The sequence below is a fragment of the Uloborus diversus genome, unplaced genomic scaffold (assembly GCF_026930045.1).
Source record: "Uloborus diversus isolate 005 unplaced genomic scaffold, Udiv.v.3.1 scaffold_412, whole genome shotgun sequence".
NCBI classification, from domain to species: domain Eukaryota; kingdom Metazoa; phylum Arthropoda; class Arachnida; order Araneae; family Uloboridae; genus Uloborus; species Uloborus diversus.
The window spans coordinates 4,553-76,641 of NW_026558585.1; the positions used below are offsets into that span (position 1 = coordinate 4,553).

A 72,089-nucleotide genomic window follows, 5' to 3' on the forward strand; every position below is an offset into this window, starting at 1 on the left:
AAATATAAGGTCTTAAAGTGTGCCAAAATTTTAAGAAAAATTGTTAATTTAATCGTGTTTGGCGAGTAATGAAAGGCATCTTTCTCTTGCTCCACAGATGGATACCCTGTCACATGCAGATGGTGAAATCCCCGAGTGTACATTTTATTTCTCTTAAAAACTTCATTTTGGCAGACATATCTCAAACAGGGCCACAAGAGCAAATAATCTGTCAAAAAAAAAAGTCCAAATATGCTCATTTGATTAATAGCTATTTAATCTATTTTCATTATTACGTTGCTCGTGTGGCTCTCTGGAGAGATGCTGTAGCATAGAAAAACTGATATTAATCGATTTGATGGTAGACTGGCTTTTTTGAAATCAGTAAAAATGTAAAACTTGAAAAAATAAGAATTGAGGCAGTGAGAAGCAAAGGGATGTAAGTGGACATTTTCATCTTTTAAGTAACTCTTGTTTTAAGTTCCGGTCTTGGGTAGATTTTCATTGAAAAGATTTTCTAAATCATGCTGTATAACAGCACCTACCATGACTACTAGTATTACCTCTTGCCTCAAAATAGAAGAGAGGTTCACCTACCATTTGTGCTGATATCTCCAAATTTTTAATGTTGTCACTTTCATCCCTTTGCTTCTCTCTGCCTCAATCATCCTTAACTGATATTTTTTAAAGCTTTGATCAGGAGTGAAAGTTTTCTGTCTTTTGACGGATTTCTGTCTTTTTGAAGAAGTTTAAAGCTGAGTAGACTGAACAAGATAGAAGTTAACTAATAATAAGTTATCCAAATGAGTTAAAATGTGGAGAAAATTTTTAAAAATGAGTTTTTTAATTTGATTTGTATGATTTTAATTAAGAACCACTATTCATTGCCTAATGATGATATAAAAAATTCTTTTTGGTTAAAATGCAGCAATTATCATTTTATTTCAACAACTTATTTTAGAACACTTTTTGTAGAAAATTACTATTTATATGAAGCTCTGTATTCAATCCTTAAACCTTCTATGACTCACAGAGTTTAAGCTCGACTCAAAAGAATTTTAGCAAAAGTGCTATAATTGGAAAATAAGCATTAGCAAAATGCTAAAATATTAAAAAATTTACGGACATGTTGACATATATTTTTATATATATATATATATATACTTGAATGTTTCTTTTTCAACTAATAACTAAATTCAAAATTCATACATGACATCAGTAAAGGAATAAACACACAGTAGCTATTTTCCTTTTTTAATTAGACAGAAAGATTTTAAATTGTCAAGTCTGAAAAATGCATAAACATCTTAGGCAAGACACCATGCTTATTTCCTATCTTGTGCATGTTTTTTTTTACTCTATTATTAGGCATTCAAGCAGAAAATTGAAAACTCCTTTGCTTGATTTTCAGACTGTAGCGGGAACCCTGATGACCCAAATTCTTTTATGTTTTGATAAAAGATTTAAACTTATTTTTTGCATGTCTTTATGCATTAAAAGCGTTTCATTATTTTTTTAATTGAAAAAATTGGTGAGAAATAAATTTAAGGGGATATTATTAGGACATAATTACCAAAAATTTAGACTCTTGAGTCCCATCGGGTCATAAAGGGTTAATTTGCTTGAAAATTAAGTTTTCATTCTTGTTCTGTTCAAGAAAATTACATCAAATTATTTTTGTAATATATGTATCATTTTTTATTTTTGGATTTTTTTAGCTTGAACTTCGTACGCTCCAGTCCAGAAATATCACGGGCACCAGAAATTGGAGATGAAAGCTCAGCCCGTGATTTTGACGGAAGGGAGCGGGAAGGGCTAATAATTTCACAAGCCCTTTAATTCGTCTTACATCATTTTTTTATTATTATCATTTTACAGCAAAATATATAATAATATAGTTTATCCATTTTCAAATTAATTTTAATTTTCTGTTCACTAAAAGCAAACAAAAAAAAGAATATTTTATCTATTCTACTAATGTACTGTCTGACCACATTTGCAGTGGAATTGCAAAGCAGCCAATTAAGACTCTGTCTAAAAGAGGGGGAAAGGGGAAAAAAGAATGTTCGTGGTTTCTTCATTTCAAAGCGGCTTGGCTTAATTTTGATGCTAACTTATATATATATATAATTGCAGCAGCGAACTGGCATCCCTGAAAAGTAATAAGTTCACTGATTTCTGTCTGTAAATTGTGTGTTTGCCTTTCCATCTCATTCGTGGTCGGACAGTAGCTAAAGGATTACATATTATTCTACTGCATTTTTGAGAACTAAAGTAAAAGAATTCATGAGAATTTTACCTTATTTAGAAATTTTAACTCAACTGTAATCATTATCCATATGTTACGTTTCCAAAAAGCATAACGTTTTATTTATACTATTTGAGTGCAAGGTAAAAAAAAAAAGTTAAACTAATCCACATACGGTGCCTTATCTTGAGTTTGCAATATTCATTTCCTATAAATTTTAAGTTTTATTTAAATTTCAGTTTTAAAGGTCTTATATTGTCATAACCATGCTAAACTAACTGATGTGAAAAATCGTGTTTTTCAAATTCGATGGTTTGCTGTTGTACTCAAAAAGGGCTCTCTACTGTTTATAACTACAGTTGAGCACCATTTATACCTTTCTCTTTTTTGTTGTTATCAATTATAAGTATTATAAATTGATCCCTGCAGAGTGTAATACATATTAATCTGTACTCATTATACGTTTTTTCATTTGTTCGCTTTTTTCGTAGAGTCCCTTCAAAAACTTATAAATGATGCTTCACTGTACTTCAATTGATAGTTTTATACCTAAAGTTACTTATAAAATTTAAACATCAAAAATAACTAAATGCATTAGGTGGGGGAAAAAATGTTTTTGCTATTTAAAAGTGCCAGTTTTCACATTCAGTAGTTTATCATGGTGCCAACAATATGTATGGAAAAACTTATGAATTAGAAAAATTGTGGAATACTTTTTGATGCATGCATGAAGGCTTATACTTTTCCTCATGACTTTATTTGAAATGTTACATGTACTTATTTCTAAAATCATATTTTGTGCAATATTTTGGTTTAATGCTGTTTAAATGAGTTATAGTTGTTTTTGGAAGCTTTGCAAATCCTGTTTATGTTGATTCATATATCTTTAGTATCTAAACTTTTATATTTAAATTTTTTAATTAGTTTACGACAATGATGAAATACTAGTTCCTAAAAATACATCTGTCATTGTTGCCCGAATTCCTGTTGCCACTGGAAACAAGAAAACCTGGTATGAATACATTATTTTGTTACTATTTAAAATCTGTTTAAACTATGTTATTTTAAATTGGTTAATTAATTTTTATTTGGAGATAATTTTGAGTTGAAATTGCTACAAAGATCGATAAAGCTAACAGTAGCAATTAACTAAACAGTATCAACATTGTTTTGATCAAGCAGAATAAAACAATTGTCAACATAATGAACATAAAAACAAACAAAATTTTCTGTTAAAAAGTGCATATTGCAGTGAAAAACCTCAGACAAAGTAAACACAGTCTAATACAAATTTGTTTCTTTTTGTCTACCATTTTAAGTAGAAAATATTTCATAATACATCTTATTTTATGTACTGTTTTTTGGCCTTCTAATAATGTCAGGCAAAAGGACTGCTATATTAAAGTTGTTAAAGCTAGGACAGTGACAGTTTGCTTAATGTGCTTCTACAAACAGTGTAATGCAATCTTTCATTTCAAGGACCTTGGAAATAAGTCCATTTTCAAGAAGTGGACGAAAACATATAGTGAATACTTCAAACTCATTAAATGGGAATAATATCTAACCAATCAGCACGGCCTGTTACCAAAGAAGACAAAATTATGCAACTCCAAAGATGTTTAAAAAAATGATCTGAGGGAAAACACTGCTTTTAATGGAACTAAATACTTGGAACAGTGTCAAAGCACTTGGAACTCTTCAATGTTTGGAAGAACTAAGTTCAGCACTTTAAGGTGCCGAGAATGGAGACATAGTGCATCAAGGATTTGCTTTCAAGGATGTGTGCTTGAAATTTTATTTTCATGTTTTTTTCTGCAATGGGACTAATTACTGAACAAATAAATAAAATGTTTCTTTCATACCCATGTATGAAACGATTCTGATCTCTAAATCGCGATTTTTGGAAAAGGTCACGTTTCTACACGTGCAATACGATTCTTGAAGCGCTTGCTGAACAATTTTTGTCAAATGATTTTACCTTGCAGAATATCACAAGGAATTTGGGGAACTTACCATATATAGAAATATGAAAGGGGTTCCATTGTATTCTTCACTTTTTATGTAAAGTTTTGTAAAGAGCAGATTAACTACAATAAATAAGCCAAATGCAATGGGTTTCTTTTTTTTTTTATTTTTTTTATTTTAAAGTACCTCTCTCTCCCTTTGCACACACACATCAAAAGAAATTTTTAAAATGTTAATTTATCACTAAAATTAACTGAAACAAGAGTGATGTGGTTGACTTCAGCACTGTTTTAAGTACATTTTCGTTCAGTTGAGCAATCAAAAAATTAATTTTGAGCTTAGTGAAGTAATATATATATATATATATATATATATATATATATATATATATATATATATATATATATATATATATATATATATATATCCCAGCTCAAATAGCTCATTTTATCATCTGTTCTTTCAGGGACAAACAAGATCTCCCACTACCAATAGATGATGTAAGTATTTGTCTTCCTTTTATACTTTACTAACCACCTAATGCATCTGCCTGCATCTGACATGAGCGATAGTTACCACACGGCATGAGCGTATCCAGAAAATGTTCAAGGAGGGGGGCGATTTTTTACTGTTTACTATTTGAAACTTGAATTTCTAAACACTTTCAAAGGAGTGTATTGAACCCCTTCGCTTACCTTTGCTTAATCAAAGGTGTCCTACAGTTGAGTTTCTTTCAAAAAATATTCAGGGGAAGCCCTTGAGCCCATCTTTAATATCTTTTATCAAAAGTTTTAAAATTTCCTTTAAATTCATTTTTATTTTTGGCAGTGATGAAAAAGAGTAATGAAGAGTTTTGTTTGAATAAAAATATCAAGTTTTCAGCAGGCTTTTTTCTTTTCTTTTTCGGTAACAATTAGAGAGTTCAATAAATCTTAAGAAAAAAATAATTTTATTTTAAATTTAATCTGATTAAAAATGCTTCTTATGCTTACAATAGTAAAAAAACAAGTATCGTTCTAATAGAAAAACTGCTGTATTGTTTTGAGAACTATTATAAACCTCTCTTTCTCCCAGTATACTTTAAAATACATAATAGAATAATAAATACCTTGTGCATCATATAGTATTTGCAGACCCCGAAGAGTTCTTATTTTTCCTCCTTTTTCCTGTTTTTTAGAGCTCTCTCCTTATTTTCCTACTTTTTCCTTTTTTTTTCCTACTTTTTCTTTCCTTAGTGTAGCACTTCTAATTGTGCATTGATTCTTATTTTTTCAATGCCGCACCGATAATTTTATGCATGTTTCAATTTTGAGAAGCAAAAGAAACAAGTGGATCCTGAACTTTTCATTGGCTGACTACAGTAATTTCTGGAAGGAACGCCGCGACGTCTGCGTATTTAAAAGTTAAATTTTCGTAAGTGACTTTTTTACTGTTGCTGCGTTTATGATCGACTTTTCTTTTTATCGCCCCGACTTCAGTCCTACAGTTTTAACGAAACAATAAAGAAATGGATACTGGCACATTCTGATGCTATTATAGATTACTTACCCGTCAATTAGAATCTTTAATTAAAGTAAACGGCCTACTGTTCAAAAAGTGCGGAAAAAGCCGAATTTCCTATTCACCAATTTTTTGCATAGAAGGGAAATGGAGCTCTATTTAAACAGAAAGGCAATGTAAATTCTTAAAAGGTATGTATGGAAGCAAAAAATGAAAAACCTGTACACTGTACACATTTTCTTGATATTAGTACAAAATAAAAGCGACATATAACAGAAATTCGCAAAAACGGAACACTTCAAAAATAATCGCAGAAACTAACTTTTTTCATACATAAATATGATTATTGTTCATTCTAAATAGGAAACATGACTATAAAATTTATAAAAATTTCAGTTTCTTTCCTTACAAAGAGGGTATTTGCAAAAAAAAAAAAAAAAAGAAAACCCTCGGCAAAACCTAGATGGGCAAAACGTTCCCGATTTTTAGAGAAAAAACGAAAATCCAGTTAAATGCGAGATTTCTTTTTTATTTCTTCACATTTTTAAAAGTTGGGGGGGGGGGAGTGCCACAAGCAAATATGTACTGTATTTCATTTTCTCTTTAATGGGTATTTTCTAATCTGATATATCATCAACATCGAGGAGTTGCTCCCCCCTCACTCTCAATTTCGTGAGCAATTTCCGAATGAATATTTTTGTTGTATGGTGAGGATTGAGTAAAAATGTTATGTTTACCATGCATGGATTTTTTTTTTCCCCGTGACAAAAATTTTGGAAAAAGAAGGTAACAAATCATCAAACCAATAAAACAATATTCGTTTTTATTGCTTGATTAAAATTAAAACTGGCCCGTCATTTTGATTTTTCCCCCGGGGATGGCTAGCGAAGGATGTATACTGAATGCAAATTGTGTCTGAAAACAACAAAAACCGCACAAACTTGTATAGTTAAGCATTAATTTTCCAAAACCAGGGAGGGGAGAAATTGACCCCACTGACCCCCCTAAATGATGTTCCTAAAACAAAAATTTTGTTGAATGCTAAAAATACATAACATAATACAAACCCTTTAGTTTACTTATATTGTTATTTATTTAGCTTAATTATTTTATTATAAATTTTATGTCCCACATTGAAAAACACATTTATTTTAGTTCTGCATTTTCAATCATTTACCTTTTTTTTTTCAAATTCAAACATCTGCCTCTGTTTATGCAAGAATGCATATCAGCTGCTGATTATTTTTAACTAAAACTAATTTTTAATATTTGCTTTGCTTTTGTATCATAGTTTATGATATCAGGAGCGGAAAGTGTTAGTATTTTTAAATGATAAATGGATGCTCTTGGTGAAATGTTTTCGTTTTTAACAAAACAAATCTTTAACAAAAATGGTTTTATTGCACCAAAATATGAGTTATTATTATTATTATTGTTATTATTATTATTTTGAGATCGCTATATTGCATTTTATTCTTTCACACTTAAAATTTTTATTACTATATCGTTGAAAGGTGTTTCTTTGTTTGGATTTTATTTTCATACTTATGTATTTGATATCTTTGTTTCCACTTTTTATTTTTCATACTGAAAATTGTCAGCTTGTTTCTTTGGTTTTTTTTATGACTCGGTCTTTTATTAAATCCCTTTAATACTTCAAAAGTACTGTTAGTTTATTTTTGGGACAGTTTTAAATCAAAAAAGCTCCTAGCTTATTTTACATTAGAAATTTGTTTCCTCTTGACGTGTGTTCAGTCCTTTCTCTTCCTATTTTTTCCTGCTTTTTTAAGTGATTTTTTTCCTACTTTTCCTACTTTTTAAATTTTTGATTCCTTATTTCCTACTTTTTTCCCTCAAAAAAAAACACTTCGGGGTCTGTATTTGCCTGTTTATATGATCAATTATCACTGCATTGTATGGGATCATAGTGTGGATGTTGTAAATAATGTGTTTTATCATTATTAGAAATCTCATTGTTTTTTTTCCTCCTATTTTTGTCTCAAATGTAACGATGGATGAAGTAGATAACTCAAAAGCAACGTATACATCGTTTTTTATATACTGCCTCAAGAAAGAGAAAGGTTTTTAAACAGCCAGATGTTGTCCACACTATTAAGATTGGACATCTAAATTGGTTCTACCACGTTATCCGTTTTGACAATAGCTGCATTCTAAAGAGAGTTTTTATGAACAAACCATATTGCACTAAAAGACGTGGCAGGTCAAAGCTGTGCTGGGTGGATGCTGTGGAAGAAGATTGTGTTGTCTTTAAGTCTTAAGAACTAGGAGAGCTTACCTGTGAATAGAGGAGGCTGGAAAACAGATGTTTCCGAAAGCCTTGGCACGCCCTGGGCAGTTGTGCTATGAATGATGATGATGACTAGGGGTGTTCCCATTGGGTGTGCTCCATATACACCTTATACTTAGACATGTAGCATATACCCTCAAGCTTCAAAAATTTTCATATTATGACATTATTCACTTTTATTTTGCTACATCAAGAAATGTCTCATGGCTTAATCTTAAAAATAAGGAATAATTTTTATACTCTATTGCAACTTGCAAATGCTTCTTTTGTAGGATACCCATGGTATTTTATTGTTATAAGGAAACTTGTAAATTGTTGATATACCAACTATCTCCCTCCTCATTGATAATTTTTATGCTTTCTTTCCCAGGATGATCTAGGTCAAATTCGCTATGACAGAATTGTCAAGGTGAGCTTAGCTCTATGTATGTATATGCTACTTATTTTATACAATAGTTTTTTTTTTAATAACTTTCCATATTTATCTTCTGTTATTAGAATGCTGATTTGGTAAATGCCAATACAACAGAAGAAGATAAAGTGAAAGCTATGATTACCCAATCTAGTCAGGAATATGATCCATCAAAGTAAGTATTTTGACTCTTTTCTTTTGAACTCTGTAGATAAGCAGCTAAGGTTTTCATAAAGCAATTCAAATAGTGATATGCTCAATGCTATAGTGAGAAGTCTTTTTGTAATTCATGCATAAAAAAAATTTACCAAAACAACTTTTGACAACATTTAGCCAATTTAAACTGTATTTACTATTGTAATTATCTGAGATTTCTTGATGATGAGCCATTGAGATCTTTTTTTTTTTTTTCCGGAATAGTTTTTAAAAGTTATCCTGACCAAGTTATTCCTATTACTTGAAATGGCTATTGACTGAAAATGGAAATTTCTACATTTGTATTGTCATTCTAATAAAATAGTGTTCAGACCCTTGAAGTATGGATATTGTGTGAAACATGTTTAATTAAACATTACTAGTAATGAATCTGAATTTGTAAATGTCATCTGGCTGTTCATGTTCTGTCAGTCTCTAATTATTCTGCACAAATTTTGTACTCAAGCCAACTGAATTTAAATGGGAGAATAGTTCTGTTGAGATGGAAGTACCTCACTAAAATTTTGAGAGATATGTATTTCTGCCCTAACTTTTTCTGTTAGCATTATTTCTTAGGGAAGTGTTTGAGTAATTTACAGGTTTTAAAGTTCTACAAAATGCAACATTAGAGCAATTATAACTCGAGTATAAATTTAAAATTATTTAAAAATTCTGAAAAAACTTAAGCAAACGTTTTGATATGTTTCAGTTTTCTGGACTTTTTTAGTATTGAAACTAATAGTCTGAATGAAATGCAATAGAGCAGTATTTAAAGTTTAGTTACATCCACTCTCGCTTTGAGGACTGTGTCTCATTATTTAGACATGGATTTAATTAGACTCTAAGCTAAACCTATGGATTTTTGCCCATTCTGATCAGGGTTGGCAAAAACCCGGGGTTTTTTAAAAAAGCCCATGGACCCAGGGTTTTTTGGGGTTTTTTTAAATAAAACCCAAAAAAAAACCCAACTAAAGTTGGGTTTTTTAAAAGAAATGTGGGTTTTTTTGTCCTTTTTTTTAGGGAAAATGTGGGATACTTATGGCATATTGTAGCGCAAGTATATGGACAAAGTGCAAAAATTGTCTTCGGTTAAAAAAAGCTGGGAAACTAGTTAAAATTCAGCGTTTCACAAGAAAAGTATAAAAGACAAAAAAACCCACGAATGGTGAAGTTTCTGATTTTTTAATTTTCATTATTACCAACAGTTAGGGCAAAGTTACTTCTTGAGTGATAAAATCTATTGTTCGTTTTTAATTACTACATTTTTTTTTTTTTTTTTTGCATTTTACTTTATTGTATTTCATTTTGTTATGCAAAACTACTGTAGAACCTCAAGTAGTTTAAATCCCTTTTTACTGAATTCCAGCTTAATCAAAACATTTTTTTGAATTTTATGTTGGTTGTTTTTCTATTTTTGTGTACAGAGTGAGAAATATTAAACTTTTTCGTAAGATAATGAAAATACTGTACATGTTCTGTTTTCTATCAACCGTTTGAAAAATCTGTTTATTTCTAAAAAATATACCTTGTGTTTATTCGCGATTTGTGACGTGTTGGTTAGCAGAAAATAATTCAAATGAAAGCCTTTTAACTAGATTAGTTTCCTCTGTACAATCTACATATATTGAGAAAATCAGACGTGACGGGACTTGGTCAAGATAATTTGAGTTATTTTTTGACCAGTTAAAGAAAAACAGTTAAATACATTCATTTAAAATCTTTGAAGTATTTTTTTAATGCCGTTAAGAGTTAAGAAATACTATTAAAGTTCAAAATTCATTTTTTATACTCAATGTCTGTGGTGAAGAACAAATAAAAAGAAGTTTAAATTGTAAAAGTATTTAAATTAATTAATTTTTTTTTAAACTTCTCAGAAAATTTAAAAAAAACCCAAAAGTGGGCTAAATAATGGGTTTTTTTTAAATGGGTTTTTTCAAAAAACCCATTGGATCCAACCCAATTGGGTCCAATTCGGCCAACCCTGATTCTGATTGAGGTTCTTGAGGGAGGCTGCTGTCTTTGAAGAATGCTACAATATCCCATCCTGCCCAGGTGAGAGTTCGTTGTTTTTTTGCAGGGACTCGTGTACACAATTCTGCCGCTTCCAAGAAGTGTCTCATATTGTCTAATGTAAATCAATATTTGGTGGACGTCTCTGTGCTCATTTGAACAGCTTTCTTGTTTGTGCTTAAGTCCAGTATTAGAACTTTTTAAATATTGAAGGTTTTGGATTGCCTCAAGATTACTGCTTTCAACTTGTCAATTAACATTTTTCACATATATTGTTAGATTTTCATCACCCAAGATGACTGAAGCTACAAATTACTAATTTTTATCATAAGAAATTGATTACAGAAAAAGGTTAAGACTGGAAAACACTCATGTCTCAAAACTTTTGTGAACTACTGTATATGTATGTAACTAAGAAGTTTTTGTTAAGTTGTATAAATTTGTAACCTTATTAAGAATTAATTCTTGGTTGAATAATTTTTGTACATCAATGTATGGGTTCTTATTTATTCAATAATAGCTCCCCCCCCCCCCCCCCCCCCGTTCTTAACTTTATTGTTTGTTGTATTTGTCGTGCATTTTTAAGGTTACAAACTAAAATTGCTAAAAAGAGCTTTGTTTTCCTTTAAGTTGTTTTAATTTTTGTTTCAAATCTTTCCTTTCTTTAAGTTAAAAAAAAAAGAAATAATTTGCATGCTTCTCAAAATAGATATGTGAAGAGCCGCAGTATGACAGGACCTCTTCCCCCTACTTATACGTGTTACCGTTGTGGCAAGCAGGGGCATTGGATAAAAGACTGCCCAACAAATAATGTAAGAATCATTCATTTAATAATTGCTCAACTTTCCTGGCTCTTAGGTTGAAGAACCAGCTGAATTTTAGTTATTTTTATTTTATTGTAGCCGGACGTGAAACGTAGTACAGGAATCCCTCGTAGTTTTATGGTTCCTGTAGATGGTCCTGAACATAGAGGGGCTCTTCTAACAAGTACAGGAGATTATGCTGTTCCTCTTATTGATCAGTAAGTTATCTTGTTAATGTGGAACTTGCAATCAATCCTATGCGTTCGTTTTGTTTTTCAATCTAAAACTTCCTTATTTTGATTTGCATTTTTCTTTGGGGGTAGTATCGAAAAAGAAAGAATGTCCGGAGGGAAAATGTTCTTGAGGTTTCTAAAACTTTTCTCATTACAGTCAAGCATACAAAGAAGTAAAAAAAGAAAAGCCACCTTTTGTTCCTCAGGATGAACCAGTTGTTCAGCAAGAGGCTCAAATAAGAGAAGAATTACTTTGCATGGTGTGTAAAGATTTGTTACAGGATGCTGTTCTGATTCCTTGCTGTGGAAATAGCTTTTGTGATGAATGTAAGTTTTATTCAAGGTTTTAAAATCTGTGAGCAAAGTTGTCACAACAGATTGCTTACTTCTGTCAACTTTCTTTTCTTTAAACGTACAAACAAGTTGTTTCTTAGATTTTTTTTCTTTTTGTTTGTAGTAACTTTGTAGTAGCAAAATAATAACTTTTCTAAAAATAACCGCTGTGATAACACTATATGTACAAAAAATTTTAATATGCAAGCAACTTAGAACTTATATATAAGTTACAAAACAGAGTGAAAGTTTCCAGTATTTTAATTCTTGTTTCTGTGTAATATTTCTTTGTATGAATATTTTATATTTGGTAAATTTTTTTATAGGTGTACGACAAGTTTTGTTGGAATCGGATAATCATGAATGCCCAGTTTGTCATGATACAGATGTATCTCCAAATACATTAATCCCAAATCGTTTCCTACGTACTGCAGTATTAAATTTCAAAAATGAAACCGGATACACTCGTGCAAGACATGTCATATTAGTCAAGTCTCCCCCATCTATTTCTCAATCTGTAGAATCTCCACAGCCCTCTCCTGATTCCACTGTGGAATCGCATCCGACTGAGATTCAATCCGCACATATTCAAAATGATGATAATGTTCATGAAGAACATGATGGACCTGCAGAAAGTAAAGTCGAGGTTGATAATTCCGAAGATGGTAAAAAGGAACCTGTAAAGGAGAAAATTGTTGAAGAAAAAACTAGCAGTCCTAGAAAGTCTCCTAAAGAAAACGTAGATGAAGAGTGAGTATATACGAAAATTTAGTTAATGCACTAAAAGTTAGTTAATTGTATGTGTGTATTTCTGGTTTGGTTCTCATCCTTCTCCACTACTTGTGAACTTTTTTTTTTTTTTTTAAATCGTGTCACACCTAGTCTGTCAGTGCTGCTACAATTCCTTAAAAGTATGCTGTTTTGGATTTAAAATTTTGTAGCTACAAAAGTATTAATAGTGCTAGTTTTTTCGTATAAAACGACCTTTTAAGGAAACCTTTCACTTTTTAGAGAAAAATAAACTGGAATGTTAGGAATTATTTATATGAATTTAAAACTGTTATGAATTCATGAAGTGAAATAACGTAACTAAATGGGGGAAAAAAGATTAAACCTTGGAAATGAACAGGTCTGTAAAAATCAATACAACAGGTTAGTTAAAAAAATAGAACTTTTTGAATTAAAGAGAGTTGGAATGGAAAGAATATACGGTATTGATAATGAAACAATTGTGTTGCGTAGAAGTTGAATTCTGTATGATATGGAAATGTTTTTAGTTAATTTAAGGTACATTATTAATATTTAAATCATTTATTAAATCTGACCTCTAGACCTTGATGCCATAAATAGCACTTTTTCTTGCACTACCAAGGGGGGGCATGCCATGTATTGGTCACAAAGTTCCTAATTACGTCTTAAATTTGAAAATAAGTGGAAAAATTTATAAATATATCAAAAAAAAATTCCGTCATATTCATTATAAGCATTTTTAGTTAGAAAGAAGTATTTTAATTTTTCGTGCCAAGTTTCAACAAGACTTTTAAAACGTTGTAAAGGAGAAAAATGCATTTTTGGGCTCTATTTACAAATTTTGACCACCTTGCGGAGCATGAAGGTAATTGTTTATTCCTAGTGGAAAACTTTTCTCACCCTGACCGATTTGGAATTCCAAAAAAAAAAAAATTTGATCCACCCTAATGTACATAAATATACATACATTACTTTACGGGCCTACAAAAATACATTATTGCATTAACTCTCCTTTCAATCACACAGTATGTACAAGATACATTTAAATGGCTGCCTGTAGAAGGTGAAGTCTGAATTAATGAGGGTTGACCGCGTATGTATATAGTCAAGTCTCAATTTAGGTGAGGGATACGTGCCAAAACCACTCGCCCAAGTTGAAATTTTGCATTGCAAAAAAAGGATGTGTACGAATTTTTATAAACATGCGTAATTATTTTAGACATTGGTAAATACCTATCATACTGTTTTAAATAATTTCTGAACTGTTTATTACCATTTCTGACATAAAGAAGAACTTTACTGTATTGAAAAAAAAAAAGCTATTGTTCAACATTAAATATTGTTAAAATGCTCAAAATCATTGATGAATAAGAGAGAGATATATAAAATAAAACAGTATAGTACACACAGTATGTAGTAATAACAAGATGCATTAATATACTAGTACTGTAAGTAGATACAGTAATTTATATTTATAACTTATAAAAATGAAGATGATGATGATTTATGCCGCACATTCTCAGAGTTTTAAGTCTTCACCTGACTATGCATGCAAATCAGATGACTTGTCAGAAGAAGAACAGGACAGTGAAGAATTGATTTCTGCTTTCTGACAAAAAATTTTGTGTTGTGGGCGAGGAATTTTTGTTAGCTCTAAATTTGTTGCTCATGAAAAACTCGCATTATAGGCGTTTTGCGTAAGTCAAATCGCTTTGCAGTGTGAGTTCACTATGTACATATATACATTTACATCAACTAGTAATATATTTTGACAATGATCATTTGTACATAGCAAAAATATGTTTACATTTTAATTGGAATGACTTATTTTTAGATTGGATATGCAGCCAGGAACTCCTCTAGCTGATGAGCCTCCTGAAGATTTAGTTGAAGAGTCTTTACCCATTCAAACGATTGGTCGGGAGCCACATATTAGTGAAAGATACGATTACCATTCAGGATCAAGATATAGTCGATCTCGGCATAGTGATAACCGCCATTACAGAGAAGAAAGTTCATCTTATGAAAATCCTATAAGCACAATAGGGACGATTACCAATTATCGTAAAAATAAATATGGTGGTCCTTTCAATGTAGGTATAATTTTAATCATCTGTAACAGATGGGAATGTATTTTCTTCTGTATTGAGAAATCTCACCCTCCTTCTTTCTCATTTTTAGCATTTAGTGCCTGTGCGTCAACAATATCCCAATCAAAGAAAACAATCGAGGTATGTGCTTATTAACTACTTTTGATACTTAATAAAATATAACAATTTCATAAGCTTTCTAAATTCATTGCTTCTTAGAATAAAAAATTGTTAAACAAATTTGAACTTGAAAACAATTCTTAGTGTAATTCCTCAATCTCTTTTTGAAATATGTGTTTACTTTTTTTTTTTTCGTATATAGATGAAAGAAATGAAAATTATCCACGTGAAAGAGAAGATTATAGAACTCGCTATGATCGGAGGCATCATGCTGAGCATGGATCACAACGAAACTCTCACTACAATCGATATGAAAGGTCCCCTCGAGATACTAGATATAATGTAGCGGAGTAAGAAAAAAATTTAATTATAATTTTATTCTGTATGTGATTTTTGTTAATAAACTTATTAGTTTCTTTGTTTTTTCAAATTTGTAACACAAGCAATTTCATTCTGTTGTCCAGATTTCAAGAAAAAATCTTTGTTTTTCAAATTAATACTGGTAAAAGCTAAAAAGCTACTACTCTGTGTTTTTAATAATTGCTAAAAGTGGATGTTAAATGAAAATCAACTTTGTTTTTTGCCATCATATTATTTGCTGTCGCTTCAGATTATCTGAAGGTTGTTTTTTTTTTCAGACTTTGTAATTCTTTTATTTTAAAACCAAGTTATATGCATATATATTTTGAAATTGATATTCGTTTTATGCATTTCAATGTTGTTTGTTACAAAAGTAATCTTTTTTTGACAAATAATGAAATCATTTGCAATTGAGTTGTGCACGTAAGTAAATATTTTTATTATGTTTTAATTGTTAAAATGCAGTATTCATTCATTAAAACCAAAGTTCTTGATTTAGGCCAGTGCCAATAATGTTTAAGACCAAAAAAAATTAGAACAGGATGAAGCCCATTGGAAAAGTAAGAAAATATAATAAAATTAATTGGAAAAATAATTAACGAGTGATCTAAGTTCAATGCGGGGAGTTAAGGGGGGGAACTACGAGTCCTATCAAAAAAAGGTCAATGACAAAGTTGTAGGTAATAAAACGAACTACAACTTCTGTATCTGCCCTTTTTATTTTTATCCCCCATAAAAAAACTTTTTTTCACGAAACTTAGTGAAAAGTTACCTTTTTATGTCTTAAATACACTGCAATTGTTTTTATTTAAATTTTTTCTTTTTCTTCTATTTTTGATTGAATTTTAAAAAAACATTGTAATTTTCAATTGAAAAATCTCAGGTCAAAATATCTTGATTTTTTTTAAATTAAGAGCGTTTTTTTTTTTTTTTTTTTTTTTGGAAAATCTACTTTCTGATGGTATAAAAATGTATGTACAATAGTATGGGGAAAATTTAAAAAATGAAAAAACACGAAAAATTTCGAATTTGAAAAAAAAAATCATTACATAATTTTTTTTTGGAAATTTATGCTTTACTTACTCAAAAAATGTAAGTTTCCACGTTAAATTGCTAAATTAAAAAGTTGAAAATTCGTGGAACATAGAAATTGCAAAAAACATGCGAAAATAGTGATAAAATGTCAACATACAAGCAGTATGATAATGCGCTTTTGCTGCAACTAAAACAGGTGCATTTCTCAAACGAGCTATAGTGTTTTTATTGAAATCATCTGTGTAATTTGTATTGTATTATCTCTTGTATTGTTATTTTGAACAGCTTCGCATATTCAACATTCAGGTATATTAAAAAGAATAGTAGGAAAGAAAGTTTTGACTTAAAAACGACCATTTTTCTGTATTAAATTTTTTTTAGGTTATGTTACGTTAAGCATACTATTTATGAAAGAAACTATTAATACTTTTGTTTTTTAGCTGATTGATTCAAACTAAAATACTCGTAGTATTTACTAAGTAAAGTTTTTCATTGTTTGAATGATCTTAGCAGCTGCTATGAAATAATTAGCAGGTTGTGAGGCCCATACCATTTCCCTCTTCTGTACGAAATATTTCCTGAAAGCTACAATGTTCTATAGACCATTCAAGTAAAACATTATCCTCACATATAGAATAGCAAATATCACTGATTGACTAATGTTCTGATATCACCATGAAGAGAAGTGTAGACAATGATCACAAAAAAAATTGCGAATTTAACATCAGCTTTAAATAATCAAACTTGTCAAAGTCAAAATAACAGACTTGCCAACTTTTACGGATCATCTGTAAAACTTATGGATGTCACTTAAACTTTACGGACTTACGGATAGACCTCTGATTTTTACGGTTTTTAGCTAAGGTTTGCTTTGAAACTGGTTTTTCAATCAAATCATAATTGTTTGTTCAAAAAAAAAAAAAAAAAAAAAACCCTCTGAAAAAAACTATATCAGATTTGCTTGAAACATATTCAAATAAACCATTCCGTTGCCCTAAGCTACCTCCTAAACTCAACTGGCCATTTTACCTCATCTTTTCTTCAGATCATTTATGCGGCTGCGGTGTTGCCAGATTGTGTCAAAATCGCCCATTAGTGTTTTTTCCTCCTAGCTAGCCAGCTGAAAGAAGCTGTTTGGTTTCAATCCGCTTGCTCTCGACCAAGATCTGGCAACACTAGCCACTCCCAGCTTTACTTCTGTAAGCTCATTGGTTGACTCTAGGGCTGTTTTCATTCCTTGGGCAAAGAACGAGGTGGTCCGTAACGAGTTCTGAAACACGACTCAACTTGTGTGTGTTTGTTTTATTTCATGCTGTTGTACAAATGAATTCGGGAAAAGCAATCATAGAAAATTTGTTTTCAAAGGGACAAGGAATCATATACTGCTGAATTTCTGTGAAAAAAAGTCTAGTAAGAAAGTGGCAAAATATGTATATTGCAAGATTTGAGTGATGACTGATTTCTCACTGTGGTCGATACGATGTATATCACTGTGTGACTGGGGGGGGGGAGTAGAAGCAGGGATGTAACTAAGTCATTTTCGAACAGGAGCAAGACCTCGTTTCGGCGCCCCCAATACAAAACTTAAAAAAAAAATCCCCGAGAAACTTCATAATGTTAACACTAGGGCAAAATTAAAAATTTGGAGATAACCAGTGCAAATGTTAGGAGAACCCCCTCTTCTGTCTTCGGGCTAGAGATAGTACTAGTAGCCCTTGTACGTGCTGCTGTATAGCATGATTTAGAAAAAAATCAATGAAAGCCTACCTAGGCTATCGCGTTTTACTCAAAACTTGAAAATATCCATTTACATACCTTTGTTTATCACTGAGTCATATGAGCCAAAGACGAATTTTACACAAAATGCATTTGCAATTTATACATGTCTTGTAATGTAAATTTTCGGTACACCATGATGGAGTACTCTTTAACCAGTAGAACAAATCGATAAATAACATTCCATTTGGTATCGTTTTTGAACCGTTTCACAATTGGAAGTCATATTTGAATTGGGCAGTGATAAAGGAGTCCGCTGCCTATAATACCATGAGCCTTATAAGTGCGACATCTGAGAAACAGTTAATAGAAAAACAGAAACCTAATGTGCTTGAGATCAAAACTTTTTCTGTTAACTTTTTTAAAAAAAACAAAAAAAAACACATATCTTAAAAATGTTATATGTTTTCAGTGCGCTTCCGTTCAGGTTATTTTCATTTACAGTACAACTTCATTTTTCCGAACTAGCGGGGACCAAAGGCAATCCGGATAACAAAAATCCGGGTAACTTGTAAAACACATTCGTAAATAAGCAGACATCTTTTATAACAGCAAAAAACGCTGTAACAAAATTACATAGGATTGTTACTCGCAAACACTTAATCATTTTTAGTTCAGCTGCTGTGGTGTAGGAATGACACTCCAAATATGCATATTGTTTATAAGATGACTATAATTTGATGTCCTATGCAGGAGTTGTGTTTTTAATAAAAATAAAGAGCAAATATTTTTTACATTGACAGTTTCATTCCGACTATCATAATTTGGAATTACATCATTTCAGTGAATATAATTTTCAACCTTAAAAATTTGATCTGGATAAGCCGGAGATCTGGATAAACGGGGACAAGATAAACGAGGTTCTACTGTAATTATAAGTATGCATCAAAAATATCAAAGAAAAGTTCAATAACTTTAGAGCCGTAAAAAATAGTGGATTTCTGTCACATTGATTGACGTTGATGATTTACAGGGTTCGTACTTCCTTAAAAAACCCTTAAGAAACCCTTAATTTCATCAAGCAAAATTAAGGTCCCTAAAAAACCCTTAAAAAGTCCTTAATTTTCTGAAAATTTCCTTAATATTTTAACCACTGTATCAAGTTTGGTCCCCTTTTTCTTATTTTTTTCGTTTTTACCCCTTCAAATCTTTATAATCCGCGATATGTGCCGAAAACGTATGTTTTGGAGACATGCCGACCACGTTAAACACGTGCTTCGCCGAAAATTGCTTGCCTTGTTTGAGATTGCAATCTTTTTGCATCCTGCAAATATTTCAATCTTTTTAAATGTTGGAAGGTTTTTTTACAATATGCTACTTTATATCTGTTTATTTTTTTCATTATTTCAATAATATTTTTATTTCTTAAATTTATTTTAGAAAAAATGCAAAAGACTATCGAAAAAATATGGTCCAACTCCCAGTCTCTGATTGTATTTAAACTTGTCATGGTTACTATTTTTATGTATTTGAAAAAGCTTTCAATATATTTATGGTGAATCTCTAAAGGTTTTGGTGAGGCTTTACAGCCTGTAAAATTTTTTGGAATTTAAAGATTAAATAAAGCAACTTCAGTTTTTTTTTTTTTAAATCGTGAAATAATATGAAGTTTTTTAAACCAAACTATGAGTTCCATTGCAAGGAAAAAGGATAATCAATTATATATATATATATATATATATATATATATATATATATATATATATATATATATATATATATATATATATATATATAAAATATTTATATTATTGAGTGATACAGCCAAGATTGAAACTCTGGCTCCATCAACCGCTTTATTCAAGGACTCAGGAGTTAGAAATTGCTTTCTCTCTTTCAAAATTTAAATTTATATAGAAATAAACAAACTTGCGAGAAATAGTATAATATAGCAAATTTGTTCGAAATAGGATTTTTAGTAACAATAACAGATCAAAAGCAATAATAACAAAACACTAGTTTAAATATCTTGAAGAAAAAAGATTTTAGTTATTTTCCTTCAATTTGCCTCTCATTCTAATCATGTATGCTAAATGATAATGCTTTAATATGCAACTAATTTTCTACAGCTATCCCCATTTTCCTAATCTTTTTTTATGACTGAAATTTGAGAATTAAATGTTATTTTTTAAGAACAATATGTGCTATCTATTATATTAATTACTACCCAATCATTTCAAGCCTAATTAATAAGGAAAAACTTTCGTATTATGTTTGAAACTGGTTAATTCGCCATTTTTTGTTGAATTTTGGAATGTCATGGACTCAAAGGGCACTCATGATCTCATCTCATTTCTGCTTGATTTTAAGAACTCTTTTTTTCTTGGGGGGGGGGGGGGTTCTCCATTTTCCTCTTGGATCACTATGATGTGAAATTTTAAAATTTTATTCACTGATAATGGGACATCCCAGTTGATTGGGCCTCTCCCTGCTTTTTGGAAACTGATGCACTTGTGCATGTGTATATATATAATATGTGTATCATATACTTTGCCCCCCCCCCCCCCCCCCCCCCCCCGGGAAAACTTTAAAATGGTATACGCAAAGCTATCTAGTTATTTTCCCGATAAGTCCTTTTTTTTGAGAGAGAGTCCTTAAAAAGTCCTTAATTTTTACTTTTAAAAATGAGTATGAACCCTGATTTAAGCCTGTTTAAAACATTGTATGGGTGGAAAAAATGTATTGAAACTGTCGAAAATTTTTCGTTTTAGTTCAATTTATCCTCAAAATAACCCTAGTATTTTCTAAAGAAAAATTGGCAGCCTCCCGAACTTTAAATTGAATCTTCATTATTATAGTGTGAAATTTTTTTCCAAGAATGAGAAAAATTATAATATTCAACAAATTTGTATTACATCATTCAAATTATGTAAACAATGCCTTACCTACTCGCTCGATTGTTGGGGGCCTCTTTTTCGTGGTCTTTCGCTCTCTTTCTGAATTCAGCTTCAAATAGTTTTTTCAACATATCTTAAAATTGATTTAAAACTATACAAGATGAGTAAAAAATATCCTGAGAACGGAGTAAACCCAGAAAAAAAGTTCGTGGTACGAGCTAGAGAAGAGACTCTTTAGAGAATGGTCCCGTTGGACAAAGATAGTGACTCCAATTTCTAAGCCATGAGCTACGGCCAAGGGAACAGTAACGATTTTCCCTCAGGGGGTAGACAAGTTCTCATGAAATTGGTGACGTAGCTCCGGAAGCACTCGCGGAGCTCTTTAGGACGATTTCAATAGGAAATGGCATTGCTTCGCTCCTATTTTTGGACATAAAAGCATAATTTGGAAAAAAAAAATTAAGTCTTCGTGTCTTAATTTACCTTCTTTGATACTAGTGTCTCACCCATATTTTACGAGAATTATTTTGAATTCGAATAAAATGGAAGAACAAAACTTGATCATGAGTGATTTCAAACGATAATTATTATGAAACTAAACCAAGTTTGACTAAAACTTAAAATAAATTTATTAGAAGAAAATGGTAATCTATTTGAGTCATTAAATTCGTAAACTACTACAAAAAATCTTTTACTGATTTGGAAGAGAAATTACTGTTATTCATTTACTTTAAAGTTTATCTTCAAAAAATTGTAGAAGAGAGAAAGAATAATTATTAAAAACGAATTTTTCAATGAATAATGATTGAATTTAATAATATATAGCAACTATATTAGTTCAAAATAGTTATATATTTACATTTATAAAATATATACAACAACATAGAGGGGAAAATAAATACTCAGAAACTGATTACCACATGGTAATACTTCATTTATACGTCTTTTATGAAAGAAATTAAATATCTCATGAAGCATTTTTAAAGCAATTACTGTTATTACAAGCAGATATTTCCCAAGTACTGTTACTCGTGTATAATGGAAAGATTTTGTAACTACTATGTTGATTCAAAATGTAAATAGCTGTGTACTTAAATGACTACAATAAACACATATATTAAAATATTATTTTTGCAGAATATTAAAATAACTATTGAGGAATAAGTACGGAATATCAGAAGCTGATTGGTACATACCGTTTCTTTAATAACCCCCCAAAAATATTATCCTAGGAAATATTTTTAAGATCAAACCTTTACTTTAAACTGATATTTCCAAGAACTATTGGCTGTGACTTTTCAAATAAATACCACTGATGAACATTCAAAGTATGATCAGCTATGTAATTACTGATGTTTATGATTCAAATAAATGAAATAAGCTATAATAAATACATATACTGAAATAATTGCATTTGTAGAATATATGCGCAACTCTAGATGGAAAAATATGCGTTATACGAAACTGAACATCAAAGAGATGCACCGCCAACCCTTTCATGTTTTCGATTTGATGCTCAATTGAAGAAATTTCGAACTTATGTTAAGTAATTTTGTTAAATATTTTGCTTCTTCTGTCAGGTAAGTATGTTTCATAAGAAGATTTTAAACTCGAAAAAAAATAAAGAATAACCACTCAGGTACACAACTATAAAACGGAAATAATTATGAAGCAATACGAATTAATACGAATTAAAATGTAAAGATGCACAAGTCATCAAATATATGCATATTTTTTATTAATCTCCAATTAATTTACATTCTTAACTAATTTCATTCAATAAACATCATTGATTATGAAATAACAAAAAAGTGCATAATATTTCGAATTCATAGGTAATTTTAAAAAAACCACTCTGAAATCCATAACTATTCAGGGGCGGACAGGATTCCCCAAGATAGGACCAACCTTGACTCCCAAAGGTTTCAAAAAAAAAGAAAAAAAAAACCTCGAAAGCCCACAGGTTTAAGGGGTGGGGGGACCCCTAAAGCGCACAGGTTTTAGTCCGTAAAAAATTAAGTAAAATAAAATAAATAAACCGAAGGTACACAGGTTCAAGGAATGAAAGAAAAACTGAGCTTAGGTTTGAGGAAGCAAGAAAAAAAAAAGAAAAGGAAGAGGCTCAGGATTGAAGGGGTGCAAAAAAAAAAAAAAAGAATGAATGGAAAAAAAACGAAGTCGCACAAATTTGAGGGTGCAAAAAAGAAAATAACGAAGGTGCACTGAGGGCGCATCGGCCGGCGGGCCCGTCTGCCCCTATCACTGTCTGACCTCTTTTTTTCCCCAATTATACCAAAACCTATGTTGCAGCTGCTCTTAATTTTCGTCATTAGTTATTTTATTTTTGCTTCTGTGTTTTAAATTCATTATAAACTACACCCCCCCCCCCTCACCGAACGAAAAAGTGAAAACAATATAGGAAGGAATACTAAGAATTAAAGAATTTATTTCAAACCACTGGGATAATTTTTGAAAAATATTTTAAATGAAGTATGAAAAATTCTCCTGTTTCTTGGAAATGCCATGCCCAGGGCACGGGCAAGGGGAGCCGGTGCGATAAACAGTGCGAGCAGAAAAATTAAAATTGAAGATGCAATCCAGTATTGAGCTATGGAAATACACAAGTCAGTGCTTCCAGGATGACGTCAGAGACGGCCGTTTCCCCCCTCCTTTAGCCACGAAGCGGCGAAACTGGAACATCAAAGACACGGTCCCACCCTCGAGAGGAAGACATCATGTTGACAGCTTTATGACGTTTAATTGTAGAAAAAGGACATTTGAGCATTTCCGCTGTTTTGTATTGGTGTGTACTTCCCTCAGCTTAGCTCCCATGTTCCTCCTCCCAGAGGAAAGTTCTTAGATAAGATATAACAAGTATTGGTCACTCTGAGAAAACACATTCATGCTATTTACTGCGCCCTCCTATTCTCTCTCTCTGTCTATCCTTCCCACTCTTTATCCACATTAAACCAGGCAAACTTTCTACCAGCGCCTGTACAGCGTGTTTCTTTTCTTTTTTTGGGGGGGGAGGGGGGGTGGCTTCTAATAACTTGTCCGTTTTTCAAAAATTAAATTTAAGCATTTATTAAGTCAGTTTAGCGCCCCTAAAATCTGGCGCCCGGAGCACGAGCCTCATCTGCCCCCCTCTAGTTACGTCCCTGGGTAGAAGCAGCGGAGGAGAGTGTTTTAATGAATTAAAAGCCACTGCTGCTGCTTTAGTTCAGCTGCATTTTCTTCACATGCTGAAGTTTCTGAGTTTTAAAATATTTTTTTTAGTATCAATGTATCTTTTTATCTTGTAAAATGTAAATAGTAGTACACCTTGTAAATCGTTTTTAATTTTTTTTTTTTTTAATTTGAGGATATTTAAAAATTTTTATTGAATTTTATTTTTAATATCTATTATCAGCATTTGTTTTATAAAAGTTAGCACAACACAGTAAATTGCTGTGTGTTTCAAAATTTGCTGCATTATTGATAGGACTTGAGCTTGAAAAAAATTTTTACTCCCAACTTTGACTTTTGAGAGGTTGAAAAAGTAAATATCTTTCAAGGATGTGAAACTGTTTAAGCTATTATTATATACTTCTAAAAGATTGCTATTGGAAGAATTATATGAATATTCATTTTTATATTTAACTAGATTTTTTATATTTGAAATTGAATTTAATGTTTAAATTGCAGTAATTATCTTTATTTTAATATTGTAATATTAAAATAAATTTTATCATATTCTTATATTAGTATTACTCATGCATCATTTAATGTTATAACACATCAATTAACTTGTCTTGGTTTTATTAAATGCTTCGCGAAAAGTTTTACTATGCCAGTTTTCAAAAGTTGGCAAGTCTGATATAATGATAAGACTGCAATAGCTACGTACTTCAAGACAGAGAAAATCAAAGGAAGAAAAATAAATAAAAACGCTCTCATATTTAATTTCCGATCTCATGTTTTTTTTTTTTTTTTTTATATTTTAAAAGAAAAAATACGATCAGTTCAAAAAAACAATACAAGAGATAACACAAAACAAATTACAGTATATTCAAAAACAAAACACACAGAATGATTTTGATAAAAACATTATAATTTGTTTGAGAAATGTGCCTGATTTAATTGTAGTAAAAGCGCATTACTACGCGACATACTGCTTGTATGTCGACTTTCGTTAACTATTTCGCCTGATTTTTGCAATCTCTATGTTCCATGGATTTTCAATTTTTAAATTTAGCAATTTATGAAGGAAACTTACATTTTTTGAGTAATTAAAGCGTAAATTTTAATAAATAGCTTAAAATTTTACGTAATGATTATTTTTTCTTCTATTCAAATTTGAAATTTTTCGTGTGTTTTGTTTTCTGCGAAATTTTCCCATACTATTGTATATATTTTTTATTATACCAGAAAGTAGAGATTCTAACAAACGGTTTTGTAAAAAAAGAGCAAATGCAAAAGTTGTAGATCTTTTTATTACCAACAACTTTGTTGTTTACTTTTTTGATAGGACTCATAGTTTTGCCGGAAATCGTGATAAACCGTTTTCCCGCTTTAACCCCCCACCGCCTTCCCGAACCCAGATCGCCTGTAAATTATTTTTCCTATTAATTTTATTATATTTTCTTACTTTTCTGATGGATTTTATCCTGTTCTAATTTTAACGTTTTACCATTTTCAAAGGTATAGGCACTGGCCTAATCGGGGAACAGCTCAATATGACTGGTTGTTAAAAGATATCAAATTCTTTAACATATTGAAACCTTGTAACTAACATGCATTACTTCTATATTTACAATATTACTTGTTGTTCTTGCAACAACAATTATACTGCTTGAAAATTCAGTTCAAAATTATTTATATAAATTTTAGTTTTGTCATAATTAGATATGTCATTAAGAGTGGTTTTAATAATTTCTCAGAATTCTTATGTTAACTAGTTACTGGTAGTAAAGTATTTATTTTAGATTCCCTATAATATTTCTCTGTAGATAATTTAATGTACTATTTTTACTAAAAAAAGAGAGCATCTTTTCAAAATATATTTTAATTAACAACTTAAAACGTTTTAAACACTGCACTTTATTTAATAGATAATGGTTTTCAGGTTGAGCAAAGAAAGAAAACCATTATCATTGGTAATGTAAGTCGAGGAAATTTTTTTTCACGGTTCCTGTCGAAACCCTGAAGTTAATTCTTATCACCCTGTACCACTTCTACTTATATAAAAAATATAGTGTGTATTTTAATGTACAACCTCACTAAAGTTGATGTGATTCTGTTAACATATATCATCTTGATGGGCGAGGGGAGGGCACATGGTGTTTGTGCCCATTGTCCTCAAACGTCATAGTTGGGCCTTGCCCTTTTGCCTCTGCAATGCACCAGCCACATTGGAGCATTTTATGGGGACAGTGTTACAGGGAGTCTCTTACGAATTCTATTTGATCTACCTGCATAACATCATGTGAACAAAAGTCTTTTTTTTTTAAGCAAAAAATAAAGAGGCTCTTACCATTTGTGAATCCTGTTCAAAGTTAATTAGCTAAAATCTAGATTGTTATAATGTTTGGTTGTGCAGAAAATAATCATCTCTTAAAATTATAAGTCAAGGGAAAAAAGAAAACAATTTGTTTGTAATTTTTGCTTGTGTTACAATGATTGCATTACATGAAAGTTAGTTGCACACATTTATGGTTCTATCTGCTCATTTACTTCTGTAAGGTTTTAACTTAATTTTATTCAAACAGCCATGAATATCCAGTGAATGAGCTGGAGCATTCTGAGGATCCGTATAATAGTCACTTACATGTAGAAGAGCCCTCCCATAGGAGACCAGAAAGATATCGCACTCCTCCAGCCATTCCAGTGCATATACCTCCAAGTATCCCTCCTGCAATTTATGCTATACCTCCAAATTTACCTGCACATCAGCCTATGGTTCCTGTACCTCAGGTGTTTGCACCACAACCCCCTCCTCCAGGTAAACTTCATTTATTTCTTGCAGTATTGCATAAGTGTATTTAAATTATTTATAGTTTAAAATCTTAAGAAATGTCATTTAAAAAAAAAAACAGGCTGTCAACATTTAGATCAATTCTATTTTTATCATAATTTAAATAAGTTCATTTTTAAAAAACCAAAAAATATTCCTTAAAATCATTTTTTAATGTAAACATTAGAAGTCCTCTTGAAAATTCTAAATTTCACTAGTTCTACCTGTTATATTGTTAGTACCTACAACCTTTCTTCATGATATTGATTTTGTCCCTAGGGTATCCTCACTTCACCTTTTTTTTATCTATTTGAATTGCTCTCTTTACACAACCTGAAAGTTCGAATTTTTAGTCAGTGGCTATTGGCCCCTTTTAACCTTACTTTTCTCTGCACGCACCCCACCACTTAGCTGTAAGCCTTAGGTTCCACCGTCCAGGGAGTCGGCGTAGTGGGGGTCCCTGCACGGCTGGGTGCGATGGTCGAGCCTTTTAACCACCTTACTGTGACTGTTTTAGTAGTTAGCCACTAAGGATGTGTTGTTCATGAACGAACTGGTCAAAAAGAACGAATCTTTATAATGAACGAATCTGTTCGTTCACATAAAAAATGAATGATCGTTCTTTTGAACAGTGAGCAGTTTGGAACATTGTATTGATACACTTTTGACAAAATAGCATTTTTATTTTATTTTTTTAATTGCACATTCATCTTCAAATTTAACTCTCGATCAATATCAAATTTCTCTTTTCTCAGAGCACTACAATATATTCATTCGAACCTTTTTACTTTCTGCTTTATTCATCATTTTTCTTCCATCGTTGCAGTTCATTTGCAATTTTTTCAATGTATCCATTAGTAATGTTTTCTGTAATTTGTTTGGCTACTCATTGCTTGAAAAACTTCACTCCTTACTGTACGCCAAATAACAAATCTGAGTAGACAGAGATTGGTCATAAAGGGTTTTCTCAAAAATCTCGGCAAATAAGGACCACAAAGACGGGCAGCTAGGAAATCTTCTGCTTCTGTGCGTGTGAAACACATGATAATAAGACAAGCTTGCTCCAAAAAACAAACATCATGAGATATTGGATGGTAATTTAAGTTATGATGCAGTTCTCAAACTGTTCAGCATGTTTTTAAAACGAGAAAATGTTTCATGATGAGACACTAATGTCACGGCCGACTCTTTAAAAAGTTTTATAAGAGACCACGACCGACTCTTTAAAAAGTTTATAAGAGACCAAAGGTTCAGCGTGTCAAGAATGCGTTGTTATGGATTTAAAAAAAAAATGGAACAATGTAATCTTTCTTGATGAGAAAAGGTTTAATTGAAACGGACTAAATGGTTTTTGGTACTTCTGGTAATCTCTGAATGAAAATACAAATCTCAAAACGTACATTTGGAGGCCGCTCAGTAATGGTCTGAGGAAGTTTTGAAACTGACGGAAGCCGTACCAATATACTTTTTGTGCAGGGAAGAATGAATTCTGAGAGTAATGTTGATACACTCCGCAATATTTTTCCAAACAAAATACACCTTTACGAGTTTAATTAATTTGTTCCTTCAAGATAATACCTAGTTACACATTTCTCCAACCTCAAAATGATTCCTTTGTGCTTAGGGGCTAGACAAAAAGCTCGACCTAAGTTTAATGGAAACTTAGTGAGGTATTCTGGCACCTGAAGTATGAAAAAAAGGTATTCAATATCGAAACAAGCAAGAACTCATTTTCACCACCGAAAGAAGCCAGGATAAAAATTTCCAAGAACGTTCTTTAACTTCCATGACATCAAGACTGATAAAAGTGACTGAAATAAAAGGGGCATATTATTGATTGCTAGTCAGGGCAAAACTCTAGTTGTTCTTTTAATTTTCTCCAGTTTCAAAAACGATATATTTTTTATCAACCACTATAAACATTACACAAGGATTTCCAGTATAAAAATGCATTTTGTGTATAAATTTCAGTGAATTATTTTAGAAATATTTTTTACTGTGCAATTTTTTGTGTGTACTTATAATTAATTCTGACCACAACTGTACTATAATTATATATACTGTGCTGTAGCTGGAAAAATGCAATAGCTTAAATTTTTGACATGTTCAAATGGAACCTGCAGTTTTTGGAATGGAAAACATATCTTACCATTCGGCACCTGAGAAATATCTTACAAAATGAAATATAACTGCTTTGTACATCTACACCTGGACAGAGTTTTTTTATTCATTTTTCATGGGCTTATTTTCTTACTTTTAGAATATTTTAGTTATTTTTCCTGCAAAGAGTATTACTGACCTAAAGAAACATTCCTAATGTATGTAAGTACGTCGTGCAAAGAGATCACCTGCAACTTTTTTAAAGGAACGTAGTGTTCAAATGAACAAGCTAAATGAACGGATCAAAAGAATGAAAGATCCTCTGATGATCGGATCATTAAAAAAATAATTATTAAATAAAAACAAAAAACCCGACTGCGTAAAAACCAAAAAAACTAAAAAGAAAAATGTATAAGCCCAGTACTTTAGAATGCTATTAAGTACTACTGAATAACTGCACCATTGATATAGTTTTATATTCGTACACAGATAAGACATATCATAAATTCAAAAACAGAATAGAAGGATCAACAGTCGGGGCCCATTCAAATTTTACGGGGTTCCTTGATTCAAAAAGGAATGGGCCCGTTGATCCTTCTATTCTGTTTTTGAATTTATGATATGTCTTATCTGTGTACGAATATAAAACTATATCAATGGTGCAGTTATTCAGTAGTACTTAATAGCATTCTAAACTACTGGGTTTATACATTTATCTTTTTAGTTTTTTTGGTTTTTACGCAGTCGGGTTTTTTGTTTTTATTTAATAATTATTTTTGTTTTACACTTTTTAGTTAATTTTCGACTTAGTCATTATGATTATAAGACTCGCAATCTTGTCATTTCATTGAGAGAGTTTGTATCGTGAGGTTTAATAAGTAACTTGCGGTGGTTTAAACTACAGATAATTAGTCCCTCTAGGGACTTAACTCGGCTGAAAGCTACATGTGCTTGACCTTTAGCAAAAGTGAGAGAACTAAGTCAACCACAGCACAGCTATATAAACAGCCTGTATAACTCATTATGACGCAAGCTAGCAAACATCGTCAGACAAATCTTTCTCGCAAAACTGAAAAAGGCTGTTGCGAAAGTACACGCAGCGAAACTCAGTCTCCTGAATCACGACAAAAACAAATGAGGGGAAAGTATATCCGGAGCGAGGTTGGAAGTCCAACCCACCACCTCAAGTGTGAAAAGCAATCGCTTAGACCACTCCACCACTGAGGCCCCAATTATTAGAAGCTAGTAAACAAAAACTTCAAGCAGTGAAAGCTACCTGCATTTGCCTCACTGTGTCGCACGCAGGTAGTGAGCGACACAGCGACTGCGTGCGACCCAATCCCGAACTAACAAAATGGCAACTGGTTGTTGATATGGAGAATTTTGATTACTGTCATGTGTTTAGTGACACTCCCAAGTTTTAGACAAATCGATGGACGGAAGAATTACCAAAATTGGCCAAGGAATTTAGCCTGTAGAATGCCACATAGAAACGGACATACATACATAGACTGATAAGCACATTACCCTCCTTTGCGTCGCGCACGCGCAGTCAGGTAAAAAGAACGACATTGCCCACCTCTAGTAGCCACTGTATTCTGGACTTTTAAACAATTATTTTCGATTATTTTTTGCAATCTTTTTTTTACTGCCATGCTGAAAGAATGTATAATCAAGTCTTTGAGTAGTACTATTAACTTTAATCTAATCAGGACTTTTAGATTTAGCATTAACTTTAATTCAGAATGGTTGATGCTGATGTGTATTTTGAGGGACTGAATTCATTATTTTAACAGGAACTTTTTGAGAATATTGAAGTATTCAAAAGATAATTTTTGTGAAACTAGTATTCTAATTCTTATTGGGAAGAGAGAATGCAGATGTTATTTTGAAATTTTTTTCGCAATATGAATGGAGTTTTTGGAACTCTTTCCCATATTGAGATAGATTCTTTTATAGTGACTGTTGCGTTATTTGACCCCTTATTCTAACATAGATTTTCAAATGTTTGTCTTCATCCTATTGGTGTAGGGAATGTTTTTCTTTTTCTCATGGAGGAGTTTTGAGAACTATTGATGCTTTCTTGGGAGCTGCCTTCATTCTAATGACACTGTTAGCCTTTTACTTATTTATTCAAAAGAAAAAAAATTCCTTATAGCTTACAGACCCTCAGTTCTTTTTCTTGGCAAATATTGATGCAACAATCAAGATAACTCATGCAGCGCCGGACACAATCTGACAAGATTTTTTAGGGGAGTGTTTACTTTATTTACGAAGTTTCCTTGTTTGAATGAAAATTTTTAGGGACTTATGGTCCAATTTTCAATGATCCAATTTTTTTTCTTTTCATTTATATGGGCCATATTGTTGAACATTCATGACTGGACATAACTTTTATTTTTGAGGTAGACCATGCAATTTTCTGGTAGAATTCTGTTCCATTTATAGTCTTGTATACCTGGATGACCGAGCCTCGCTCGGCTTTAAAAGGTTTTTTTTTTGTCAACTCGTGTTTTTCGAAGGTTCGATCCTTTCAAATATACTTGAAAAACATCACGTTAACGAAATATTAAAGTTATCGCCAGTCGTTGGATATGCTTCTGAAAAACAAGAGATGTACATGTAATCACTTCATCAGCATTATAATCATTTCAGCTATAAGAAGTCTACTACTGAATATTGGCTTCCTCTGCCCCACAGTCATCCACATAGGGAAGCTCTGAGCTGGTTTCCCATTGTTATTTAATGCGTGGTATTGCTAAAAAAGTAGTTTCTAAACCAAACATTTTTTACAATAAATATGAAAAAATTGCTGGGATTGAAAATGCGCTGCTACCATCTTATAACACTAAAATACCAAACAAAGATTCTAAATGCAATTAAATCAGCATTTTGCTTTAAACTATCTGTTACCTTTTTGTTTCCACTATACAATTTTCCTGCCATTAATTAAAAGGTTTTGAACTTGGAGCCAATTTTATTATAGTGAAATCGGTTTTAACCCAATACTTCCTTCCATACTATGTTGCGATTCACGATTTTATTCCAATCGAGGTTTCCACTTGGAATAAGTACTTTTAGTCTAGTTGGTCACTTTACGTCAGAAAATGCTACATGCAGCATACTATCCATTAAAACTGATGATCCACAAACCACACCAACAAATTATAACAACAACACTCTTAACAAACTATAAACAGTCTCAAGACATTTGTTTTTTCGAAATAAAATTTAGATGTGTGATTTAAAAAACATATAAAGTTATTTGAAATGTTAAAAAGAAGATAAATAAATAAAATAAGATGGTCAAGCAATAGTTTTGCTCAAAAAAAAGGCTTTACATCGAGTTACATAATGCTTTTGAATTTATTTTTAGCCAAGTGTGATTGAAATTAACCAAAGTGGCTAATATCAGCCAAACTTGGCAACCCTAAGCAAGTTTAAAATTTTAAAGCGAGAAGGGACAAATTTTCATTCTTATGGTTGCAAATCATCTGCCTTATGTGTCGATTCAGAATTTTTTTTTCAGGGCTGAACTCAATTAGACTTTATATTAAAAAACTTTTTTGTAAAAAATTGCATTTTTACAAAAAAAAAAAAAAATGCTGATGTAGATGAACTTAGAATGAAAAACTACAATTAAATCCAAAATTTCATCCAAATCGTTAGAGCCGTTTTCGAGACACGAAATATAAATATATATACCTACCCACAAGAATTGCTCGTTTAAAGATATAAGATATTTCCTGCTTCCCTTATACACTGCTTGCAGGAGCTGAAAAAAACTTCTTTGCCAAATAGAAATTTTCTGCATTTGCTTTTCACCAATAACCTAGAAACTTAACAGGTTTATTTGTCATCTTGAATAAGGAATTTTGCTTCGGAAAAACATTTAAAGATTTCGTATGATTATGATTTGTGAAAATTATATGAAGTTTTATTATTGGCATATGTTTCAAAATTCAAACTACAGTTTACTTTCTCAAAAATGCATAGCTTTAAACCAACTGATATCAGAATTAAGAATTTTGTAGGTTTCATGTTATTAATTTCTTTGCACATACATTGCGAAAATTATTGCTATTATTTTCAAATAAAACTGCTAAAATGAAAGTTTATTTTATGTACCTTTGTTCATGCCATTTATTTTGTTTGTTTTTTTATGGTTTGTCTTTCATTTATATAGTTGAGATTTCTCTTAATTATGTGGTTTTTTTTAATGCCACTGTAATGCTATATTGTTTAGTTCTAATATAATGCTCTTGGGATTAGAAAAAAATCTGAATGGTGACATGAATTTTAAAAATAGTAGTTCAATAAAAAAAAGGTTAACAATAAGTTAGCAAAAAGAGTTACCTGTCACAAGTCTACTTCAATGCATAACCTAGCATAAAAATAATTGTGATAGATTTTAATGTTCGTTATATTTACAATCAATTTAATTTTCTAAATTATTCTTGGTGCCTACAGAAACTATAAAATTTTCCTAAGATTCTTAGCTGTCTTTTTTAAAAAAATGAAATCTTTATTCAATATTTATTTAAAAGACATATAATAATTAAAATATCAATGTAGGTGCCTCTCCAATTGAAACGTGTCAGATAGCTGCTCAACCTCCTCCCCCAGGTGTTGGTCCTTTGTTGCCTCCTGTTGCAAGTGATCCTGCTGTTACATTCCCTAGTCATAATCATACTTATAAAAAAGATGATCCTCTCAAAGATGTTAAGAAAGAAGATGGAAGGTAAGTTACATAAAAGCTACTTTTTGCATTTATTTTCAGAAAGTACAAACGTTTGCGCCAGCATGGAACATGCAAATGTGCAGCCTGCATATGGCAATGCTTGTGAATCTCAAGAATTATATAACAGCGTTGATTATCCTGGCAACGGCAGACTCACTCTCAATTTCAACCTGTCTTTGGTCTGCTGCTGCAGAACTAGAACTTATGTCTGGCCCGCACTATTCGATTAACCAGATCATTTTTACATTTTGTCAATTAAATCTTGTACGTATGTATTTTGGAAATTAGTTCGGAATTAAGTTAACTCATTAGTACCTTAGCTAAAAAGTTATGCATAACATTTCAACTAATGAACAGATAATCTTAATATATAAAAATCAATGTCCTGAGATAACATATATATATATATATATCAACGCACAGCCGAAACCGCTGAAGCTTCAGAGTTGAAATTTGGCAGACATGTCCGCATGATTACGAAAGTAACCACTAAGAAAGGATTTTTCGAAATCTCAATTAGTTCGGGAGAAATTAACTAAAACCCCTTAATTTCTGCGAAATTAAAAACCTGTCATTGAAATTCAAATCCCTTATTTTCGAAGGCTTTCCTCCATTCAAATCATTATTCAGTACTTCATCTCAACTTTTGGTCGATAGCGAACTATAAATTTGATATTGTTTTTGTTTCTCACGTGATTCTTCGAGGCTTTTCTCAAGTAAAATTATAATGTTTCTGTCTATTGCTTTCATTTTTTCAAAGCTAGAAACGAAGTTTTTAAGAACATCATCACAGGCGGACTATCCTTTCGAATTTAGAAGAGTGCAGTTTCCTGTTAAAGTTTGCTTTGCAATAACCATTAATAAGTCACAAGGACAGACATCAAGAGAAGACCTTTTTTTTTTACACGGCCAATTTTATGTAGCTTGCTACAAAGTCAGTTCATCAAGCAGCTTAATAATTTTAGCACCAAAAAAAAAAACTAAAAATGTTGTATACAAAGAAGTTCTTGCTTAAACATAGGTATATCAATAAAATGTGGATAGCCTGTGTTTGCAAAGATAATCAATACTTTAAAAGGATCGTTAATAAAAGTTAAAGATCGGTTAAGGACAAGGGCATATATATAAGGAGTCCAGGGACCCCGGGATCCTCCAAAATTAGAAAAAATTATAGGTTATAAGTAATTATTATAGGGGATTTTCGAAACTAGGTGCACCAAGCACTGTTAAACCCTGCTAATTCCATTACCAGAGCGATGCCGGGTACGGGAATGCTAGTACATTATAAAAAGTTAAGTTTATGTACTATTGCATTTTTATAACAAATTAATTTTCAACTTTAAAATACATTAGTGGTTCATTAAAAAGTCAGTAATCCAACGTTATTAAGCACAAAACTTGCAAATGATTGCAGACACGTGTTTCGGTGTTACAAGGAACACCTTTTTCAATGCAAAGAAGTGTGAGCTTTTGGATGAAAAGTCATCCGAGAAAAGCAACACGGTGGAACGGGAGATAGTATAAATATCAAAAAATAGAAATTAAACAAAACAAAAAAGATAAAATGACACATGGAGACAGAATTTATTATATAATTCCATCAGGAAAAAAACCGTTAAGTAATAAATTTTAAAAGAAAACCCATAAACAATGCAAAAAGTCCAAAAATGAAACCACTCTGAATAAATTTGCAATAAATTTACCAGCGGGAAAAACTATGTATGGAAGCAATGTATCAAATGGAGAAATGCAGAAAAAACAGAGTGAAGGATAAACATATTGGAATTAGTTAATCACAAAACGAAATAAGAAAGCAAAAAATGAAAAAATAAAAGTAAGAAATGTACGACGTTTACATAAAAATAATAGAAAATCTAAACCAATTTTAACAAAGGAGTCCACACAGAGGAAAAATAGGGAATTGCAGTAAGATCATTAACTAAATTAGAACGGTTCCTCAGGATGTGGAAAGATTCCCAAAAATCAAGATCCAACGAATTGGGGCATTTTTGGATAATTTGATAAGAGTTAAAACAGCAATTTTACCCTCTTAATTGCTGTGGGATCTATAAAATTGTTTGCAATTGCGGACTCGGATACATCGGACAGACCCGCCGTTCTTTGAAATTTCGGTTAAAAGAACATCAAAGCTATGTGAGAAAACAACAGCTGAATAAATCCAGTATTGCTCAACACTGTTGGGAATTAAATCACTCTTTTGATTTTAACTCTTATCAAATTATCCAAAAATGCCCCAATTCGTTGCATCTTGGTTTTTGGGAATCTTTCCACATCCTGAGGAACCGTTCTAATTTAGTTAACGATCTTACTGCAATTCCCTATTTTTCCTCTGTGTGGACTCCTTTGTTAAAATTGGTTTAGATTTTCTATTATTTTTATGTAAACGTCGTACATTTCTTACTTTTATTTTTTCATTTTTTGCTTTCTTATTTCGTTTTGTGATTAACTAATTCCAATATGTTTATCCTTCACTCTGTTTTTTCTGCATTTCTCCATTTGATACATTGCTTCCATACATAGTTTTTCCCGCTGGTAAATTTATTGCAAATTTATTCAGAGTGGTTTCATTTTTGGACTTTTTGCATTGTTTATGGGTTTTCTTTTAAAATTTATTACTTAACGGTTTTTTTCCTGATGAAATTATATAATAAATTTTGTCTCCATGTATCATTTTATCTTTTTTGTTTTGTTTAATTTCTATTTTTTGATATTTATACTATCTCCCGTTCCACCGTGTTGCTTTTCTCGGATGACTTTTCATCCGAAAGCTCACACTTCTTTGCATTGAAAAAGGTGTTCCTTGTAACACCGAAACACGTGTCTGCAATCATTTGCAAGTTTTGTGCTTAATAACGTTGGATTACTGACTTTTTAATTTTTCAGCACAAAGGTATTTATTCTTTACATAAGTGGTTCGTTCCATGTTAAATCAATACAATAATTTGACCTCTCCTTTTTATGTTTTGATAGATTTTGTTAGGGACATGACAGACAGTGCATTAACTTCTTTTTTTTTTCCTTAAATATGCCTGCCAGTTTTGAAAGTCAAAACACCTGGAATATATTCTAATTTGTGCTGAAATATAAGCCCTTCAATATTATTTTCAAAGATTTTTCACTATGATATGAAGGTCTAAGTAAAATTTATTTGAAATAAAATTTAAATTTCTCAAAATAGGCAATTTCAAAAATTTTCAAAAATAATTAGTAGTTTATTCTGTAATATAATGAAATCAGTTGATGAAAGAAACCATTGTGGGGCTCATAACACATTGCCACCTGTCATTATTCACCTTCAAAACCCACGTTATGCATTTGTACTGATTGTTCAAGAAGCAAAATATGTTAGAAATTGGAGCTTCCCAATTTTTAGTGCATAGTGTTTAATTTAGTGAATTAGGTTTAACATTTATTTTCACATAAACGGTTTAGATGTGCAGTTTTCTTCATATGCACATAGTCACATACTACCTCTCAGCTACCAACCCCTCCCCCAAATGTTTTTGTATATAGGAGTACACCTGTGATGTGGGATATGTATTCGTATGTATGATATTAAACTCATTTTATGTTTCTTTTTAGGAGTATTGATGATAAAATAGAAGCTTTTCAAAGAGAACTTGAGAAAAGGGATCGAGAATACTCGAGGGATAGAGGTTCCCGCAGCAGAAGTAGGAGCACAATTCATGAAAGATCTCGTTCTTCTTCAAGATCACGTTCCTATTCATCTAAATCGTGGTCTCGATCTGCATCTCGAAGTACAACTAGGACATCACGGTCACGTTCTCGAACCCCATTCTCGAGCCGATCCCGCTCCCGTTCATATTCTCACTCAAGATCTAGGTCTTGGTCTAAACCTCGATCTTATTCTAGATCACGTTCCCGTACAAGAACAGAATCTTCGCGATCTCGTTCAAGATCACGAGCTGAATCTAGACTGCGCAGAAGGAATACTTCTAGAGATCGAATACGGTCTCCTAGAGGAAGAACACGATCACGTTCATTTTCTCCTAAAGATTATAGATCAGCATCTCACAAAGGAATATCATCGTATGCAAATAAGCATGGATATGGACCACCACAGTATGGGTCATCATATCAATCACAATATGGACCACCTCCCGTTTTGCCTCTTCCTGTTATACGACCTTCAGCATTCCCTCCTCACCATGTACATCCATTACACATACCTGCACCATCTGTTCATACTAGGCCAGCTAATCACTATGGTATGGAACGTGGACCTAAGTACCCATTGCCATATAATGATTCTTATCCAATGTATGATATGTATCAACCAAAATATCCCCAAAGATTTGAGAGAGATCAGCGAGAGCAAAGAATAATAAGATATGATAAAAGGCAAGACTATGAAAGACAACAAAGACAAACAGAAGAAGAAATTCCTCATAGAATTCCTGGTTGGGTTGGGGATAGATCAAGACAGTATCGTCCTCGTTTTAGAGAAGATAGAGATCAGCAACGGAAAGAGATCAAAGAGTTGCCAAAAATAGCAGAAAGTGTTGTAAGAGTTGTTCATGTCAAAGAAAGTACTGAAGAGTCTCAGGTAAAAAAGAAAGACGAAAAAGTTGTGAAGCATAAAAAACATCACCATCATCATAAAAATAAAGAAGTTAAAAAAGTAGAGAAATCTGAAAACAAAATACCTGTAGTTATTGGAGCTGAAAAACCTACCGAACCTTCAAGGAACTTGATAAAAGTTGAAGTTGTGTCAGATAAAGTCATTGAAAGCAAACCTTCATCTGATTCGTTAAAAGTGTCAAAAAATCCAGAAAAATCAAAAGAAAAGAAGCATAAGCATAAGAAACATAAAGCTGGCAATGAACAAATTCCTAAAAAGAAAAAGTCAAATAAAAAAGAAAAATTAGAAGGCCTAACTAGCACAGATTCTGAGGTGCCAGCCAAAGTTAAAGTCAAGAAGAAAAAAATTAAGCTAAAGCCTGTTATAGAAGTTAAAGAAGATGGTGATGCTGCTAAGGAAATAGAAAGCAAAACAGAATCAGACAATGTTAAATTAGAAAATGAAATTGAAAAAGTTGATGATACAACTGTTAAGAAAGAAACCCAAGAGCAGTCAGCTGATACCCTTAATCTTTTTGCTGAAGAAATAGAAAGCGAAGCTGGAATTTTTGGTTCAGATGCTGTACCTGAAGCTGACTCAACTGAAAATGTTGATAATAATCTATCTGTCAATAGTTCTGCAGCTGAGGTTGAAAAAACTGAAGAAGCTGTCATTAGTGAGGAAGAGGTCGTAGAGAGTGTTGAAGATGAAAATGTTTTACATGTTGATGTACCTGCTTTGTCAAAATGGGAAAGAGAAGAAATCGATGATGACTTTGTTGCTAAGCCACAAAGAAGGAGTGCTGTTGTTGTTCCAAAGGATGATAAAGGCTCTATTTCTTCTGATATTATTCATAGAGCTGAATTAGCTTTGTTATCAAAACCTTTCAAACCGAGAATAGAGACCAAAGAGAAAAATGAATCAAGGGGGTCAAGCATCACATCAAGTCCTGAAGCAGGCATTCCAAAGCATAAAGAAGTCCCAGAGCTTAAAAGTGTCGTAAATTCAGAAAAGTTAACTTCTCCAAACTTACAAGTGACTATATTAACTTCCAAAGATAGGCGATCTGTTCGTTCTAAAAAAGAAGATATTTTAAAAAGTGTTAGTGTTAAACACCAATCTAGACATTTAAAATCTGACAGATCAAATGCAAGTAGTAGGCAGCATGATGAGCAACATTTGCACCGGACAATAACTTTGCATGCTAGTAAGATTGAAGATAGGAGTAGGGAATTCAGAGATCATAGTAGTGATAGACGTGAAAGAAGATATAGCCCACTGAGAGAGCCAATGTCGTTCAAAAGAACATCTTCTCGTGAAGGAAGAGAAGTTAGTAGGAAAACCGAGTGGGACACCCGACGAGATGAAAACTTAAACCCTAAGGATGATCGTAAGTACAGGAGTATGGAATATGATCGTCATCCAAGAAGTGGCGATTACAATGCTCGCGATGTGAGTAGATCTGATCGAAGAAAAGTAATCACTGATCATGCTTCGCAGCCCAAAAGTAAGAGACCTAATGAAAGAGATGGATATCGATCGTTTGAAAGAGTACATAAGATTGTCAGTTATAGAAAATCTCGATCAAGAAGCTTAGAGTCATCTGAAAGCCATTCATCATACAAAAGAAAACCTAGTGAAAAGCAGCATGTTGACATACATGAAAGTCGGTCCAGGGAAAAAGGTCAAAATCTTCAAGGTAACGTACCTCAACGCAGAAAGCATTCTCCTATTAGAGCACCTGATAAACATGACTCTTTATCGGATCGTATCAAGCCTCCGAAAAGAGATTTTCATGATGATTTAAAATTTGAACCTGATTACGATGAATATAGTGATGTGGACGAAAGAGGTTCTGAAGCAAAAGAAAGACGTAAAAGAAGAAGTACTTCTCCTGGAGTTGAGAAGAAACGTTCCAAAATTGAAAAATTATCAAACATTCCAGAGTCAGTTGTGAAAGAAAAGTCGAACATTGTAAGTAGTGGTAGCTCTTCTGCTCAGAGTGAAAGTGATTCTTCAGAGTCAGATGAACAAAAAGGTTCTAAAAGTAAAAATTCTGATCCAGAACACAAACAAAAGCATAAAAAGTCGAAGCACAGAAAGCATAAGAAACACAAAAAGCATAAAAAGAAAAAAAGTCACAAATCTAAACAAAAAGAATAGTGTGATATTGCAGAGCTTTGTTCTTAAGTTTATGTTATGGTGACCAACTTAAATATGTATTTTACTTAAAGTGTCAAAATGTTATATAAGTTTGTTTTTTTTTTTAAGTACAAATTGTGTATGATGTGTTAAAGAGGATAAGACCTTTTAAATCTTGAAATCTTTGTTCAGTTTTCGTTTTACATTGTTTTATTTTTCTGTGTGACATGTGCCTGCAAACATGTACATATTGTGTGGGGGGGGGATGTAAAGCAGCAACAAATGTATAAATCATTCAAATTCCTGTTAGGACTAGACCTGTAAAAAATATTAGGAGGTACTAAATTTCTTCTTCATCTGTTAAAAAATGTCTTGAATGCGTTGTGCAAGAACTTTTTTTTCTGAAACAAATTATTATTCATCTCATTTGTGAATAAACCTCATTAATATATTTGTACATAAAATAGGTCATTTGTATAATAAATTGTTTGCTAGCCTTCGTAAATTTTTCGTTTCCTGTGTTTATTTTTTCATCATTATCTTTACTAGTATTATAAAGAGAGAGGGTGGATTTTTGCTTGTTTATATGTTCGAGGTAATCACCGGAACTACTGCACCTATTTGAAAAATTCTTTCACTATATGAAAGGTGCTTTCTTACAGAGTAACATAGGCTATAATTCGAAAAAATCCGATAAATAGTTCTTTTTATTTAAATTTAGGCCCAAATTTCACGGAAATTGCCTATTATTGGCTATTAAAGGGGTGAAAAATTACTTGCACATATTAATATATATCGTTAAAAAGGATAGAATTTTCTGCGTTCTAAACAATTTATTTCAATGCTCTAACTTAATTATGTCTAGAGTAATTTGCGTTTTTAGCTCGAACTTTTTTAGACTTATCTGAAATTTAGGCACTACTTTCTTCATTTAATCTGTCAATAAAAAGTGAAAGAATTGTTCCATAGTTTTCTTTTTGACAGCATTGGAAAAAGCGGCATTTTTTACTCCAGATCTCTCTTGACCCATGGTCGAAAAAATTAGCTTCTATCTTCAAAGGAAAAAAGTTACAAGCGTTTTTAAATCAATTTCGAAATATGTCATTTTGATTCGGGTTATCAACCATTTTATTTTCGCGTTTCCATGGTTACGCTTTTTGAATCCATTGTTTATTTCCTTATTTTGCATCTGATTTCTTAAACTTATTTTATTTCGTGTTTTCATGGTTACGCTTTTAAAATCCATCTTTCGCATTTTAATTTCTTTAAAGTATTTTAGTATCTGTCGTCATTGTTTGGAAGGGTAATTTTGCATGGTGTTTTTTTTTCTTTTATTTAAGTTATTAAGTTATTCTTTTAATTAGTTGTTGAATATATGTCACTTGACACAATTTTTGTTCTCAAGGTAGACTGGGCAACGCAGCTCTTAATATATTAAGATTTGAAAGCTACTGTTAATGTGATTTTATACTTTTTTGTTTGTTTGGCGAAACATTTATTATTGCCAAAGAATAAACATCCGCTTCATTCGCAAAAGGGCTGTGTTCTGGTAGCGTGGGCGCTTGGCACGTTAGGTGCTGAGCAGTTCAGTCTAGGATTATTGTTTTAAGGTAACCATTAATGTAATTCATTGTTTTGGTGATTTGTTTTGAAAGAAAAGAAACTTTTGATTCGTTTTTATCCGAGTGAAATGTACGACATTTTCTTTTTTTCTGACGATGAATTTTGAATGTTCCACGGGATGTTTTTTTTTCGTTAAATGGATGGATTATGATAACGTGGTTGCTGGGCAAGTTTGGTGATAAACTATAGAGCTGCAGAATTATTTTTACATTTGAAAGATGTTATTTGATGTATTTTTTCGTTTATTTGGCGAAATATTTTAAATTGCAGTAAAAACCGCTTCACTCGCTAAATAGAGTTTTAAAGCAACTGTAAATCTAATTTAATGATTTGACAAAAAGTTTTAAATTCTAAAGAAACTTAAATAGTTTTTTTTTTTTGAAAAGGTGTGTACGCATTTTATACAAAGAAAAACGATCATTTGGGATCAGAGGGGGAGGACGGAGGGGGCATCAATTTTTTTATTCAACGGACTTCCATTAAATTTTAGCATGGCCATCGCTGTGTGGGTACTGCTAGTACTATGATAAAGTAAACTTAGTGTCTCAGTGACCTCTCATTTACCTGAACATGGTGAAATACCACAAAAGTGAATTAAAACTGAAACATAAGGGAGGATAACCTGTCAAGGGCAGATTCAGAAAAAGGGTGTCAAGTTTAACTGACAGGCGTTCGTTGTACTTTCCACATATAAAATAATTAGTAAGAAGGAAGGTATATGAAGTGTAAGTTAAGTCTACTGTTAAATGTATAATGCACAGCAATTAAATTTTTTCATGGGATTGTATTAAATTGTATCTATGCCTCAGAATAACATTAAGACGTTTGCAAACTCCTGATTATCCGCTTAATAGGGTGGTACGGTAACAGCGGTAAAAACAAATACAGTGACCTCTCACTTATACGCGACCAAAGGGGCAACGAAATTTTCGCGCATAAGTGAAAAACCCCCAAAATAAGCTTAAATACAGTAAGTTATCAACAGTTATAGTAATACTAATAGTACACTACTGATACTAATGAATAAATACGCACTAATTTCCATTTATGCATTGTAATTGAATAAAAATGTGAAATTTGAAGTTGCACGTTTTGTCATTTTTTATACACTGTAGTATGTAAGCGAATTCCACAAAACCTAAAAACTGTCGCGTGATCAGTGTCATAGTCTGTGAGGATACAAAAGATCCTCGATAGGCTATGTCAATGCTTTCCGCTTCACCACGACTTTTAGGAAGGTCAACCTTTTCGCATGTAACCCATTCTCCTCTTTCGATGTCAGTCACCAAGACTAACTGCACCCCCAATCGCACACTTGCGCAAAAAAGCGTTCTTGGAAACATTTTGAACATTGGAATAAAGGTGTGTGAAAGCATTCCAAGAGACATCAAGTAGGGTATAAATCTTCCGATAAGTAAAGCGTGAATAGGCGATTTAACCAAAACTTAAAAAAAATTTATCGCGCATAAGTAAAAGGTTTATTTTAGGTTTCGCGTATAAATGAACAAGAGTTAACATTGTTTTCCTATATCGCTGGCTGGGCCCGTGAAAAAAACGTGCATAAGTTAAAAACGCTTATAACAGAGGTCGCGTATAAGCGAGTGATCACTGTAGTTAAAAAACTATACATGCTAATGTATTCAATAGCTAAAAAATATAACTAACACTCACACATACATTTAAAGTATAGCTAAAAACAATAACATTGAAAACTATACACCCAAACCTGTTTTCATGCGATGAATAGGGACCGCATAAAAAAAATTGCATTTAAAAAAATTGTTCAAAACTTCACGAGTAGCTATAAAAAGTTGTTTTCTCAACACAGTTTAATTTTTTTGTTACTGCTTAGTATGGGGACCCCATAAAAAAGTCTCACATAGAAAGTAACCCAAAAACTTACGAAATAACTAGGAAAAAATAAACCAAGTGATGATAATTTTAAAGGATAGTCGGACAATATTTCCCAAATAAGGAAATTTTTGGGAGGTGACGAGGTGCCCCTGTCGTCACTTGAAGATATTACCTCTTAATTGCTTTGTAAATAATTTCATCAATTGAGTCCCAGTCTGATTGAAATTTTCATATACCGCACAAAAACAGGTTTGTAAAAGAAAAAATAACACGCACATAAGTTTGATCCTATTTTAGGCGAAAATTGGTAGCACTGCACTTTTGATGGACGTCATGACTTTTCCCTCAAAGCCCTTCCCAGTCGATGGATAAAAATTTTGAAAAAATAAGAGATTTACAAATACAAATACAAAAGTGACGACCAGCAACAGGCTCTGGGCCCAGCTAGACTGGTCCTAGTCAATTTACAATCCCCAGTGAAGATCAGTGGCCCTCTTAAAACTGTCTACTCCTTTGCTCATTACCACCTCTTCCGGTAAGCTGTTCCAAGGTTCCACTACCCTGCTAAAATAATAATTTTTCCTAATATCCATGTTAGCCTGAGATTTAAATAGCTTAAAACAATGACCCCTTGTCCTGTTTTCAGTGCTAAACTTTAACCCTGTAACATCTTTCGTTTTAATAAATTTAAACAGCTGAATCATGTCCCCTCGGTCTCTTCTTTGCTCAAGACTGTACATTTTTAGCCTTCTAAGCCTGGAATCATAATCTAAGTGGGAAAGTCCACTTATTAGCCTTGTAGCCCGCCTTTGAACCCTTTCCAATACATTAATGTCTTTCTTAAGATAAGGAGACCAAAACTGAACAGCATACTCCAAATGGGGTCTTACCAAACTTCTATATAAGGGCAGAAGAACTTCTTTAGATTTATTTGAAATAGATCTATTGATAAACCCAAGCATCTTATTGGCTTTGTTGCTAGCAATGCTGCACTGTTGGCTAAACTTTAAATCCTGACTTATTAGGACCCCCAGAACAGTAACTTTGTCTGCCTGACTAATGACTGAACCTTGCAAATAATAACTTGTACACTTATTTCCATGCCCTAAATGTAGCACTTGACATTTCCCAACATTAACAGCCATACCCCATTTATCAGCCCACTCCGTAATATGATCTAGATCCTCTTGCAGCTGATTTGCTTGTTCTTCATTTTCTACAGTCCCCATAACTTTGACATCATCAGCAAAACAATTCATGTTCCCAGAAATATTTTTGTGAATATCGTTCATAAAGACAATGAACAAAACAGGCCCTAACACTGATCCTTGAGGAACCCCGCTTAAGACCTCACTCCAATTAGAATAATTTCCCCTTACAACTACTCTTTGTTTCCTTCCGGTCAGCCAATTTTTTACCCAAATGAAAGTTTTCCCTCGTATTCCTATATCAGCTAATTTGCTAAGTAGAGCAACATGCGGTACCTTATCGAAAGCTTTTTGAAAATCAATGTAAACAACATCTACAGGCTTCTTATTGTCCAAAGCCATGGTAACTTTGTCATAGAAATGTAATAAATTAGTTGCACAAGATTTACCTTTCCTGAAACCGTACTGAAAACTAGTCAATAGATTATTAGTCTCTAGAAAATTTACTATCTTAATTTTCATCAATGTTTCAAAAATTTTGCAAACCACCGAAGTTAGACTCACAGGTCTATAATTTCCCGCACTCCCTTTAGACCCTTTCTTGAAGAGCGGTGTAATGTTAGCCAGCTTCCAGTCCTCTGGCACTGTCCCCGAATTATAAGAAGCATTGAAAATGTTTGCGATTACATCTGCTAATTCCTCTGCACATTCAACTAAAATTTTCGGATAAATATTATCTGGCCCCGGAGCCTTAGTCTCTTTAATTTTTTTCAAATGAAGTAAAACGTCATCCCTGGAAAATACAAAGTCCTCAAGCTGTACTATAGCTTGTGTCTTGTTGGTGTCAACTGTTGAGATACAGTTATCGTTAAAAACACTCGAAAAAAAGTTATTAAGAACATTAGCAATATCACTATCGTCCTGAATTAAAATTCCGTGCTCATCAACCAGTGGCCCAATATGACTATTTCGAACTTTCCCCAAATTAGCGTCGTATGCAAAAAACCTCTTGGGATTCCTGTTTATGTTATCTGCCAGTCTTTGCTCCAACTCTCTTTTCTGAATCCGTACCAAATACTTAAATTTACGCCTTGCCTTACAATATTGGAGCCTATCTGCACTGTGACCTGTTTCTCTAAACCTATAAAAAGCAGCTTGCTTGTAATTTAGAGCGTCTTTAGTTTCCCTGGAGAACCACATTGGCCAAATTTTAGTGTTGACACCCTTTCTCCTAAAAGGAACATGATCCCTAACCGTATTCGCTAGATTTTCCTTAAACTCTGCCCACTGAAGATTCACATCGCTATTGTCCAATGCAGAAGAAAAAACTGCTTTCAAACTCTGCCGAAGTGCCACAAAGTCAGTATTTCTGAAATTGGGCACAAACCTAAAATTCTCTACTTTGTGCATCTCAAATTTAATCCCAAACCTAATACTGTTGTGGTCACTATCTCCAATGTGTTCCCCTACACATAACCCCTGAACAGAGCCTTCCATGTCGCAGAAAACTAGATCTAAAATCGCGTCCTGTCGAGTACCCTGAGTTACAATTTGATCTTAGAAACAGTCACCAATTACTTTCAAAAAATCCTCTTCTCTGCTATTACTATGGTAAAAATTATTCCAATCAATTCCTGGAAAATTAAAATCTCCCATTATGATGACTGACCCCTTGCTAGAAATGTCACTAATAATACTAAACATCTGTTCGTCTTGACCCTGGCTTAAGTTGGGTGGCCTATAAATATTCCCCAAACGTAGTTTTTTGCCCCTATTACTAATCAACTCCAGCCAAATCATTATTAGCCAATTTGTTATGATGTCAATCCTAAGCAGAATGCTACCTATTGTTTTCCTGGAATTCTAAGCGAAAACCGCTAAGGGGATTTTTATTCAACAATTGGTCTATCTGCTGAAGGACTGCAGGTGTACAAATCAGATTCCAACTAGTTTGGTTTCGATGACTGGAATTTTGATATCGTGGGAAGAAAGGAAGGGAAAGAAATATGCATGTCTAAAAGTAGGTTTTGCACTGGCAAAGTTAAAACGAGTACATTTTTCTATATTTGGTAAATCATCATCCGTTAAAAAAAAGAAAGAAATTGAAATTGCAAAAAAGACTTGTGGATAGTCCGATAGCCGATAATCGGGAATTTACTATATTCTACTGATGCTCTAAGCCGTTGATATATTTCTTTCACTAAAAATTTACGATATGATACCCATTAAATACAATTTATTAACGGTGTGGTGATTATTAGTAAAATTTTAAAAAGCTACAAATTAATAAAACTAAACTTATGTCAAAAACTTTCAAGTACAGCAACTGTAGATAATATTTGTAACCACTTAAGGTTTCCTGATGCTAACAATTTCATTAACTTTAATTTCCACATCAAATCAATAATATTAATGAAAAATTAAATTAATAATTTTAATTAAAACTAGCCGCCTGCGGCGACCAGCTGGTCCGCCTTTTTGCGCCAGAGCTACCGCCTTCGGCGGCTGCTTAGACAATTTAGCGACGGTATTAATCAATGTTTTTCTCTTTTTTCTCAATATTATCATTCGCCTTTTTACACCGATGTTGCCGCCTTCGGCGGCTGCTTAAACAAATTTCGTGGCGGTATCAATCAATCTATATCTATGTATATCATTAGTAGTTTGAATAAAATATTTTCTAGATCTATCTCCAGTTCCGTCGTTTGGAATATTATTAAAGGAGGGGGTACGACGTACTCTTCATGCAAATTTTGTCGAAAAATAACAAAAAGCACTTCCACTTTTATGTGAAAGCATTGTTTTTTCAAAGTCATGGTGTATGTGGGGAGGGGGGCACTGACACAACGTTGAAATTCCTTAAATGACGGGCATGCCTCTTTCTTGCTGTCCATCTGCTATATCGAACTCTATATTTGTCTATCTATCAATCTATACGATTTGCGCATACCTACCTCCTGACAGTACAATCTTTTTTTATTTATATAAGTATTAATTCGAAAACAAAAACATTTTTTGTTCACTCAACCTCTATCTATCTCTGTATCTACCTAACCTAACCGCCAATTCGTAACAGAAACGAAGATCATGCAAAAAATCGCGGACTTTATTTATTTAATCAAAATAGCCCTCAAAAATAAAAGCTCTATGTTCCCCGTAGTGTTCAAAAAGTAGCGCTTGCAAAAAAAAAAGGGGGGGGGGAGAGAAGGCAAACGATTTCAGTTGGATCACGTGATGAGGTGAACTCGGAACTCAGCCGGCAAGCGAACAGCGCGCGTTGTGTTCTGCCATTAAAAAAATTGTAAAAAAAAAAAACTATTGCGTATTTTTCAAAACTTTTTTCTTCTGAAGGGGGCGGAATGTTTTTACGATTACAAACTAAAATTTTAGAATTGAGGGTTCAATACTTGTCGCAGGATGGGTTTCGAAAAAAACTAAACCCAGAAAAAAATGTAAAATAAAGGTTTTTACAAAAATTGCTCTATTTTCAAAATTTTTTCATTCATCATATTTAAAATTAAATTTCCTACACAATAGTACAAAAAATATCCGTCTGGCGCGATTGGTTCGGGATCTGTGAGGTCAAAAGTACTAAAAAGTGCTAAAAATAACATAAAACATTAAATAACTTTTTTTCTAATTAAAATATCAAAAATCGAAGCCCGAGGTGCACATTTTCAGCAAAAACTGCACCTGTGTACCAAATTTCATCTTTCTAGGCCTTACCGTTTTCCCAGGATGCGCGCCACAAACACAGAACACACACACACAAACATCTTGTTTTATTATATGTATAGAAGATAAATTTATACATTTTCCTGACGTTCTGCTGTAAAAATAGTTACAGAAATAAAAACTGCTAAATCCAGATTTCAAAGTAGTTTAGTTTAAATTATTTAGTTACTAAAACAATTAATTTCAAATATTTTTATCAACCTAAAAATTCTTCTGTGTCAGGATTTATGTAATCCTTTTTTTTTTTTTTTTTTTTTTGAGAATAGAAGCAGGGGTGTTTATGATCTGAAAATTTTGGGTTGTCGTTTCCGAAAAATGTTGGTCTGGCAACAGTCTAAAACTGAAAAAATTAATAAAAAAAAAACTTTTAATTTTTTTTTTTTTTTTTCAATGTTTTTAGTTTGCATACTTGAAGTTTTTGCAAAAGGGAAGGGAGAGAGATTGAACTTCCGCGAAATTTTCAGTCTTCAGAAAATTTATTCGAGTCCTTTTGCGCCCTAAATAGAAGTGAAACTAAGTGATCAGCACTCAGTGGTTTATCATAAATTGTCTAAATATTTTAGATGATACTATTCTTTCTGTGAACTAATATAAAAATTATCTTGTTTTACGCTGGTTTATTTTACACGGTTTAAGATTTGGCACCTTTATTTTATTTTACGTGGATGAGTTTCGGTTTTGCGCGGATGCGGAAATGCAAACATAAAGTTTTCCCCCTCTTTCAAAATACAAATTCCTAAAGATTGCCGGTTACACGTAATAACCTGCATTTTGGCATGCTAATAATTGAGTTTGGGCCACTGGAGACATTTTATGCGATTGGTTCCAGAGCTCTTTCCAGAAGTAAAGTTATTAAACACACATAGTTCAGAACTCACTTAGGAGTGACAAAGGAGAAAAAAACCTATGAGGATACCGACATCAATGACACACAATCGAAAACGTTCATTTTGAACCATTCCTAGACATTAGAAATGATCTTTCTGATTTGTTAGTGAAGAAAGACTCTATCATGGAAATGACGCAAGTGATCGTGGATGCGTTATTGCTCTATAAAGAACTACAGAGAAAAATTCTGAATGACTGCCAAAAGACTATCATAGCCAGCTCCTTTTCATAAACAGAACACTAAATTTATTTAAGTCTAATTTATGCATGTTGTGCATAGAAATCGATATAAGTTCACATTAAACTTATTATACAATTATTCATTACTAGAATGAAGTTTCTTTAGCCCCTATTTTAACGCTAATATTAAGTCTTAGCTTACATGGTTCTGATTTAAGCGGCGTTTTTCGTGGAACGTAACCCCGTGAAACAAGGGTCTACTGTATTATTAGCTTTACATGCAAGCAAATTCATAGCCGCGTTTCTAAAACCGCTTTTGAAGCTGAATGTGTATCATATCCTGAAAGTTACAGCTCAGTTCAGGGTGTCTCAGTAAGAGTGTGGTGGAACAGTTTTGGAAAAACCAATATAACCCATAAAGTAAGAAATAACGGCATAAAAGCACAAACGCGTGTTTCAGCGTTATAGGGAACGCAAGAACATATGGACACGCAAAATATCCATTTTTACGATTTCCGAGTTAATTACAACAAGTTTTCTCGTGACGTCTGTATGTACGTATGTATGTGCGGATGTGCCTATATATGTCGCATAACTCAAGAATGGTATGTCCTATAAAGTTAAATTTGGTACGTAGATTCCTAGTGGGGTCTAGTTGTGCACCTCCCCTTTTAGTTGCATTCGGTTCTTTCTAAAAGGGGCAAAAGCCCCTTTTTGGGGGAAATCATTGTTAATTTCGATGTACTCAAGTGGTGTTATAATTTGGCGGACACTTGCCTATATGTCGCCAGTTTTTTCGTCGCCAAGTTTTCTCGTCAACTTGGCGACAAATTTAGCGATTTTTTTAAGAAATCTGGTTTTAGTTCGACCACTGTTGGTGATATTTAGAGAATAAACTATTGAATCACATTAAAATTGCCAGTAATGGGGAAATGACATTAAATTGGAGTAACAGGAAGTCATGTGATACACACATCAGCTCGTTTTTTTTTAATCAAAATCCCCCACCTTCCCATTGTTACACAGAAATTATTACTTGTTTTAAATTACTGCGCTCATGTAGTTTTAAAGAAAATGCGACAAATCTTTACTAATATTATAAAGAGAGAGGGTGGATTTTTGTGTGTTTATTTGTTCGAGGTAATCTCCTGAACCACTGCTCCTATTTGAAAAATTATTTCACTATATGAAAGGTGCTTTCTTTCTTGAGTAACATAGGCTATAATTCGAAAAAAATCCGATATATAGTTCTTTTTTTTATTCAAATTTAGGCCAAAATTTCACGTAAATTGCCTATTATTGGCTATTAAAGGGGTGAAAAATTACTTGCACATATTAATATTATATATTGTTGAAAAGGGTAGAATTTTCCGCGTTCTAAGCAATTTGTTTCAATGCTTTAACGTCATTACGACGGGAGCAATTTGCGTTTTTATCTCGACCATTTTTAGGCTTAGCTGAAATTTTGGCAATACTTAAATCTACCAATAAAAAGTGAAGGAATCGTCTCACAGTTTTTGTTTTGACACCATTGAAAAAAGCGACATTTTTTACTCCAGAAATATCTCTACCTTTGGTCGAAAAAATAACCTTCTATCTCCAAAGGAAAAAAAGTTACAAGCTGTTAAAAATAAAGTTCGAATAAATCTAATCTCCATTAAAATTACTGTTACAAATCCTGTAAATAGTAATTATTGTAGTAACGTAACCTGTAAATAGTTTCCCGTAATGAATATACAACCCCTTAACATATGGCTAAAGTATACAACCCCCTATTTCTTTTTTGTTCATTGATAAAATTTGATAACGGTGTACTATTTTCCAGAAGCGTGTGGAATTTTTGAGAGATTTCTTTTTGGTGTGTATATAAACCGTTACGCTGGATAAAGAGGGGAGTTTCAATTGAGATTTCGAACTGAGAGCGTATTTGCTCTGTTTATTGCGAGGCATTTCGCTGTGTTGTTTTCGTATTTAGAAGTAAATACGTGTGTAAACGTTGAGTTCACGGTGCTGTGTGATAATTGCTTAATTGCTGATGAATAATTTAGCAGTTGTTGACGATCTTTCCTGTACATAGTGTAAATAAATTTCCTGTGTTTTTATCAAGAACTGTGTCATCCTTTCAAGAAAGTTGGAAGCCGCACCGAATCCGTTACAATTTGGCGCCCAACGTGGGGCTACTTCAGGACTTTCTTGCAGTAAGTGTGACTTTGGACATTTTTTCATAGACTTTGAATTTATAGACTTTGTTTTTATGGTGATTACTCGCGCAATGGATGATCAATTAAAACAACTTCTGGAAGCAATTAATGCCGTGAAAAGTGACTTGACTGCAAGTTTTACAGCTAATCAAGAACAATTAAAAAATGATATGGCAGCTAATCAAGAACAATTAAAAAATGATATGGCAGCTAATCAAGAACAATTAAAAAATGATATGGCGGCTAATCAAAACCAATTGAAAAGTGATTTAACGGTGCTGAAAAATGACCTAGTTTCTAACCAAGAGGAAATCAAAAACGATCTTACTTCGGTAAAGACTGTGATGGAAAATAAATTTAATGAGATAGAGCATCGAGTTGATGCTATTGAAGGAAAGTTTGAGGCAGTTGAAGGCCGATTCATCGCAGTGGAAAATAAAATCGAAGAGAAATTTGAAGAAAAATTAAGTACCGTTGAAGGCCGATGCAATGCTGTAGAAAATAAACTGGAAGAAGAAGATAGAAAATTTCATCAACTTAAAGAAGACATCTTTAAAGACCTGGAAAGGAGATTGGCGACCGCGGAAAGCAGCTCTGTACAGTTTGGCGCTCTCACATCGATTGCTCGACCGTCCATTAAACTTGGCACATTTGATGGGAAAACTTCATGGCAGGTTTACAAAATTCAGTTCATGATAGTGGCGGAAGCGAACGGATGGGACTCCGCTACCAAGGCCTGCCATCTTGCAGCATCCCTGAGAGGTGACGCAGCGGACATTCTTCAGACCCTTCCGGACGGCCAGCGCCTGGATTTCGCCGCCCTCACATCTGCGTTGGAGCTTCGCTTCGGTGAGAAGTGCCAGAAAGATTTCAGCCGACTCCAGTTGAAGTCCCGTTTCCAGAAAACCGGGGAAACCCTGCAAGAGCTTGCGGCGGACATCGAGAGACTGTCTCATCTTGCTACTACATCGACGGGGTTCGAGATCCGGAAATCCAGAAAGCTCTACGGATGGCGGATGTCAAAGACTTGAATTCTGCTGTTATGTATGCGATGAGATACGAGGCCGCCCAAGAAGCAACCCGTGTGGATCGCCATCTAATCCGGACTCAGGAAGCTGATGAGTCTGATTCCAGGTCGTCCCACCTCGCTGAACTTGAAAGACAACTCGGTGACTTGGCAAGACATCTGAGCACCATAACAGCCCAAAAGAAACAAGAGCAGAAGTGCTGGAAATGCGGTAGTGAAGGACACCTGCGAAGGAGTTGTCCGGCTCGCCAAGCTACGCGAGGGAAGGAAATCACCACCACCAGAGCTCTGCAGATTTCCTCTTCTAGTAGTGGCAGTGATGGACTTTTCATTTACGCACATGTAAATGGGAACCCCTGCAGACTGATTGTCGACACTGGAGCCAATGTGACAATCATTAGGACAGATGTGGCTCGTGAATTTGGATTGAAACTGCTGTGGACATCGCCACGCGTAAGTCTCCAGACTGTGACAGGTGACAAAATCGAGATTGACGGTAAAGTGGACTTGGAAATAGTGTTTGGGAATGCCACCTACCATCATATGCATTCGTCGCTAATATCACGGACCCCTTCATTCTCGGATTGGACTTTTTGAAGAAATATGACTTCACTCTCGACTTCAAGACTAATGAGCTGCACTCGATGAGAGAAGACAGCCGTTTTCCCCTGCAGAAAGTGATGTAAAATCCGCTCATCAAATAATAGCCCAAACAGATTTATCGATTCCCTCAAGGTCAGAATCATTAATACCTGGCTCCCTTGCAGAAAGCAATAGTTTTCGATTTGGACTTATTGAATACCCTAACCTAAGCAATAACCTAAAAGGAGTGCTGGTAGCATCTACGCTTGTGGACCTTTCTAAGGATGTAATTCCTGTGAGAGTCGCCAACGTGAGTGAAAGGCCAAGGAATATCCGGAAAGGTGAAGTGTTAGCAACTTGTACTCCAGTAAACTGCATCATTAGAAGAATCAATTCCCCCGAGACTGTGTCTTCCGAGTCCTTGACATCGAAGTTAATTGGGAGTGCGTCATTATCGAAAGATCAAAGAACTGCTGCGGAACAATTGGTGGACGACTTCAAGCATCTGTTTTCCTCTACATCGGAGGATGTTGGCCGTACGAATTTAACGCAGCATAGGATTTACACTGCAGAACACCCCCCTATTAAACAGCATCCAAGACGACTACCGTTCGCTAAGAAGGAAGAGGTTGAAACCCTCCTGAAAGAGATGCAGGAGAATGATGTCATCGAACCCTCGTCCAGTCCTTGGGCCTCTCCCATCGTCTTGGTCCGAAAGAAAGATGGCTCCACAAGATTTTGTGTCGATTACCGGCGGCTGAATGAAATCACCAAGAAAGACAGTTGCCCTCTTCCACGGATAGACGACACCTTGGACACTCTTTCCGGTTACAAGTGGTTTTCGACCCTGGACTTGAAGAGCGGCTACTGGCAGTTTAAGATACACCCTGATGACCGAGAGAAGACAGCGTTTACAACTGGACAAGGCTTATGGCAGTTCAAAGTGATGCCCTTCGGCCTCTGCAATGCACCAGCTACGTTCGAGCGTCTTATGGAGACAGTGTTAAGAGGACTTTCCTACGAATCCTGTCTGGTCTACTTAGACGATATCATCATCGTGGGACGCAGTTTCGAAGAACATCTGGCAAATCTTAGGAAGGTGCTGCAAAAGCTTAAGGAAGCCAATCTGAAGTTAAGCCCGTCCAAATGTAATTTGTTCCGCCGGGAAGTGAACTACCTTGGTCACATCATCTCTTCTGAAGGTGTACAAACCGATCCAGAAAAGGTATCTGCGGTCAAGAGTTGGAGTCGTCCCGAAAACATCCATCAGCTGCGAAGTTTCCTGGGGCTCTGCACGTACTACAGGAAGTTTGTAAAGGGTTTTTCCAACATTGCCCGACCTTTGCATAAGCTGACGGAGAGCAAGCAAAAGTTTGAATGGTCCAAAGAATGCGAAGATGCATTTCTACGACTGAAGGAGGCTTTAACATCAACGCCTATCCTCGCCTATCCTCAGCCTGAAAAATCCTTCATCCTGGACACTGATGCAAGCAACGAGGGCATCGGAGCTGTTTTATCCCAAGAAATTGACGGAAATGAAAATGTCATCGCTTACTGGAGCAAATGCTTATCAAAGTCGGAGCGAAATTACTGCGTCACCAGAAAGGAGTTACTGGCCATAGTGAAAACTGTAGAACACTTCCATCATTACCTCTACGGCCGAAAATTTCTGCTTCGGACAGATCATGCCTCATTAACTTGACTTTTGAACTTCAAAAATCCGGAAGGCCAGATAGCCAGATGGATACAGCGGCTCCAGGAATATGACATGGAGATCAAGCATCGAAAAGGGTTATCTCACGGTAATGCTGACGCTTTATCAAGAAGACCCTGTCCTGAGAACTGCCACTATTGTTCCCGAATCGAGAAACAGTATGGAACGACTAGCCCTACCGCCTATCAGGTGACAGTGACTCCAATATCATCAGAACCTGAACCATGGAGTGACGACCAAGTTCAAAAAGATCAACTTGAAGACCCCGACATAAAACCAATTTTGGAGTTCATGGAAAGTGACAGTCGGCGACCTAGCTGGCAGGACGTTTCCATCTTCAATCCTGCAACAAAAAGATACTGGGCTTTATGGAACTCGCTCCATTTACGGAACGGCGTGCTACACCGAAAATGGGAATCTGACGACGGCAAAACATCTAGGTGGCAGTTACTACTTCCCGGATCAAGGATTTCAGATGTTCTGAAAGAAATACATAGTAGTGCGACTGGAGGACATTTTGGTGTCTGGAAAACCCTCAATAAAGTTCGGGAGCGCTTCTTCTGGAGCAAGGCGAAGGATGACGTGGAGAAGTGGTGCCATTCTTGTGACGCCTGTGCTGCTCGTAAAGGACCGAAGAAAAGAAGCAGAGGGAAGCTACACCTGTACAACGTTGAAGCTCCTTTCGAACGAATTGGGATCGACATCCTGGGTCCTCTACCAAGAACTGCTGATGGGAACAAATACATTCTTGTTTCCATCGACTACTTCACCAAATGGCCGGAAGCATATCCCATTCCAGATCAAGAGGCTACCACCGTAGCAGAGACTCTAGTCCAACATTGGATCTCGAGATACGGAACACCTTTGCAGATTCATTCCGATCAAGGGAGGAATTTCATCTCTGCTGTGTTTAAGGGCTTATGTCAAATTTTCGGAATTGAGAAAACTAGGAAAACACCACTACACCCACAATCGGACGGCATGGTGGAGAGATTTAACCGCACAATCCTGAATAATCTCTCGCTTATGGTCTCCAGAAATCAACAGGATTGGGGCAAGAAGCTACCTTTGTTCCTGCTGGCCTACCGCAGTGCTGTCCACGAGACTACCGGATATGCCCCATCTCAGATGCTCTTCGGACGAGAGCTTCGGCTACCTTGTGATCTCGTTTTCGGTCGTCCTCCGGATGCGCCTGCATCGCCTGAGGAGTACATCCAGGATCTCCAGGCCGGGTTGGAAGACGTTCATAACTTCGCACGAGAGCGAATCAACATCGCGGAGGAGAAGATGAAGACCCGATACGACACAAGGTCTACTGGACATGAATTCAACGAAGGCGACAAGGTTTGGTTATGGAATCCCATCCGACGGAAAGGTCTTTCACCCAAATTGCAGTCGCATTGGGATAGACCCTACAAAGTCCTGCTTAACCGACTGAATGACGTCGTAGTGAGGATCCAAAAATCACCTAATGCAAAACCTAGGGTTGTACATTATGATCGGTTAGCCCCATACTATGGCCATAGTTCATGAGTATTACGTAAACAACCATGGTTGATAACATAAAAGTTTTAGATAATTTTTGCTTTTAATGTTTAGTATTATTTCTTGTTATTAATGTGTTTTCTGTATCTGTTAGTTATTAATTAATGTGTATATTTGTAAACTTGTGATAGAAGTTTGGCACCCTTTCTGGGGATTGTACTGCCCGGGACGTGCAGTCCTTAGGAAGGGGGCAATGTTACAAATCTTGTAAATAGTAATTATTGTAGTAACGTAACCTGTAAATAGTTTCCCGTAATGAATATACAACCCCTTAACATATGGCTGAAGTATACAATCCCCCTATTTCCTTTTTGTTCATTGATAAATTTGATAACGGTCTACTGTTTTCCAGAAGCGTGTGGAATATTTGAGAAATTTCTTTTCGGTGTGTATATAAACCGTTACGATGGATAAAGAGTTGAGTTTCGATTGAGATTTCGAACTGAGAGCGTATTTGCTCTGTTTATTGCGAGGCATTTCGCTGTGTTGTTTTCGTATTTGGAAGTAAATACGTGTGTAAACGTTGAGTTCACGGTGTTGTGTGATAATTGCTTAATTGCTGATGAATAATTTAGCAGTTGTTGACGATCTTTCCTGTACATAGCGTAAATAAATTTCCTGTGTTTTTATCAAGAACTGTGTCATCCTTTTAAGAAAGTTGGAAGCCGCACCGAATCCGTTACGTTACTGATGTTTTGTTTCGCATCGCCATGGTTACGTCTTTTAGCTTTGCTTCATTGTAATTTCTTAAAGGTCCACAAACTTGGCGCCGCGGAATTATAAGCAATGGGGAAATGTTTTCGCCAATTCTGCATATATTTTACGATCTACGTTATGATAATTCTCCCAAACAATGTAGAAATTGCGGAAAGAGTTTGAAAAGGAGTCTTAGCAATTTTCCCAATTGTCGCCAAATTTGTGGACGCCCAAAACAAAGGGCTAAATGTACTTCGACCCTGGCCTTGCTGATAGTGACAAAAACAAACAATTATAGCCCATAATTAACGATAAACTCCCAGTTAATAACCATGGAAGGATTGAGGGCCACTGCCTCGAGATTTTGGACTTTTTTATTCATTCACACATAAGACAACATGAGAAAGATTTTCAGCGTAAAAAAAGGAAATACACCACTCAGAGCATCCGAGGTTATCGAACCCACGTTTACCGGCTTTTGAAGCGAAGTTTCTACCACAAAGCCACGAAGGCCCCCAACGCATAATGAATGAGGCATAATGAGTGATATAGTTTACATTTTTCTTTGCCAAAGAAAAAACATCCGTTTCACTTGCAAAAGGTCTGGGTTCCGGTAACGTGGTCGCTTGGCGCGTTAAGCGCTGAGCAGTTCAGTCTAGGATTATTGCTTTAAAGAAACCGTAAATGTAATTCATTGTTTTGGAAGAAAAAAATCTTTTGATTTGTTTTTATCCGAGTGAAATGTATGACATTTTCTTCTTTTTTTCTGACGATGATTTTTAAATGTTCCACTGAGTGTTTTTTTTTTTTTTTTTGAGCAATCACGATTGCTTATTGTTCTCATTCGACCGTTTTTGGTGTCCGTGCCTTTTTCAACTTGGACCAGAAGCTTTTGCAGCACCACCGCCCACCGTCCTCTGCTGGCGGCGCGGTGCGGCTACTCCGGTTTTGAGCTATTCGCTTCTCCTGGTCGGAGGCGTCCATGTCCTACACACAGGTACGTTCACACACATACACACACACACGACTTCACACACATACACTCACATACGCTTACGTGCATACACACAGGTCTACGCACACACACAACTATGTACACGTAACCGCCCAGGAGGAGAGGCAGGCTTGGGGGGGGGGGAGGACAGGAGCCGTTTCAAGGAACAATAACTCCAATGAGTAGGGTCCTGTCTCAGTTCGTGATTGCGAAAAATATAATTTGAATTAAAAATTTCAGAATTCAAATTAATTTTTTTTTGTTTTGTTTTGTTTTTTGTTTTTTTTCGTTAGACGGATGGATTATGAGAGTGTGGTTGCTGGGCGAGTTTCGCTATAAACAATAGAGTTGCGGAACTATTTTTACGTTTGAAAAATATTTGTCTTTTTTTTGTTTATTTGGCGAAATATTTTAAATTGCAGTAAAAACCGCTTCACTCGCTAAATACAGTTTTAAAGTAACTGTAGATATAATTTAATGATTTGACGAAAAGTTTTAAATTCCAAAGAAACTTGAATAGGTTTTTTTTCTTTGAAATGGTGTGTACGCTTTTTATACAATGAAAAATTATCATTTTACATCAGAGGGAAAGGGGGCGTCAATTTTTTTTTATTTAACGGACTTTCATTAAATTTTTAGCACGGGCATCGCTGTGCGGGTGCTGCTAGTTATCAATAATTTGAAGAAAAAAAAAGAGTTCTATATATATATATATATATATATATATATTTTTTTTTTTTTTTTTGTCTGCATAAAAATCCCATGGTCGCCGGCAGGTTCATATGCAAAAAGGTACACCCGTATGTAGATAGTTTCAACTATAGTTTAAAAACTTCTTAAAAGAAGTTTTTTTTACTGGTTTTTAAATTTAGTTTATCTACTTTTATTTTATTTATTTTAAAGCGAATACTGAGATGATTTTTCATCTATGTTAAAGTTAACTAATTTATAATTTTTGCATATTTCTCTGATCACAATATTTTTGCACTTTAGTAATTTGGCCAAGCTTAAAATAAAATTAATTTTACTCATTCAAAATAATTAGTTATCAAAAAATAAAAAATAATATTATTATTAAAAATATTAGATTAATATTACTTTTTTTTAAGTTTATTTATTTATTTGGAAAAGAGACATGGGGTGAAAGTGCTCTGCCGGCAGTTATGGACATAAACGTATTAATATTTTTCGTAATTTACTTAGTAGTTAAAGTATTTTGTGGCGTATTCTGTTTTTAATGCTTAAAATGAATTTATTTTTTTTTATTTAACAAAAATAATTATTTTAAGAAAGTTAAAAAAACATATATATATTTTTATTTATTTCATTTTTTTTTCAAACCCGGGGAGGGGGGAGTGCAGCCATGATCTCGTCTCCTCACTTTTTCAAGGCACGAGCCGCCACTGGCAAAAACACACTGCAAAATCTTGAACAGATATAATTTTAAACACTTGTTAACTGCTATATTTCCCCCCAAAAGGTGTTATTGACGGCGAGTGTAAAGTGGTGTAAGTCACAAAACGCGGAGTTTAATATCTCAGTGAATATTGGTTGTACTAATGTCAAACTTTTGTGTTGGAATTGTTTTTCAATGGAGATTATTTCCCTAAGTAAAAGTGAGGGGACTTGGGGTCCGTGTAAAAAGTTAAATTTTGTATTTTAGCTTCAAATTTTCAATAATTTAATGCTGCATCTGATTATTAACATTTTTGCAATTGGAAGTATGCATCTAGGTTTAACTGTTGCAAAAATAGAGGTCTTTCAGGTTAAAACGGAACACCCTGTATATGCAGTGCTCTCGCTGGAAAAATATAACAACTTTTAAAATGAACGAAGTCGTTCAAACGAACGAGTTAAATGAACGGATCAAAAGAATGAACGGTCCTCTAATGAACGCATCATTAAAAAGAACGACATTGCCCACCTCTATTTAAAAGCACTATTTTAAATGGGAAAAGTGAAACATGATGCAACATTGTAAATATGTGCATATTTTTTCAAAATATTAAAAAAAAAAATGAATAAAAATGTTGCTTCAACCATCAGTTTGTAAAAAAAAAAATAAAGTATGTAAATATTTTTTTTATATCAATTATATTTTAAAAAATACTTTTTTTTTGTTGTAACAAAAATTTAATTTCAAGTGTTTGTTGTACGACATCATATGTATATTTTCAAGGGAGAAAATATCTGAAAAAAATAATCAAAATGTGTCACCAAAAGCTGGAGTTAGTGTATCACTGTAAACTTCTTACTAATATTATATATGCGAAAGTTTGTCTGTATGGATGTATGGATGTATGGATGGATGTATGGATGTTTGTTACTCTTTCACGCAAAAACTACTGAACGGATTTTGATGAAACTTTACAATAATATAGCTTATGCATCAGAATAACACATAGGGTAGTTTTCGTCCCGTTATGGGGGGCAAAACCCCCTTAGGGAGGCAATAAGACACAATTTTTATATAAATTCTCTAATATTGGGATGAAAAAATACTTGCACATATTTACATTATATGTCCATCGAAAGCTCTGATTTTTCTGCTGAAGATGGCACCTGTTCGAAATTTCTAAGTAGAATAAAAAACGAGTTATGAGCTTTTTAGATCCATGTTCGAAGGCTTTCCTCAACTCAATACAGTATTTAGTGTATCATCTCAACTCCCAGTCGACAGCGACAATTGTTGTATTGTTGACTTTCTTTGCTTTTCGTGATTGTTCAAGGCTTTTCTCAAGTCAAATCTTGAAGTAAGATTTTTGCACAAGATTGGCAAATAATACATGATTTGGCTGATGATTTTCCATTTAAACGGAACTTTAATGTAATTAATGGTTTTTATTATTATTTACGCTGATTGAACACTTACTCATTATCCAAACAACCAGCAGATCGCCAAAATTTTTGCAGAAAGATTTCCGTAGCTGATGCATTTGGCAGTTTTTTCAACGTTGCTGTTTTTGAAGCCGAAGACTACGTCATAATGTTTCTCAGCTTTCACCATGTAAACAAAATATCGCCAATCAAAGAATTTTCAAAAGACTTTTTTTACTGTGTTAAATAATCCAGCAACTAAATTAGGCAAATCCATAAACAGCACAAAAACTTCCATTAATTTTCCTTTTAGCACAATTTCAAACAATCACCAAATTTTATTACTTATTTTGGTAACATTTCGGATGAAACCGTTTAGCGCCATTTTATGGTGACCAAAAATGTCTCAGCATCTGGCGACGATATCTCTGTAACGAAAATTAATATGATATCGTTTTACAAACTAAGGAAAGAATGGGGGAGCATCATCGAAGGTACCCCGAAACGACTTTCGCAAATTCGGTAAAATCGCACCAAGAGCCACAATGATTGAAATTTCCCGAAATAACTAAAGCAAGTATAAAGGGATTACGAGCGCAGCTACTTTTTTTTAATCACTTCGTACTTCATTAGCCATACAGAGAAGGTTTTAGACTCCATGTTAAAAAAAAAAGGATCAACAGATTAATCTTTTTAAACATGAGAAGATTAATTTCATGTTTTTTAAATTTGTATATGCTTAAATATAGTGCTTTCGTTTCTAAATCAATACTACTTTGTTCTTTATACTTATTGCTATTTTAGTTTTATGGGTAAGGAAGAAACTCGATTTTTAATCACGTCAAAAAGACGTGTTTTAAATTCTTTCACTTAAAACAGAAAACAAAAGCAAGTAACGATTTTTTCTAATAATTATTACTGACCCAGGCAACGCCGGGTATTTTTGCTAGTTAGGAAATAATTCTGATTTTCTTTAAAAAATAAAACAAAGGAATTTGGGAGTTTTTTTCATTTTCCTTGGAGAGAATTAAGGGGAGGTTCCAATGGGATCATAAACACATTTGTTTCTTTCTGTTACATTTCTGTCCTACAAAAGATAAATATAAATAACATTGATAACATAAAAATAAAAAACAGCTGCAAGGGAGGTACTATAATCAGGGGTGATTGTGTTCCGGTATTTAACCAAATTTCCGGTATTTTCGGACGTATTTTCGGTATTTTTATGTCCGAAAATACCGGAATTATGTTTTTTTTTTGTTATGCTTTTATCTCCCTACCTCCGCATTTTTTTAAAAATTACATAATACTCATCAAATATACCTGCAAGAGCCTTAAGATGGACAAATGTCAAGATAATTTTGTATAACACCAGCTCAATAGTAACTTTGTAATCCATTAAAATTTTAATCAAATGTACACACACTATTTTGACTCTGACTATTGAACTATTTAATACTATGGTATAGGTGCACTTAAGTAATAGGGGCCAAAGATTCCCCCCCCCCCCCGTTCTCGCTTTGAAACTTTCAGGTATTTTTTGTTGAACTCACAATCACCCCTGTATAAGAAGTGTAGAAGAGGGGGATAAGTATTTTTTGCATGCATTCCAATTTAAAAGTCCTGTAATTTAATTATTCTTTGTAGTGTCATGTGAATTTCAGCTGTGAGAATTTTTCTTTAATATTTCATTCAGTTTTACGCACTTTCTAAACTGTTTGTTTTTATTCTATACATTTTCATACTGCAGTTCTAAAATAATGCTTGCAGCAAATTACGTTTATTTATTGTTCATAAATGTATTCATCATAGTTTCTTGATAAAGGTATGCTTTAAAAAAATTATTTTGAAAAAAGAAACCCGTCGATTAATCAGCAAAATTTGGCCGATTATAAATAATCGGCAATGTGGACGATCAATCGGTGCATCCCTAATTCAAATTTGACTCAATAGTTTACTGATAACTTTCTAAATATTTGAGATATTGAACAGGAATTTTTTTATGAGTTGAGGAATCTAGTCGGGTATTAAATGGATGAAAGTTATAAATTGCTTCCTTTCGCGCACGTGAAGTGATAAATTGATTGCTTTAAATGTCCATATTTTTATCAAATTTTCAACATTTTAATTTAAAATTTTAGTATTATGTTTCACTTGTATGCTGTCAAGTTTTCTGAAAGTTTCCTTAAGATTTGATGAGGAACTTTGCATGTTATGAGCCAAAAACCTTCAAATAACATTTGTAGTTTTGAAAGAATGCTCATATTTTCGGGAATATCAATGATTCCTTCTCAAAAGCATGAAAAATGATTGCACATAGTAAGCTAACTGATTTCTGAAATTTACAGTTTGTTCTGAGCTACTTATGATGAATGATGACCAAAAATATTTTTGTTTTCCTCAACTTGTTACTGACCCCCGAAACGCAGGGGGATATAATTTTTATTGGAAACTAACAGCTGGAGCATACCTGTAATGTGACAAAAGTTACAAAGCAATTGTCTTTTATTTCTTGATAAATCCTTAAAAATGTGAATTTTTGAAAGTATTCCAATATTTTTGGTCATATTGTGTACTATTCTTTCACTTAATAGCCTGCTTCAGTTTCAAATCCTGGTTTTCCGATTATACTTGTATTGACCAAATATAGTTGAAGCAATAGAGGGGGCGGATACGCTAGACCAGCGGCGTAGCTAATGCGGGGTGGAGGGGGCGGCCCGCCCCCCGCGGCAACTTTACCCTCAATATGTGGGAAAAACAAACGTATTTTCCCAAAAAGGATAGTATTTTTTTCATCTATATTTGCAGGCAAAAAGAAAATCTTTTAGAAATGTAAGTCTTGTATCACTACCAGAATAAAATTACTTAGATACCAAACAAGAGTTTTTCTTGATTGCATACCAGAAAAATTCCTTGTTTTTCTCTGAGGGATGGCAAACGAAAATCATGGAATCAATGTTTTTTCTACTGTAGAGGTTAACTCGAGGAAGAAGAAAACAATGAAGTTTTCCTAAATCTCATTATAAAGAAAAGTTAACACTTGATTCTAAAAAAGTTTCTTGAAAACCTCGTAATTAAACAATAACTTCCCTTTTTCAACATCGGAAGGGGTTTTGATTTTTCAGCCATCGGCCATTTGGAGAAAAACAATTGGCCATCTTTGAACAATAGGCATCGGCCCATCAGTCGAATCCTAATAACCTATGCTGTTCAGCATCCATTCATAGGATTTGATCAAATGAACTTGGTTTGTAAAAGGCTTCAAAACTAGTATTTTGTCACTACAGGCTTTGAGGGAAACAAGAGTAAGAGCTTTCAAATAAAACCAGACAAATGAATGCCTTGCACTTTCAGCTTTGAAAAATTTGAGGAATAAACAGTCCCCAATTTTTTAAAAACCTAAAGCAGTCTAAAAGTTTCCTTTAGTGTGTGGAATTAAAATTTATAAAACTAAAAATCATTTGTTAGGACAATTTTATTGTTAATAAAAGTTTTAGTCAAGTTTTGGGCAGAAATTTAGGTTTTTGGCATGATGGTAAAAATTTTGGTTAAAACCGAATGAAATAACCGTCAAAAACTTGCCAACCCTGTTTAGTTACAGCAAAAAAAAAGCTATAATAAATACATTATATAACATAAAAAAAGCACTAATTTTCTAATATTTGCAGACCTGCTTGTCAGTTTTTCAAGGAACACCTTTTTTTAGCGCGTAAAGTTATGAGCCTAAAGAGGTAAAGATGGTCATAAGCATCCATGCAAAAAGCATTGAACTTTCTTTTCTTTTATGCATACTTGTAATATATTTTTTTAATTGCATAAAGAAAACCCTTTCTTATATTTTGTTGAACATACCTTGAAAATTTAAGAAACTTATAAAATGTTTATTTGATGCAGTTTTGTTAAATATATTCTATTGAGGGCAAAAAGTGTTGTAGAATTTCCAATCCAGCAATTTGTTTCCCATACAAATGTTTTCCCGACTTCTGCCGCTCATTAAACGACTATTTTTGCAAACATCATCTGAAGTTTGAATCATTTTCTTCGTGTATCTGCAAGAACAGCATGAAAAACTTTGTGTTTCATATGAGGCAGGGAGAAGAGAAGGGATGTAAACAGACATTTTACATCTCTTCTTTAAGTAAAACACGTTTAAGTTAGGTAGGCTTTCATTGAAAAGTTTTACTAAATCATGCTGTATAACAGAACCTACCAGGGCTACTAGTACTATTTCTTGCTCCAAGACAGAAGAGAGGTTCACCTACATTTGTACTGGTTATCTCCAAATTTTTAATTTTGTCTCGTAGGTTAGGGTTAAGGTTTTGGCATTAGGTTTTAATTTTCACTCAAGGTTTCAGTTTTCATACATTCAGCAATTGAGAAAGTGGTAAAATTCATAAATATTTTTGAAAACCATCACTGAAATTTAAGCTTTAAACAATTACGCATTAGATAAAAATAGAGAAAGTATTAGATTCGAAAACATGTTGGAGTAGCATAAATGCAAGTTACAATACTTCTGTAAGCTTAAGGAATGCACTCAAAACTTTAACTTACAAAAATTGCAGAATGTTTTTTTCCTAAGGAGAAAGAAATGAAATACCTAAATTTATTTAAATATTCGGTACAACTTTAAATGAGGATACGGAAACTTGGATGATATACAATAAGTTAGGCTGCTCAAATTTTTGAATGTCTTTTTAAAGTGATAGGTACAATTAACTAAGTTATCCCAAATTTTTTACTGAGACTGCGATTTGGTAAAACCAAGTAGTGTGCTCAAAAGCATTGATACAATGATCAACGTAAATGAAGAAGCCAGGGTTATTATAATGCAAGTTAAATTGGATACAGCAAAACTCATAACCAATAGACATTGTTTTTGTCGAAGTTCTTGAGGAAAAACGAAGCATAAGAGAAAAAAATATTTCAGAAGGTGATGAAGTTAATGGGGAAGTTTTGCTATATGTCCACTTCATCTCAGTAAAACCAACTGCAGTGGAGACACACATATGTTTTCATCAAGCGCATTATTTTTTGAGCAAAAATCCTTTCCCATCCCAAACCAGTGATGCTTTGTTAAGACACATGGGATTTTTTTAGGGCACACTTTTGCATAGCAAACAATAGTTGCTAATTGGCATCTTGACTTTTTAGTGCTCTACAATTGGTATACGGAATTCGAGAAAACTACTAATTGAAGTAACAAAAGCAGTCCTTCCTATAAAGCACAAATTTTTCTACTTGACATTAAAATTTATTTTTTAGAAGAATAAAGTCAGTCCTGCGGGATTGGAAATGCTAGTTTTAATGCCATGCTGTTGTTTTAGGTCACTTAGCGAGCATGACCACTCTTAATTTTTTGTAAAAATGATCCAGCTAGAGCAGCGGTTCCCAACCCATGGGCCGACAACAGCCTGTTACTGGGCCCTGGACACTGGTTGAGAACCTGAAACAAGATAAATCTTGGGGTATTAATTTCCCTTTTTTGTGAAAATTTACTTACTAGATATACCGTCACTCAGAAACTCGCCTAGGCTCATCGCCAATAAGGAACTATAGGATTAAGATTTTACATATTTCTTAGGAACTTTCCCTTATAACTGAAGATGAAATTTAATGAATCAGAAACTTCTTTAATGAAAATTACCAAAGAAACTAGTAATTAGCTTCAAGCTCCAAGTTAAAACACTCCTCCTTTGCTAAACAGGCACGGCTAACTAGTGAATTGAGGCACTTGAGGGGCTTTTTGTCAACCTACCTATTTGAATGAGACTTTTCATTCCAGTTTAAAAAAGAAAGAATAATATAGAAATACATTGAACCTGACGAATTATTTGAGACTAAAACAATCCAGATATCAATTCCCTCGTAGTGGAAAAACAATACTAAAAATCCTATGGAGATTTAACTTTAATGACTTTTTTTTGAGTTTCCTTACAGCTATGCCAGCTAAGTGAATGCAATCAAGTTATTTTCGTGATAAAAAATTATTTTGAAAATTGTTCTTGTACAATATATTTATATCTGTGGTGTAACATAAGGGGAGAAGGGAATTAACATCTCGAGAACTCATGTTTTTAACGAACTTACAGTCCCTATAAGGTGTATTATTTACACTTAAGGATAGTAATGAACAGCTGCCCCCCCCCCCCCCAGAAAGTAAATTTTGACTGTGCAAGTAATGTGTAGTAGTTAGTGGGCCTCAATATTGTTTCTTACAAAACTTGTGAAATGCACAATCAAAAAGGTTGGGAATTGCTGAGCTAGAGTGATGAAATTATTTTGTTCTAGCTATTATGGACTGATGATCACTAACAAAGGTGAAGCAAGCTTTCCAATGTTTCAATTTAAATTATAGCCGGAAAAAATCAGACTAAAGACATACTGCACAGAATAACACATTTATTTTGTAAGTATAGTTTCAAATCATTTTCCAAAATTTTTGCACAAAACCTTAAAACAAATATCACATAAAAAATGGGAGAAAATAACAAACTTCACAAAAAACCTATATGAATAAGAATAACATGAAATTCATTTAACAAGAAACCATTCAACAACATATTTAAATTTCCTCCCACCATTAAAATGCTATTAGAAGTCGCTTAAACGTGCACCAGACAATTGCACAAGCCACCTTAATGCATATTATTGTATTTTCTTCCTTTTAAAAGTTCATGTATCTGATGATTCATTACATACCTTTAATGCTTATATATTTTCAAAAACATGAGTGCAATGTCTTAATTTAGCACAAACCATTGAAGTTGATAACTTATTTCTAACAACATTTACAGTACATATGCAGGCAAGGCTCCTGGGATAAATGGCAGATTTTGGGTGCGACATATGTCAAGAGTTGAAACTTTTTTTTTTTAAGTATGGAAAAAAAAAGAGTATGTACCAGTGCTTGGATGGATATGAAAAACATAGTTCGGAATTTAACAAGAAATTCAACTTAATTTTAGAGGTGGCAAATTTCGGGATTTAAAAGTCTTTTAAAAATATCAATATTTGTTTCAGTGCTAGAAGATATAGTCTATTTTTATGTTAAAAAAAATAAAGTGTGTACCAGTGCTTAAATATGCAGAACCTAGTTTGGAATTGAATTAGAAACTCACTTTAATTTTAAGCACTTTACTATTATTTTATCATTATTTTATATTATTATTATTATTATTCAATGGAGGGGGGGGGCGGCACTTGTTAATATCGCCTAGGAGGGTAGAACTACTACAGCTGGCCCTGTACATATATGACCCCTAAACAAAAACTTTCTAATTAGAAACTCTGCCAATGTAACTGAGGTCATAAAATGCAATGAAATTATTAATTTAATATATAGATAAATGATACATGTGCCAAAATAAATAAAGTAAAATAATAATAAAATTATCTTGTTTTCATATTAGGAAAATTTTCTTGATGAAAACTTTTGTATTGTTCTTTGAGGTAATAAGAAATATACCAGTTATTAAATTTTTGCATTTTTTTCATTGATTAAAAAAAGAAGAAAAAAAGAAACTTTTTGTAAGAAAAATAATATTTCTACTTCAATGGTCTGAAATATATTTTTTGAACTTTTAATTTTTCGAGAGACAATGTATGACGAGATTTTCAATGAGTTACACAAACTCGAAGTTATACTGTATCTGTATTTGACTGCAATTGTAATGTAGAGAAATAATTTTTTTTAAGGTACATTTTTTTTAAAGACATTGCTTGTAATGAAAAAAAAAACAATGCTTCGTCCATGTGGATTAAAATTCATTTTTAAGCAATGAAACAGTCGAACCTCATTAAACGACATTCACGGTATCATGAGAATCATTTTAGGTTAACCAAATTTCAACTTATCTGAAAAATTATTAAGTGATTTTTAATGCCCAGGGCGGTCATTCCAAGCTTGTCAGCTTGCGAGAACGAGATTTTCGCTCACGTGATCGGTTGTGACGTAGAAATGTCGCGAAGTAGCATTTTAATCTACTCGAACCTAGCCACAAGCTAGCCACAAGCTAGGTTCGAGTAGATTAAAATGCTACTTCGCGACATTTCTACGTCACAACCGATCACGTGAGCGAAAATCTCGATCTTGAAAGCTGACGAGCTTGGAATGACCGCCCAGGAACAAACAAGTATTTCATGTAAAGTGATTTCACTTCAAAAAGGTTGAACTGTATCTGCAATTTTAAAAACACTCTTTGAATAAATTAAAAAAAAAAAAGAAGATAAATAAATAAATAAATACATAGTAACTCATTTACATATATAATAAAATGCAAACATTTTTTTTTTCGCATTTAATGAAACAAACTAAATGTCAATTCCCGCTTCTAACATAATAAAGTTACAACTCAAAACCAATTAGGTTTACAAGAGAGGCATTAGAAATTTTTTAACAATATTTAAAATGTGTTATCATTATGACTTATTTGTCTGAGGCTAAATAACATTTTGGATTATTTAATCCTAAACTGAACTATTTCAATTTTTAAAAAACTAATGCAAATAAAAAAAAAGTATCATTAGCACGCAAAGCAAAATTCTGCAAAATATATCTAATCTTTGTTCATTGACACAATATTTTGAGTCGCAGCTTTCTTTCATTTTGGATGCAAAATCATGAAAACATTTGAAAGAACAGTTACACAATGAAATTACTTAAAAATGGATGCCGAAAATCCATAGCTTGGGACTAGCAGATTTTACAGAGACAGACTTTACTTTGTTGAATAATACTAGACTGGATGGAATGAATTTGTCTGTTGCATCTATTTGAATTTCAAAATAATTATCAGCAAAAAAAAAAAAAAAATCGGGGAAAAAAAAAAAGGATTCAGCTATATTACACATCAATTATAATTATTTCTGTCATTGGACAACAGATTTAATGGCAGACAATAACAAATTAATGTTATTTTTCTACACAAATTTTTTATAAAATAGTTAAAAAGCATTAAAAAAAATACTTAAAATTAGATTGCAGTGCCAATTTTCCATTTGTGCAAATCCCTGCAATGTGAAGGGAAACAAAATGCAAACTTAACTTTAAAAATTAAGTATATAATACTGTAGTTCTTAAAATTTCATAGTAAAATAAGTTATTCAATTTAAAAATGAAAACTACAAATTTGATGGCTTATATTTGGGAGCCAATATGGATTTTAGGGACTTACACATTTTTGGGTAGTGGATTTTTGGCATCTTAATGTAAAACAACTCCAAGCATTGAAAGATAAATAAGTTAAAATTTTCAATAAACTAAACACTTATAACTATCATAAATCTGCATCATCAAATTGCCCATCTTCTTCAGGATACCAAAATGCAACAGCTTGAACACGTGGTGGGTGAAGATCAGAAGGCAGAAAAAGATTAAAATTTTCCATTTTCTGAGGATGTCGGTAGCCTTTATGAGAATCTAAAAAGAAATCAACAAGATTTTTTTCCCTTTTAAATCACACTTCAGATGTTAATATAATGAACATATTGACAAAATAAATGAAATTAAGTTTAAAATATTTTTATTTGAAGCATCTATGCTCTGCCCATTTGAACGTTGAGATAATGTTTAGTTCTGAAACTGTTTTTTATGAAACATTACTTTTCAAATATGGTAGGACAGCATTTATGCTTTCTTCAGTTATATTTTCCCATCATAAAGTTTTTCATGTACAGATCATCATGTTTCCAATCAAGATATTTCTTTATTATAAAGGGTTCAAAAAAGGGCTACTAGGCTAGTGAGGCAAACTTTTCGATTTAGATTATGAGGTCAGACTTTAAAGTCTTAATATATATAGCCTGGAACAAAGGAGAGTCAGAGGGGACATGATTCAGTTGTTTAAATTTATCAATGTGAAAGATGTTGATAGGTTGGATTTTTGAGCGAAAAGCAGGACGAGGGACCATTATTTTTAGCTATTCAAGTCTCAGACTAACCTGGAAATTAGGGAAACCTTTTACTTTAATAAGGTTGTGGGCACTTGGAACAGCTTATCGGAAGAGGCAGTAATGAGTAAGGTGGTGGATGGCTTTAAGAGGCCCATTGATCTTCATTGGAGACTAATAAACTGACTAGGACAAGCCTAGCTAGGTCCAGAGCCTGTTGCTGGTCGTCACATTTGTGTTTGTACACCCTCGTATGAATGGACTAACTAAGACAAAGGCAATTCTGATGACCGAAAATCTGGATAACTGCTGTATTATTGGTACTAAGCAAACATCTCCTTAAATAAGCAAACTTGTATTTCATGATTACAAACTATTGTATTTTGTAGTAAAATAACATAGGACCGTTTAAAAAAATTATCAAATCACTTCTTTACATCATTCCATAACAAAAAATTGGCCCATTGTCTTCTAGTTGAAACATGGGTGTCCTTTGAATACAGGGCCGGATTTGGAAGTGTGGAGGCCCCGGGGCAGCGAAGGAGTGGAGGCCCCTAATCAGAGTTCAAAAAGATCATCATATTTTCGAAAATATCCGATACTTTGATATATATCCGAAAATTTTGATATATATGTATATATCCGATATTTTCGACCCGTGA

The 72,089-nt window shown here is 33.4% G+C and overlaps 1 protein-coding gene across 1 annotated transcript; it reads left to right on the forward strand.

The window, feature by feature from the left end:
- Positions 1–3,151: 3,151 nt before the first annotated feature.
- Positions 3,152–41,020, forward strand: LOC129233438 (E3 ubiquitin-protein ligase RBBP6-like; the record flags this gene model as incomplete). Its single annotated transcript, XM_054867466.1, has 15 exons — positions 3,152–3,239; positions 4,659–4,692; positions 8,371–8,409; positions 8,499–8,587; positions 11,327–11,429; positions 11,476–11,487; positions 11,520–11,638; positions 11,811–11,980; positions 12,313–12,736; positions 14,571–14,829; positions 14,918–14,967; positions 15,156–15,296; positions 26,702–26,934; positions 33,622–33,787; positions 37,391–41,020. Coding segments are annotated over 15 exons (5,090 nt in total), but the record flags the coding sequence as incomplete, so codon positions are not given.
- Between the last annotated feature and the right edge of the window lie 31,069 nt (positions 41,021–72,089).